The sequence below is a fragment of the Coregonus clupeaformis genome, chromosome 1 (genome assembly GCF_020615455.1).
Source record: "Coregonus clupeaformis isolate EN_2021a chromosome 1, ASM2061545v1, whole genome shotgun sequence".
Classification (NCBI taxonomy): domain Eukaryota; kingdom Metazoa; phylum Chordata; class Actinopteri; order Salmoniformes; family Salmonidae; genus Coregonus; species Coregonus clupeaformis.
In genome coordinates this window covers 56,187,200-56,259,288 of record NC_059192.1, presented here as the reverse complement: position 1 = coordinate 56,259,288, position 72,089 = coordinate 56,187,200, and the positions used below count along the sequence as shown (strand labels likewise).

The 72,089-nt window shown below is 42.2% G+C and overlaps 1 protein-coding gene across 4 annotated transcripts; it reads right to left on the bottom strand.

Annotated features, from left to right (window-relative positions):
* Positions 1–38,996: 38,996 nt before the first annotated feature.
* Positions 38,997–69,919, bottom strand: LOC121570941 (phosphatidylinositol 3,4,5-trisphosphate 3-phosphatase and dual-specificity protein phosphatase PTEN-like). Of its 4 annotated transcripts, none has more exons than XM_041882217.2 (10): positions 69,129–69,919; positions 48,784–48,868; positions 48,508–48,552; positions 48,366–48,409; positions 48,006–48,244; positions 47,622–47,763; positions 45,431–45,499; positions 44,754–44,920; positions 39,322–39,612; positions 38,997–39,184 (listed from the first exon to the last, which is right to left on the bottom strand). In XM_041882217.2, the coding sequence occupies exons 1-10, from the start codon at positions 69,205–69,207 to the stop codon at positions 38,999–39,001; spliced, it is 1,347 nt and encodes a 448-aa protein (XP_041738151.2). In that variant the 5' UTR covers positions 69,208–69,919; the 3' UTR covers positions 38,997–38,998. The 4 variants fall into 4 exon arrangements, with proteins under 4 accessions (XP_041738151.2, XP_045077884.1, XP_041738152.2 ...); XM_045221949.1 differs by lacking the exon at positions 69,129–69,919 and adding an exon at positions 55,120–55,455; XM_041882218.2 differs by lacking the exon at positions 45,431–45,499.
* Positions 69,920–72,089: the final 2,170 nt, after the last annotated feature.

Genomic DNA, 72,089 nt, shown 5'->3' with positions numbered 1-72,089 from the left:
CAGCTTACTGTAAAGGGTTTCTCCTGCAGTGTGACCCCCACCTTGCCAGTCATGCCGGGATGGCCTACGAGAGGGACAAGGTGTCCTTGGTGATCTCGGTGCTGACAGGCCGGGCTCTGGAGTGGGCACACGCCATCTGGGAGAGGGACGGTCCAGAAGTGCAGTCCTATGAGCGCTTCACACAACTTCCATGCCATCTTTGACCACCCAACAGAGGGCCGAGAGGGAGGTGAGCGTCTCCTCCGTCTACGCCAGGGGTTCAGGACAGCGTCGGAATACGCTCTGGATTTCCGGACGGTGGCTACGTCCACTGGCTGGAACGACCAGGCCCTGTTGACGGTTTTCCGCAGCGGGCTACAGGCGGACGTCCAGACCGAGATGGCCTGTCGCGACAAGGACCTCACACTAGACCAGCTCATCGCCATGGCCAACCGCCTGGATAATCTACTGCGTGCCTGTCGTCCCTCATCCCAGGGGTTCGGGTCTCTCCCAGGAACCTCCAGAGAGACTGAGCCCATGGAGGTGAGCACAACGCACCTTCTCCCTGCGGAAACTCAACGCCGCCGTCTACTGCAGGAAGTCGGACCACCCCTGGAACACCTGTCCCAGAAGGAGAACCAGGCAAGGAAGCGACAGGCCGAGGAGCGCTCTTGCACCTTCCCAGGTAAGCGTGGACATGCCTTACTCATTTCTGTCCAACCAGCCCACCCTCCTCCCTGTCACCTTCCCTGACTACCCTGGTCCCCCACTGAGTCATGCCCTAGTGGACTCAGGTGAAAGTAACACCCATTATTCCCCTGTCCCACATTGAGCCCTCATCTGCCCACTGTCCTGAGGGACGTATCTACGTGCCCTCTGATGAGCAGGACCTTCTCCTCGCCTGGGCACACACAGCACCTGTCTCGGGGCACCTGGGTATAGCCTGTACTATTGACTGTCTCTCCACCGAGTACTGGTGGCCCACCTTGGCCCAGGACATCCGGGTTTACGTTTCTACCTGCGCACAGAGCAAGACACCTAGACACCTCCCCTATGGCAAACTCCACCCGCTGCCGATTCCATAACGACCCTGGTCTCCGTGGACTTTTTCACAGACCCTCCCCCCTCGGAGGGGCACACCACCATCCTGGTCGTTGTGGACCGGTTTTCCAAAGCCTGTCATTTGATTCCTCTGCCTTGTCGCCCTGCAGACCACGGAGGCTCTCTTCTCTCACGTCTTCCGGCACTACGGGATACCGGAGGACATCGTGTCTGACCGTGGTCCTCAGTTCACCTCCCGTGTCTGGAAGGCCTTCATGGAACGACTGGGGGTCACGGTCAGCCTCACCTCCGGATACTGTCCCAATCTAATGGGCAGGTGGAAAGGGTAAATCAGGAACTGGGTAGGTACCTTCATTGTTGCTGTCAGAACCGGTCGGGGGAGTGGGCTGCATTTCTGCCTTGGGCAGAATATGCACAAAACTCCCTCCGTCACTCCTCCACAAACCTCACACCCTTTCAGTGTGTTCTAGGCTATCAGCTGGCCCTGGCACCAGAGTGAGATTGAGGCTCCTGTGGTGGACGATTGGTTCCGGCGCGCCGAAAAGGTATGGAACACAGCGCACACCCGTCTCCAGCGCATCTTCCTCCGGGCAGAAGGTGCAGGCCGATCATTACCGCAGTGTGGCCCGGTCTTTCACCCCAGTGACAGGGTCTGGCTTTCTACAAAGGACCTGCCCCTCCGCCTGCCCTGCCGGAAGCTGAGCCCGCAGTTTGTGGGGCCGTTCAAGGTCCTGAGGAGAGTCAATGAGGTGACGTACAGATTACAGCTCCCCGTCAATTACCGTAGCTCACCCTCATTTCATGTATCTCTCCTCAGGCCGGTGGCAGCTAGTCCCTTGGCTAGTGCTGGACCCCACGACACACCTCCCCCTCCCTTGGACATCACGGCGTCATAACTTTTAAGAAGGAACACCTGTTAATTGAAATGCATTCTAGGTGACTACCTCATGAAGCTGGTTGAGAGAATGCCAAGAGTGTGCAAAGCTGTCATCAAGGCAAAGGGTGGCTATTTGAAGAATCTCAAATATAAAATATATTTTGATTTGTATAACACTTTTTTGGTGACTACATTATTCTACAATATAATGAAAAACCCTTGTATGAGTAGGTGTCCAAACTTTTGACTGGTACCGTATATTGAGCACAACAGCGTTTGTGTTTTGTCCCGCTTTGATCTATAGTGCTTAAATAAATTCAGTAGTTCTAAACCTGCGACTGCCTCCTGCCTACTCCTCTCTATACCTTTGACAGATGCTGTCTGAACCAAAAGAGTATAACATATTGCCACTGTAGCGTTTGATTGAAACGCTTGGTGGCAAAAACATTTTTTTAAATAATAATACACTGCTCAAAAAAAATAAAGGGAACACTTAAACAACACAATGTAACTCCAAGTCAATCACACTTCTGTGAAATCAAACTGTCCAATTAGGAAGCAACACTGATTGACATTTTTCACATGCTGTTGTGCAAATGGAATAGACAACAGGTGGAAATTATAGGCAATTAGCAAGACACCCCCAATAAAGGACTGGTTTTGCAGCTGGTGACCACAGACCACTTCTCAGTTCCTATGCTTCCTGGCTGATGTTTTGGTCACTTTTGAATGCTGGTGGTGCTTTCACTCTAGTGGTAGCATGAGACGGAGTCTACAACCCACACAAGTGGCTCAGGTAGTGCAGCACATCCAGGATGGCACATCAATGCGAGCTGTGGCAAGAAGGATTGCTGTGTCTGTCAGCATAGTGTCCAGAGCATGGCGGCGCTACCAGGAGACGGGCCAGTACATCCGGAGACGTGGAGGAGGCCGTAGGAGGGCAACAACCCAGCAGCAGGACTGCTACCTCCGCCTTTGTGCAAGGAGGAGCAGGAGGAGCACTGCCAGAGCCCTGCAAAATGACCTCCAGCAGGCCACAAATGTGTCTGCTCAAACGGTCAGAAACAGACTCCATGAGGGTGGTATGAGGGCCCGACGTCCACAGGTGGGGGTTGTGCTTACAGCCCAACACCGTGCAGGACGTTTGGCATTTGCCAGAGAACACCAAGATTGGCAAATTCGCCACTGGCGCCCTTTGCTCTTCACAGATGAAAGCAGGTTCACACTGAGCACGTGACAGACGTGACAGAGTCTGGAGACGCCGTGGAGAACGTTCTGCTGCCTGCAACATCCTCCAGCATGACCGGTTTGGCGGTGGGTCAGTCATGGTGTGGGGTGGCATTTCTTTGGGGGGCCGCACAGCCCTCCATGTGCTCGCCAGAGGTAGCCTGAGTGCCATTAGGTACCGAGATGAGATCCTCAGACCCCTTGTGAGACCATATGCTGGTGCGGTTGGCCCTGGGTTCCTCCTAATGCAAGACCATGCTAGACCTCATGTGGCTGGAGTTTGTCAGCAGTTCCTGCAAGAGGAAGGCATTGATGCTATGGACTGGCCTGCCCGTTCCCCAGACCTGAATCCAATTGAGCACATCTGGGACATCATGTCTCGTTCCATCCACCAACGCCACGCTGCACCACAGACTGTCCAGGAGTTGGCGGATGCTTTAGTCCAGGTCTGGGAGGAGATCCCTCAGGAGACCATCCGCCACCTCATCAGGAGCATGCCCAGGCGTTGTAGGGAGGTCATACAGGCACGTGGAGGCCACACACACTACTGAGCCTCATTTTGACTTGTTTTAAGGACATTACATCAAAGTTGGATCAGCCTGTAGTGTGGTTTTCCACTTTAATTTTGAGGGGGACTCCAAATCCAGACCACCATGGGTTGATACATTTGATTTCCATTGATAATTTTTGTGTGATTTTGTTGTCAGCACATTCAACTATGTAAAGAAAAAAGTATTTAATAATATTATTTCATTCATTCAGATCTAGGATGTGTTATTTGAGTGTTCCCTCTATTTTTTTGAGCAGTGTGTGTATATATATATATATATATTACACACAGTGAGGGGGAAAAAGGTATTTGATCCCCTGCTAATTTTGTACGTTTGCCCACTGACAAAGAAATGATCAGTCTATAATTTTAATGGTAGGTTTATTTGAACAGTGAGAGACAGAATAAAAAAACAAAAATCCAGAAAAACGCATTTAAAAAATGTTATAAATTGATTTGCATTTTAATGTGGGAAATAAGTATTTGACCCCTCTGCAAAACATGACTTAGTACTTGGTGGCAAAACCCTTGTTGGCAATCACAGAGGTCAGACGTTTCTTGTAGTTGGCCACCAGGTTTGCAAACTTCTCAGGAGGGATTTTGTCCCACTCCTCTTTGCAAATCTTCTCCAAGTCATTAAGGTTACGAGGCTGACGTTTGGCAACTCGAACCTTCAGCTCCCTCCACAGATTTTCTATGGGATTAAGGTCTGGAGACTGGCTAGGCCACTCCAGGACCTTAATGTGCTTCTTCTTGAGCCACTCCTTTGTTGCCTTGGCCGTGTGTTTTGGGTCATTGTCATGCTGGAATACCCATCCACGACCCATTTTTAATGCCCTGGCTGAGGGAAGGAGGTTCTCACCCAAGATTTGATGGTACTTGGCCCCGTCCATCGTTCCTTTGATGCGGTGAAGTTGTCCTGTCCCCTTAGCAGAAAAACACCCCCAAAGCATAATGTTTCCACCTCCATGTTTGACGGTGGGGATGGTGTTCTTGGGGTCATAGGCAGCAATTCCTCCTCCTCCAAACACAGCGAGTTGAGTTGATGCTAAAGAGCTCGATTTTGGTCTCATCTGACCACAACACTTTCACCCAGTTCTCCTCTGAATCATTCAGATGTTCAATTTTTCAATTTTATTTTATATAGCCCTTCTTACATCAGCTAATATCTCGAAGTGCTGTACAGAAACCCAGCCTAAAACCCCAAACAGCTAGTAATGCAGGTGTAGAAGCACGGTGGCTAGGAAAAACTCCCTAGAAAGGCGAAAACCTAGGAAGAAACCTAGAGAGGAACCAGGCTATGAGGGGTGGCCAGTCCTCTTCTGGCTGTGCCGGGTGAAGATTATAACAGAACCATGCCAAGATGTTCAAAAATGTTCATAAGTGACAAGCATGGTCAAATAATAATCAGGAATAAATCTCAGTTGGCTTTTCATAGCCGATCATTAAGAGTTGAAAACAGCAGGTCTGGGACAGGTAGGGGTTCCATAACCGCAGGCAGAACAGTTGAAACTGGAATAGCAGCAAGGCCAGGCGGACTGGGGACAGCAAGGAGTCACCACGGCCGGTAGTCCCGACGTATGGTCCTAGGGCTCAGGTCTCTCAGTTGGCTTTTCATAGCCGATCATTAAGAGTTGAAAACAGCAGGTCTGGGACAGGTAGGGGTTTCGTAACCGCAGGCAGAACAGTTGAAACTGGAATAGCAGCAAGGCCAGGCGGACTGGGGACAGCAAGGTGTCATCATGCCCGGTAGTCCTGACGTATGGTCCTAGGGCTCAGGTTCTCAGAGAGAAAGAGAGAACGAGAGAATTAGAGAGAGCATACTTAAATTCACACAGGACACTGGATAAGACAGGAGAAGTACTCCAGGTATAACCAACTAACCCCAGCCCCCCCGACACATAAACTACTGCAGCATAAATACTGGAGGCTGAGACAGGAGCGGTCCGGAGACACTGTGGCCCCATCCGAAGAAACCCCCGGACAGGGCCAAACAGGAAGGATATAACCCCACCCACTCTGCCAAAGCACAGCCCCCGCACCACTAGAGGGATATCCTCAACCACCAACTTACAATCCTGAGACAAGGCCGAGTATAGCCCACAGAGGTCTCCACCACAGCACAAACCAAGGGGGGCGCCAACCCAGACAGGAAGATCACGTCAGTAACTCAACCCACTCAAGTGACGCACCCCCTCCCAGGGACGGCATGAAAGAGCACCAGCAAGCCAGTGACTCAGCCCCTGCAACAGGGGTTAGAGGCAGAGAACCCCAGTGGAGAGGGGAACCGGCCCGGCAGAGACAGCAAGGGCTGTTCGTTGCTCCAGAGCCTTTCCGTTCACCTTCACACTCCTGGGCCAGACTACACTCAATCATATGACCTACTGAAGAGATAAGTCTTCAGTAAAGACTTAAAGGTTGAGACCGAGTCTGCGTCTCTCACATGGGTAGGCAGACTGTTCCATAAAAATGGAGATCTATAGGAGAAAGCCCTGCCTCCCGCTGTTTGCTTAGAAATTCTAGGGACAATTAGGAGGCCTCGTCTTGTGACCGTAGCGTACGTATTGGTATGTACGGCAGGACCAACTCGGAAAGATAGGTAGGAGCAAGCCCATGTAACGCTTTATAGGTTAACAGTAAAACCTTGAAATCAGCCCTTGCCTTAACAGGAAGCCAGTGTAGGGAAGCTAGCACTGGAGTAATATGATCAAATTTCTTGGTTCTAGTCAGGATTCTAGCAGCCGTATTTAGCACTAACTGAAGTTTATTTAGTGCTTTATCCGGGTAGCCGGAAAATAGAGCATTGCAGTAGTCTAACCTAGAAGTAACAAATGCATGGATTAATTTTTCTGCATCATTTTTGGACAGAACATTTCTGATTTTTGCAATGTTACGTAGATGGAAAAAAGCTGTCCTTGAAACAGTCTTGATATGTTCGTCAAAAGAGAGATCAGGGTCAAGAGTAACACCGAGGTCCTTCACAGTTTTATTTGAGACGACTTTACAACCATCAAGATGAATTGTCAGATTTAACAGAAGATCTCTTTGTTTCTTGGGACCTAGAACAAGCATCTCTGTTTTGTCCGAGTTTAAAAAGTAAAAAGTTTTCAGCCATCCACTTCCTTATGTCTGAAACACAGGCTTCTAGCGAGGGCAATTTTGGGGCTTCACCATGTTTCATTGAAATGTACAGCTGTGTGTCATCCGCATAGCAGTGAAAGTTAACATTATGTTTTCGAATAACATCCCCAAGAGGTAAAATATATAGTGAAAACAATAGTGGTCCTAAAACGGAACCTTGAGGAACACCGAAATGTACAGTTGATTTGTCGGAGGACAGATCATTCACAGAGACAAACTGATATCTTTCCGACAGGTAAGATCTAAACCAGGCCAGAACTTGTCCGTGTAGACCAATTTGGGTTTCCAGTCTCTCCAAAAGAATGTGGTGATCGATGGTGTCAAAGGCAGCACTAAGGTCTAGTAGCACGAGGACAGATGCAGAGCCTCGGTCTGACGCCATTAAAAGGTCATTTACCACCTTCACAAGTGCAGTCTCAGTGCTATGATGGGGTCTAAAACCAGACTGAAGCATTTCGTACACATTGTTTGTCTTCAGAAAGGCAGTGAGTTGCTGCGCAACAGCTTTTTCTAAAATTTTTGAGAGGAATGGAAGATTCGATATAGGCCGATAGTTTTTATATTTTCCGGGTCAAGGTTTGGCTTTTTCAAGAGAGGCTTTATCACTGCCACTTTTAGTGAGTTTGGTACACATCCGGTGGATAGAGAGCTGTTTATTATGTTCAACATAGGAGGGCCAAGCACAGGAAGCAGCTCCTTCAGCAGTTTAGTAGGAATAGGATCCAGTATGCAGCTTGAAGGTTTAGAGGCCATGATTATTTTCATCATTGTGTCAAGAGATATAGTACTAAAACACTTAAGTGTCTCTCCCGATCCCAGGCCCTCGCAGAGTCTGTGCAGATCCAGGACAGCTAAGCCCTGGAGGAATACGCAGATTCAAAGAGGAGTCCGTAATTTGCTTTCTAATGGTCATGATCTTTTCCTCAAAGAAGTTCATGAATTTATTACTGCTGAAGTGAAAGCCATCCTCTCTTGGGGAATGCTGCTTTTTAGTTAGCTTTGCAACAGTATCAAAAAGAAATTTTGGATTATTCTTATTTTCCTCGATTAAGTTGGAAAAGTAGGATGATCGAGCAGCAGTGAGGGCTCTTCGGTACTGCACGGTACTGTCTTTCCAAGCTAGTCGGAAGACTTCCAGTTTGGTGTGGCGCCATTTCCGTTCCAATTTCCTGGAAGCTTGCTTCAAAGCTCGGGTATTTTCTGTATACCAGGGAGCTAGTTTCTTATGACAAATGTTTTTCGTTTTTAGGGGTGCAACTGCATCTAGGGTATTGCGCAAGGTTAAATTGAGTTCCTCAGTTAAGTGGTTAACTGATTTTTGTCCTCTGACGTCCTTGGGTAGGCAGAAGGAGTCTGGAAGGGCATCAAGGAATTTTTGTGTTGTCTGAGAATTTATAGCACGACTTTTGATGCTCCTTGGTTGGGGTCTGAGCAGATTATTTGTTGCGATTGCAAACGTAATAAAATGGTGGTCCGATAGTCCAGGATTTTGTGGAAAAACATTAAGATCTACAACATTTATTCCATGGGACAAAACTAGGTCCAGAGTATGACTGTGGCAGTGAGTAGGTCCAGAGACATGTTGGACAAAACCCACTGAGTCGATGATGGCTCCGAAAGACTTTTGGAGTGGGTCTGTGGACTTCTCCATGTGAATATTAAAATCACAAAAAATTTGAATATGATCTGCTATGACTACAAGGTCTGATAGGAATTCAGGAAACTCAGAGAGGAACGCTGTATATGGCCCAGGAGGCCTGTAAACAGTAGCTATAAAAAGTGATTGAGTAGGCTGCATAGATTTCATGACTAGAAGCTCAAAAGATGAAAACGCCATTTTTTTTTGTAAATTGAAATTTGCTATCGTAAATGTTAGCAACACCTCCGCCTTTGCGGGATGCACGGGGAATATGGTCACTAGTGTAACCAGGAGGTGAGGCCTCATTTAACACAGCAAATTCATCAGGCTTAAGCCATGTTTCAGTCAGGCCAATCACATCAAGATTATGATCAGTGATTAGTTCATTGACTATGACTGCCTTTGAAGTGAGGGATCTAACATTAAGTAACCCTATTTTGAGATGTGAGGTATCACGATCTCTTTCAATAATGGCAGGAATGGAGGAGGTCTTTATCCTAATAAGATTGCTAGGGTGAACACCGCCATGTTTAGTTTTGCCCAACCTAGGTCGAGGCACAGACACAGTCTCAATGGGTATGGCTGAGCTGACTACACTGACTGTGCTATTGGCAGACTCCACTAAGCTGGCAGGTTGGCTAACAGCCTGCTGCCTGGCCTGCACCCTATTTCACTGTGGGGCTAGAGGAGTTAGAGCCCTATCTATGTTGGTAGATAAGAGGAGAGCACCCCTCCAGCTAGGATGGAGTCCGTCACTCCTCAGCAGGTCAGGCTTGGTCCTGTTTGTGGGTGAGTCCCAGAAAGAGGGCCAATTATCCACAAATGTTATCTTTTGGGAGGGGCAGAAAACAGTTTTCAACCAGCGATTGAGTGCTGAGACTCTGCTGTAGAGCTCGTCACTTCCCCTAACTGGGAGGGGGCCAGAGACAATTACTCGATGCCGACACATCTTTCTAGCTGATTTACAAGCTGAAGCTATGTTGCACTTGGTGACCTCTGACTGTTTCATCCTAACATCGTTGGTGCCGACGTGGATAACAATATCTCTATACTCTCTACACTCGCCAGTTTTAGCTTTAGCCAGCACCATCTTTAGATTAGCCTTAACGTCGGTAGCCCTGCCCCCCTGGTAAACAGTGTATGATCGCTGGGTGATTCGTTTTAAGTCTAATACTGCGGGTAATGGAGTCGCCAATGACTAGGGTTTTCAATTTGTCAGAGCTAATGGTGGGAGCCTTCGGCGTCTCAGACCCCGTAACGGGAGGAGTAGAGACAAGAGAAGACTCAGACTCAGACTCCGACTCGCTACATAATGGGAAAAACCGGTTGAAGGTTTCTGTCGGCTGAATGAGCGACACCGGTTGAGCATTCCAACAGTATTTCCCCTCCAGAAGCCATGAGAAAGTTGTCCGGCTGCGGGGACTGTGCGGGGGGATTTATACTAACGTTACTGTCTGTACTTACTGGTGGCACAGACGCTGTTTCTTCCTTTCCTACACTGAAATTACCCTTGCCTAACGAATGCGTCTGAAGCTGGGCTTGTAGCACAGCTATTCTCGCCGTAAGGCGATCGTTCTCCTGTATATTATGAGTACAGCGACTGCAATTAGAAGACATCATGTTAATGTTACTACTTAGCTTCGGCTGTTGAAGATGTTGACGAACCATGTCCAGATAAAGCGTCCGGAGTGAAAAAGTTGAATAAGGGAAAAAAGTTGCGATGGAAAAAAGGAAAATAAAGTAAAATTGGCAGCTAAAACGCACAGGAAAATGACTCTTCTGTCTCGGGATAAAACGTCCGGGGTGAAAAAGTTTAACGAAAAAGGATGAGTGAGGAAAAACTAAAAAAGTTGGTAAATTTGTTGAACACAGAGATTGATTAAACGTTTATTAAAAGTAAAACGTGAATAGTTTGGCAGGTAGCCAAGTAGCAACAAACAGCACAGCAGCACGGAGACAATGTTCATTGGCAAACTTCAGACGGGCATGTATATGTGCTTTCTTGAGCAGGGGGTTTCAGTCCTTCACGGCGTAGTGTGTTACCAATTGTTTTCTTTGTGACTATGGTCCCAGCTGCCTTGAGATCATTGACAAGATCCTCCTGTGTAGTTCTGGGCTGATTCCTCACCGTTCTCATGATCATTGCAACTCCACGAGGTGAGATCTTGCATGGAGCCCCAGGCCGAGGGAGATTGACAGTTCTTTTGTGTTTCTTCCATTTGCGAATAATCGCACCAACTGTTGTCACCTTCTCACCAAGCTGCTTGGCGATGGTCTTGTAGCCCATTCCAGCCTTGTGTAGGTCTACAATCTTCTCCCTGACATCCTTGGAGAGCTCTTTGGTCTTGGCCATGGTGGAGAGTTTGGAATCTCATTGATTGATTGCTTCTGTGGACAGGTGTCTTTTATACAGGTAACAAGCTGAGATTAGGAGCACTCCCTTTAAGAGTGTGCTCCTAATCTCAGTTCGTTACCTGTATAAAAGACACCTGGGAGCCAGAAATCTTTCTGATTGAGAGGGGGTCATACTTATTTCCCTCATTAAAATGCAAATCAATTTATAAAAAATTTTTACATGTGTTTTTCTGGATTTTTGTTTTGTTATTCTGTCTCTCACTGTTCAAATAAACCTACCATTAAAATTATAGACTGATCATTTCTTTGTCAGTGGGCAAACGTACAAAATCAGCAGGGGATCAAATACTTTTTTCCCTCACTGTGTGTATGTGTATATATACAGTGGGGAGATTCAGGTTTTCCTACTTACAAAGCATGTAGAGGTCTGTAACTTGTATCATAGGTACACTTCAACTGTGAGAGACGGAATCTAAAACAAAAATCCAGAAAATCACATTGTATGATTTTTAAGTAATTAATTGCATTTTATTGCATGACATAAGTATTTGATCACCTACCAACCAGTAAGAATTCCGGCTCTCACAGACCTGTTCGTTTTTCTTTAAGAAGTTCTCCACTAATTAATTACCTGTATTAACTGCACCTGTTTGAACTCGTTACCTGTATAAAAGACACCTGTCCACACACTCAATCAAACAGACTCCAACCTCTCCACAATGGCCAAGACCAGAGAGCTGTGTAAGGACATCAGGGATAACATTGTAGACCTGCACAAGGCTGGGATGGGCTACAGTACAATAGGCAAGCAGCTTGGTGAGAAGGCAACAACTGTTGGCGCAATTAATAGAAAATGGAAGAAGTTCAAGATGACGGTCAATCACCCTCGGTCTGGGGCTCCATGCAAGATCTCACCTCATGGGGCATCAATGATCATGAGGAAGGTGAGGGATCAGCCCAGAACTACACGGCAGGACCTGGTCAATGACCTGAAGAGAGCTGGGACCACAGTCTCAAAGAAAACCATTAGTAACACACTACGCCGTCATGGTTTAAAATCCTACAGCACACGCAAGGTCCCCCTGCTCAAGCCAGCGCATGTCCAGGCCCGTCTGAAGTTTGCCAATGACCATCTGGATGATCCAGAGGAGGAATGGGAGAAGGTCATGTGGTCTGATGAGACAAAAATAGAGCTTTTTGGTCTAAACTCCACTCGCCGTGTTTGGAGGAAGAAGAAGGATGAGTACAACCCCAAGAACACCATCCCGACCGTGAAGCATGGAGGTGGAAACATCATTCTTTGGGGATGCTTTTCTGCAAACGGCAGAATGACTGCACCGTATTGAGGGGAGGATGGATGGGGCCATGTATCGCGAGATCTTGGCCAACAACCTCCTTCCCTCAGTAAGAGCATTGAAGATGGGTCGTGGCTGGGTCTTCCAGCATGACAACGACCCAAAACACACAGCCAGGGCAAAGAAGGAGTGGTTCCGTAAGAAGCATCTCAAGGTCCTGGAGTGGCCTAGCCAGTCTCCAGACCTGAACCCAATAGAAAATCTTTGGAGGGAGCTGAAAGTCCGTATTGCCCAGCGACAGCCCTGAAACCTGAAGGATCTGGAGAAGGTCTGTATGGAGGAGTGGGCCAAAATCCCTGCTGCAGTGTGTGCAAACCTGGTCAAGACCTACAGGAAACGTATGATCTCTGTAATTGCAAACAGGTTTCTGTACCAAATATTAAGTTCTGCTTTTCTGATGTATCAAATACTTATGTCATGCAATGAAATGCAAATTAATTACTTAAAAATCATACAATGTGATTTTCTGGATTTTTGTTTTAGATTCCGTCTCGCACAGTTGAAGTGTACCTATGATAAAAATTACAGACCTCTACATGCTTTGTAAGTAGGAAAACCTGCAAAATCGGCAGTGTATCAAATACTTGTTCTCCCCACTGTTTGTGTGTGTGTGTGTGTATGTATGTATGTGTGTATATGTATATATATATATATATATATATATATATATATATATATATATATATATATATAATTAGCCAATCAGCTTTGAGCTGAGCTCAACTATGGGTCGTACTAGTGCAGCAAAACGCCCTCCAAGGGAGGCCATTTGGATTTGACTTCACACCAATCAAATCACTTCCTAAGAAAAATGTCATGTTCAGAAAAACTTGTCTGCTTGTGTTGATGTGCTGCAGTAGCTAGCTTGCTAAATCTGCCCTTTTCTAAGCCATGGATGGAGATGTGGATTTGGACTTGTGGTTTTAAGTTAATTGTCTGTACAGGCAAATTATTATGATGGAGATTCTGATCTAATCATAAATGAATATGTTGTGCCACTAGCCTGAGATGATTGAAGTTCAGTATGTAGCCTAGTAGGCTCACGTTAACTAGCTAGCTAGCTAACTTAGCTGGTTCATTGTTGCCCATGCGAGGAAGTTAGGCTAGCAAGTATTTTAGCTAGGTAGCGTAGCCTATTACGACAAAAACTAAAAGTGTAGTGTATGACAGAGCCATACACCGTTTTGCCAAGATGAGAGAGGAGGATGGCATTGGTGTTCAACTAGTCTACAAGTAGGGTGAGTCAACATGTTTTTGTTTTACTTGCACACACACACACACACACACACACACACACACACACACACACACACACAGAGAAATCAGTACCATGGACAGCTACATGATATTTAGCAACATTGATTGGACTAAATTGTTTTTGGTATCTTTAAGTTTGTTTTCAGTTCATTAAACTAAGCATACTGTATATAGTCATGTTGATTTTATTATGTTTAAATGCTTAAGTTGAAATGGTGCTGGAATAGTGGAGGCAGTTCTCCTGTTGTCTTTGTGCTGATTTATGGTAACTCCATGGTTCTAAATCAGTAGTTGTTTTGTAAACTGTAGAAAACATGAACTTGCTTGTCCATGCTGCACGTGATATAACCATTTGTTACATGCAATATTTGCTTTGTGGACTTCACCGGACAGATGTTGCTCTCCGGTTTTGTGATGAAACAAACGTATGTGTAGTTGAATTTATTCCGCCACTGTGTGGCTGTTGTCTTCTTGTTGTCACAGCCTTATTGTATATCATGGTGGCGTATGAACAAATGGGTTATAGAGCACACAATGCAGTTATTACAACAGGTTGTAATATGGCTTTTTTACTGGTTTGGCTTGGCTTCCCCACACACTTCTACTGTTCAGGAGTAAACATGTGCTTAACATGTTACATAAACTCACTCTGTGTTCAATAATAGTGTTTAACATGATTTTTGAATCACTACCTCCAGTTCTGTACCCAACACATACAATTATCTGTAAGCGCCCTCAGTCGAGCAGTGAATTTCAAACACCGAGTCAATCACGAAGACCAGGGAGGTTTACCAAGAAGGGCACCTATTGGTATATAAAAAAAGCAGACATTGAATATCCCTTTGAGCATGGTGAAGTTATTAATTACACTGGATGGTGTATCAATACACCCAGTCACTACAAAGATGCAGGCGTCCTTCATAACTCAGTTGCCCGAGAGGAAGGAACCCACTCAGGGATTTCATCATGAGGCCAATGGTGACTTTAAAACAGTTAGAGTTTAATGGCTGTGATATGAGAACTGAGGATGGATCAACAACATTGTAGTTACTCCACAATACTAACCTAATTGACAGAGTGAAAAGAAGGAAGCCTGTACAGAATACAAATATTTCAAAACATGCATCCTGTTCGCAAACAAGGCACTAAAGTAATACTGCAAAAAATGTTTTTCAGGATAAGAAATAAACAAAATGAAGCTAAGCACAGGCAAATCCTAGAGGAAAACCTGGTTCAGTCTGCTTTCCACCAGACACTGGGAGATGAATTCTGTCACACCCTGATCTGTTTCCCCTGTCTTTGTGATTGTCTCCACCCCCCTCCAGGTGTCGCCCAATTTCCCCATTATCTCTGTTTGTCTGTTGCAGTTCATTTTGTTTCGTCAAGCCTACCAGCATTTTCCCCCTTGCTCCTGTCTTTCTCAAGTTCCTGTTTTCTAGTTTTCCCGGTTTTGACCATTCTGCCTGCCCTGAGCCTGCCTGCCGTTCTGTACCTTTTGGACTCTGATCTGGATTACTGACCTCTGCCTGCCCTTGACCTGTCGTTTGCCTGCCCCCTGTTTTTGAAATAAACGTTTGTTACTTCGACACTGTCTGCATCTGGGTCTTCTCCTGAAACGTGATAGAATTCACCTTTCAGCAGGACAATAACCTAAAACACAAGGCCAAATCTACACTGGTGTTGCTTACCAAGAAGGCAGTGAATGTTCCTAAGTGGCCGGGTTACAGTTTTGACTTAAATCTGCTTGAAAATCTATGGCAAGAATTGAAAATTATTATCTAGCAATGATCAACAACCAATTTGACAGATATTGAAGAGAATAATGGACAAATATTGTACAACCCATGTATGCAAAGCTCTTGGTGACTTACAGCTGAGAAAGACTCACAGCTATAATGGCTGCCAAAGGTGATTCTAACATGTATTGACTCAGTGGTATGAATACTTATGTAAATGAGATATTTGAGTATTTAATTTCCAATAAATTAGCAAACATTTCTAAAAACATGTTATCACTTAGGGTATTGTGTGTACATTGGTGAGAAAAAATATAAATTTAATCAATTTTGAATTCAGGCTGTAACACAACATAATGTGGAATAAGTCAAGGGGTATTTGGTTGGGAATCATTGATGGACAGCAATATTCAAACATTGTCTCCCTGCCGGTGACAAGCATATCCATGACCCTGAAGAAGGCACAGTGATGCCAAAACGTTGGTGTTTTTTTACCCAATCAATTACTGGGAGTTTATACAGAGTGTGTGACTCTTTATTTGTTTTTATAGACAAGCATATCCATAGCTGCCACCACATTCCTTGACAATACAGACTCACTCTGTGATGTTGTATTGTATTTGACTCAAACCATTTTAAGCCAAAAAGTTAATTTCTTTGCCATGTTGTCTTGTAGTATTAAGGGCCTAGTTGCAAACATCTCCTGCCGACCATAGGCTTCCTTCTTTTCACTTTGTCATACAGTACAGTAATGTGGAGTGAATACATTGTTGTGAAACCCTCTGTATTTTCAAGTATTGTGGTGGCAGCATCATGTTATGTATGCTTGTCACCAGCAGGGACTGGAGTGTTGTCAGAATCTAAAGAAATATGAAAGGAGCAAAGCCTTGTTAAAAGAAGAAAACCTGCCTCAGTCTTTTGAATACCTAACTCTGGGATACACTTAGAAAAAAAGGTGCTATCTAGAACCTAAAATAGTTATTTGGCTGTCCCCATAGGAGAACCCTTTGAAGAACCATTTATGGTTCCAGGCAGAACCCTTTTGGAATCCTTTTTTCTACGAGTAGTCTACGTGTAGTTATATTTTTCAGCGGGACAAATACCCAAATTGTAATGCCAATGACACGCCAGAATATGGCTTTCCAAGAGGTGTTCAGTGTTCCCGAGGGGTCCAGTCTCAGTCCTGACTATAAATCGGCTTTAAAATCAGAAACACGGTTTGAATATTTACTGAGCTTGAGCAATTTTGACAAAAACAATCTATGTATTTTGCCCTAAGAGTTGCTCAGAGTTGGTAAAATCTTATTCAAAATGATTTACAGCTGCAATGGCTGCCAATGGTGCTTCCACCAAGTATTATCTCTGGGGTGTGAAGACATACGCAATCAAGACATCTTCGTTATTTTTGTTTTTATTAATTAAAAATATGTTCTATCCTTTTTCTTTGACTTTGAAAATTACCAGGTCGCGTACTCAGAGCATGCGCTAGCCAACCTCTCCCTGACCCAGTCTGTAATACCTACATGTTTCAAGCAGACCACCATAGCCCCTGTGCCCAAGAATGCCAAGGTAACCTGTCTAAATGACTATCCCCTCGTAGCACTCACATCTGTAGCCTTGAAATTCTTTGAAAGGCTGGTCATGGCTCACATCAACACCATCATCGCAGAAACACTGGACTGACTCCAATTCGTATAACGCCCCAACAGATCCACATATGACGCAATATCTATTGCACTCCACACTGCCCTTTCCCACCTGGACAAAAGGAACACCTATGTGAGAATGCTGTTCATTGACTACAGCTCAGCATTCAACACCATAGTGCCCTCCGAGCTCATCACTAAGCTAAGGACCCTGGGACTTAACACCTCCCTCTGCAACTGGATCCTGGACTACCCGACGGGCCGCCCCCAGGTGGTGAGGGTAGGCAAAAACGCATCCGCCACACTGACCCTCAACACTGGCTGGCTACAAATGAGAGGACACATGCACACTGTCGCGTGAGTGTCATGCATAGTACAGTATAGCCTATGCACACATGTACCACCTTGAAGTTGTGGTATTTAGGTAATACAGCCACTCACATGCACAGACCCATGGTACTTCTCTTTTCAAATAAACACTTTTCAAAGAAACATAAGTAAGCACTAACACGTTCACAAACATACCACCACACGCATAAAGTCACACGCACAATATCCTACCCTAAACTTATTGATGTACACCCACTAACATGCTCAGATGCTTGGTACAGTATCTTATTTAGCAGTGGCGGGAAAAAGTACTAAATTGTCATACTTGAGTAAAAGTAAAGATACCTTAATAGACAATGTGAAGACAAAAGTGAAAGTCACCCAGTAAAATATTACTAGAGTAAAAGTCTTAAAGTATTTTGTTTTAAATATATTTAAGTATCAAAAGTCAATGGAATTCCTAAAATGTACTTAAGTATCAAACATTTCAAATTCCTTATATTAAGCAAACCAGATGAAAATGAAATGATCAAACCAGATGGCACAATTTTATATTTTTATTTTTATTGACGGATAGCCAGGGGCACAATCCAATACTCAGACATAATTTACAAACTAAGTATTTGTGTTTAGTGAGTCTGCCAGATCAGAGGCAGTAGGGATGACCAGGGATGTTCTCTTGATAAGTGTGTGAATTGGACCATTTTCCTGTGAAAATGTAATAAACACTTTTGGGTGTCAGGGAAAATGTATGGAGTAAAAAGTACATTCTATTCTTTAGGAATGTAGTAAAGTAAAAGTTGGCAAAAATATAAATGGTAAAGTAAAGTACAGTCCCCTGTAGCTCAGTTGGTAGAGCATGGCGCTTGCAACGCCAGGGTTGTGGGTTCGTTTCCCACGGGGGGCAAGTATGAAAACATTTATGCACTCACTAACTGTAAGTCGCTCTGGATAAGTGCGTCTGCTAAATGACTAAAATGTAAATACCCCAAAAAACGACTTGAGTAAAAATACTTTAAAGTACTTTACACCACTGTTATTTTGAGGCCTCATGCTATTACCCATTCCCACACACATAACCCACTTCACTTCCCCGTATACATGTCCATGATTTAAATATCTAACAAACATATATATTTTTCATATAACTCTCTGAATATCAATCATGTCAGATAGCGACACTCAGATGTGGTCATGGAAAGAGATCAGGACACCTTTATAGTGTGAGGGGAAGGATTTACTGTAGCTATCGTATGAGCACACATACACACGAGTGTACGTACACACGCACACACTGCCGCTCTCCTCTCCGTATGGGGATGAGACTACAGCGGGTGGGTAACTATCAGTTATCAGTGTGAGGATTAGGGGCTGTCATCAGCAGCCATATGCCTCATATTACCTTCTGATGACACTTGATAAAGAGGGGGAGGAGAGAGGGAAGATTACGCCGGCTCAGAGTAAAAGTCAGGTAGAGAGGGACATGTCACAGTAAAGGCTGATAAATGTGGTCTTTATTCCCCTAGAGGGTGCAGGCCAACACAATTTAGCAGAGAGACGCTTTACCACCACACCCCTGAGCAAAGTCAAATGCAAGTTCCTGTGTGTGTGGAGACTATTTTTGTGTGAATAATTTATACTGTAATTGTACACTGTTTATAGACATGTATGTACAGTACAGTATGTGCTGGTGACTATGCATGTCTTTCATTATGCAATGGGCACTGGACTGGACAGTCAACTCTACTTATAACACATTTTGGGGAATGGATGGGTACGCGCTAGTGTGTGGTGTGTGTTGGGTAGGCAGTGTTTCCCAACCCTGGTCCTCCCAACAGTACACATTTTCATTGTAGCCCTGGAAAAACACACCTCATTCAACTCATTGAGGGCTTGATGATTAGTTGACAAGTTGAATCAGGTGTGCTTGTCCAGGGTTACAGTAAAAATGTGTACTGTTGGGGGTACTTGAGGACCAGGGTTGGGAAACACTGCGGTAGGGGGTTAGTGGTGATGACAGCAGCAACTGTTTCCATATGCTTCTCATATGCATAGGCCTACATTGAAACGCACACGCACACACACACACACACACGGTTTATACAATAGATGCACTTATGGTTTATGCCACATGTCAAAGTCATTCCACGGAGGGTCGAGTGTCTGCGGGTTTTCGCTCCTCCCTTGTCCTTGATTGATTAATTGAGGTCACTAATTAGTAAAGAATGCCCATCACCTGGTTGTCTAGGTTTTAATTGAAAGGGAAAACCAAAACCCCGCAGACACTAGGCCCTCCATGGAATGAGTTTGACACCCCTGGTTTATATAATAGATTAACACCCTAAAATGTTGTCAGACCTTCCTTGGGGTTGTAAGGGAGGGTGGAGAACAGGATACATCACTACATATTTCTAGGGAAAGCAATACATTTTAGGGTCAGTTTTTTGTTTAAATATATATTTTTTGTATTTGTATGTTTATTGAATAGAGATGAAAGGAAGGACAGGGTGCTGAAAGAGCAGTGGGGCGGATTTAAACCCATGCTGTCAGTGGTACATCGTAAATGCACTCCAGAGGCAGCGGCTTAGACCGCTAGACCACCACAGGCCACTTAGGGTAAGTTCTAATGTTATTTTAACCTTTGTGACCTTTTATTAAACCCATGGCCTGCCTTTCCTAATACGGTATATCACAGGAGGCTGCTGAGGGGAGGACGGCTCATAATAATGGCTGGTACGGAGTAAATGGAAACCATATGTTTGATTTATTTGATACCATTCCACTAATTCCGCTCCAGCCATTACCACGAGCCCGTCCTCCCCAATTGAGGTGCCACCAACCTCCTGTGCGGTATATTGTGTATAAGCCTAATACGTGCTCACGTATCTCCGACTTGTCACCTACCAAATGTCAATTCTAAAGCTCCCATTCTCCATGTTCTTCTCTATTCTACTTCTTTCTCTATAGTTCCTCTTTGATATCTGGAAGTCAGGCCTATTTCATATAAGCTCAATATACAATATATTATTTATCTCTCACGTCCTGTTGTGATTCATTCATTGTATGACAACTCAGTGAAGTAGCTAAATGGCAAATTGTGTATAAAAAAAAAGAAAAACAAATCTGTTATTTGAAGCTCTGAGCCTCTCTGTAGGAAGAACACTCAAGGAGAGGAGAGTGATATTCCACGATGTTTCTACCATTTATTATTTTGAGGCTCTTTTCAGCTGCAATAACCCTCATCAGCTACTACAGTAAACTACCAAAGGGGGAAAAAAACTGTGAGGCACTTTGCATGTGTGTATGGACCATACTGTATGGGTGGATGTGAGCAAAAGGCAATATGCTTGTGTGTCTGTGTGCATATAGGGGTGTGAAATGTGTCAGACTAAATGTATGTGTGAATTACTGTGTTCACAGAATGACAGCATGTATGTGTTTTCAATATGATACTGTAAATGTGTGTAGGTGTAGTGTGTTTTATGTCTGTGCTCTTTTTCCACAGGCTATCAGTCGTGCCGCTGAGGCTTTGGTAACTTTACAGCGCCTGTGTTTTTTAAAGCTTTTGTTTAATTTCGACTTCCTGTTTTATTATTGGCCTAATCCAAACGCAACACAGCTGTGCAGCTAGGAAGAGAGGGGTGGGGGGAGGGTTGCCAGGTCCTGCTGTGCTGAGCCATACTTTGAAACTGCCCTATTTAATCATAAGTGTTTGAATCTATATATTTGGTGTAAGCTCTACCCCTCATATTCTTAGAGATACAGTGCTGTGAATGTATATAAGATGGTGAAGCCAGAGAGATACAAGGAAAACCATGAGAAACCCAGTATATTAGAAGAGCTATTTGCTATACCAACATCATGCTGCGTATTTATTTAATTTATCTATATATCACTGCAATGAAGGCCTAATTATAAACAACATGTGGATTGCCAGCTTGAGCTAGAATCTTCCAGAGGCCAGTGTATTACGCTTCAGTCTTTATTTGCCCATAGAGGGCTGAGGCATCTCTCCCAACCTAACCCAGCACATTCATTATGCATCTAACATACCAGGGACTCTCTCTCTCCATTGCTCTAGCCAATTACAGTAAGGCCCCAGCGACTCCTGCCAGTCTCATTCACTGGCGAGCTGCGTGTCTTTAACGAGGACAGGGAGAGCAACTCTAAATAGAGTGGCCTTGCTTTAGCCAGGGTCCTGCCTCTCTGTGGTTCCTATCAGTGACATGGTACTTAATCCTGTTACTCTTTCATATGGGAAGCCACAGAAGTTGGGGAGCGGAGTAAGCTGCTTTACCCAGGCACAGGCAGCTCTCTCTCTCCAGGGCTGCGTCTCAATTATCAGGAAGTAATGTGGAGTTTGCTATCCTTCAGCTGCTGGGATGGAGAAAAACTGGAAAAGCAGACACAGGCACCTGAAACCCTACCTCTTCAAAGAGTCTCTTAAATAATGGCCCTCCTCACCTCGACCCCTCCCCCTCCATACGAAGCATGATGTTGGTATAGCGCGATGTTGGCATGATATTGGTATATACTGTTTTTCTCATGGTATTTCCTTGTATCTCTCTGGCTTCACCATCTTATACTGAACAAAAAATAACTCAACATACAACAATTTCAAATATTTTACAGAGTTACAGTTCATAGAAGGAGATCAGTCAATTGAAATAAATTCATTAGGCCCTAATCTATGAATTTCACATGACTGGGCAGGGGCGCAGCCATGGGTGGGCCTGGGACAGCATTGGCCCTCCCACCCACTTGGGAGCCAGGCCCAGCCATAAAATGACTTTTTACAGACAGAAATACTCCTCAGCACCCCCCTCAGACGATCCCGCAGGTGAAGAAGCCGAATGTGGAGGTCCTGGGCTGGTGGTCTGCGGTTGTGAGGCCGGTTGGACGTACTGCCAAATTCTCTAAAATGATGTTGGTAGAGAAATGAACATTACATTCTCTGGCAACAGCTCTGGTGGACATTCCTGCAGTCAGCATGCCAATTGCATGCTCCCTCAAAACTTGAGACATCTGTGGCATTGTGTTGTGTGACAAAACTGCACATTTTAGAGTGGCCTTTTATTGTCCCCTGCACCTGTGTAATGATCACACTGTTTAATCAGCTTCTTGATATGCCACACCTGTCAGGTGGATGGATTATCTTGGCAAAGGAAAAATGCTCACGAACAGGGATGTTAACACATTTGAGAGAAATAAGCTTTTTGTGCATATTGAACATTTCTGGGATATTTTATTTAGCTCATGAAACAACACTTTACATGTTGCGTTTATATTTTTCATCAGTGTAGTTGCCTGTGAGTTAGACCTCTATAATGGTAGCCCAGTGTGGGAAAAAGGACCCAAGAGCTCATGTCTGACCTACATCAGTGGTGGTCCATAATGGGCTACCATTATAGGGGCACAGAGGAGCCTCTTAAAGAAGAAGTTACAGGCCTGTGAGAGCCAGAAATCTTGCTTGTTTGTTGGTGACCAAATACTTATTTTCCACCATAATTTGCAAATAAATTCATTAAAAATCCTACAATGTGATTTTCTGGATTTTTTTCCCTCATTTTGTCTGTCATAGTTGACGTGTACCTATGATGAAAATTACAGGCCTCTCTCATCTTTTTAAGTGGGAGAACTTGCACAATTGGTGGCTGACTAAATACTTTTTCCCCCCACTGATAGATAGATAGATAGATAGATACACACATATATATATATATATACACACATATATATACACACACATATATATATATATATATATGTGTGTGTGTATATATATGTGTGTGTATATATTATTATTATTATTATATATATATATATATATATATATATATATATTATATATATATACACACACACATATATATATATACACACACATATATATATATATATACAGACACACATATACATATATATATACACACACACACACACACACACACATATATATATATACACATATATACACACACACATATATATATATACACATATATACACACACATATATATATATATACACATATATACATACATATATATACACACATATATATATATATATATACACACACATATATACATATATATATACATATATATATATACACATACATATATATATATATACATATATACATATATATACACATATATACATATATACACATATATATACATATATACATACATATATATATATATACATATATACATATATACATATATATACACATATATATACATATATATATACATATATATATACACACATACATATATATATACACACATACATATACATATATACACATACATATACATATATATACATATATATATATATACATATATATATATACATATATATATATACACACATACATATACATATATATACATATATACATACATATACATATATATACATATACATATATATACATATACATATACATATATATACATATATACACACACAACCGTTCAAAAGTTTGGGGTCACTTAGAAATTTCTGTTTTCGATAGAAAAGCAAATTTTCTTGTCCATTTAAAATAACATCAAATTGATCAGAAATACAGTGTAGACATTGTTAATGTTGTAAATGGCTATTGTAGCTGGAAACGGCTGATTTTTAATGGAATATCTACATAGGTGTACAGAGGCCCATTATCAGCAACCATCAGTCCTGTGTCCCAATGGCACGTTGTGTTTGCTAATCCAAGTTTATCATTTTAAAAGGCTAATTGATCATTAGAAAACCCTTTTGCAATTATGTTAGCGCAGCTTAAAACTGTTGTGCTAATTAAAGAAGCAATACAACTGGCCTTATTGAGACTAGTTGAGTATCTGGAGCATCAGCAATTGTGTGTTCGATTACAGGCTAAAAATGGCCAGAAACAAATAACTTTCTTCTGAAACTCATCAGTCTATTCTTGTTCTGAGAAATGAAGGCTATTCCATGCGAGAAATTGCCAAGAAACTGAAGATCTCGTACAACGCTGTGTACTACTCCCTTCATAGAACAGCGCAAACTGGCTCTAACCAGAATAGAAAGAGGAGTGGGAGGCCCCGGTGCACAACTGAGCAAGAGGACAAATACAGTACCTTGCAAAATTATTCATCCCCCTTGGCGTTTTTCCTATTTTGTTGCATTACAACCTGTACTTTAAATTGATTTTTATTTGGATTTCATGTAATGGACATACACAAAATAGTCCAAATTGGTGAAGTGAAATGAAATATATAAATTGTTTCAAAAAATTCAAAACAATAAATAATGGAAAAGTGGTGCGTGCATATGTATTCACCCCCTTTGCTATGAAGCCCCTGAATAAGATCTGGTGCAACCAATTACCTTCAGAAGTCACATAATTAGTTAGATTGCACACAGGTGGACTTTATTTAAGTGTCACATGATCTCAGTATATATACACCTGTTCTGAAAGGCCCAAGAGTCTGCAACACCACTAAGCAAGGGCACAAGCAAGCGGCACCATGAAGACCAAGGAGCTCTCCAAACAGGTCAGGGACAAAGTTGTGGAGAAGTACAGATCAGGGTTGGGTTATAAAAAAAAATATCCTAAACTTTGAACATCCCACGGAGCACCATTAAATCCATTATTAAAAAATTGAAAGAATGGCACCACAAAAAACCTGTCAAGAGAGGGCTGCAGCACCAAAACTCACGGACCAGGCAAGGAGGGCATTAACCAGAGAGGCAACAAAGAGACCAAAGATAACCCTGAAGGAGCTGCAAAGATCCACAGCGGAGATTGGAGTATCTGTCCATAAGACCACTTTAAGCCGTATACTCCACAGAGCTGGGCTTTACGGAAGAGTGGCCAGAAGAAAGCCATTATTTAAAGAAAAAAATAAGCAAACAGGTTTAGTGTTCACCAAAAGGCATGTAGGAGACTCCCCAAACATATGGAAGAAGGTACTCTGGTCAGATGAAACTAAAATTGAGCATTTTGGCCATCAAGGAAAACGCTATGTCTGGCGCAAACCCAAACACATCTCATCACCAAGGTGAATAGTTATGCACGCTCAAGTTTTCTGTTTTTGTCTTATTTCTTGTTTGTTTCACCCCAAATTTTTTTTGCAACTTTAAATGATACAAACCCCCCAAAAATCCATTTTAATTCCAGGTTGTAAGGCAACAAAATAGTAAAAATGCCAAGGGGGGTGAATACTTTTGCAAGCCACTGTAAATTAGTGTGTGTAGTTTGAGGAACAGACGCCTCACAGGTCCTCAACTGGCAGCTTCATTAAATAGTACCCGCAAAATAGCAGTCTCAACGTCAACAGTGAAGAGGCGACTCCGGGATGCTGACCTTCTAGGCAGAGTTTCAAAGAAAAAGCCATATCTCAGACTGGCCAATAAAAAGAAAAGATTAAGATGGGCAAAAGAACACAGACACTGGACATAGGAAGATTGGAAAAAAGTGTTATGGACAGACAAATCGAAGTTTGAGGCGACGCAGACCAAATGAAAAGATGCTGGAGGAGTGCTTGATGCCATCTGTCAAGCATGGTGGAGGCAATGTGACGGTCTGGGGATGCTTTGGTGGTGGTAAAGTGGGAGATTTGTACAGCGTACAAGGGATCTTGAAGAAGGAAGGCTATCACTCTATTTTGCAACGCCATGCCATACCCTGTGGACGGTGCTTGATTGGAGCTAATTTCCTCCTACAACAGGACAATGACCCAAAGCACAGCTCCAAACTATGCAATAACTATTTAGGGAAGAAGCAGTCAGCTGGTTTCTGTCTATAATGGAGTGGCCTGCACAGTCATCGGATCTCAACCCTATTGAGCTGTTGTGGGAGCAGCTTGACCGTATGATACGTAAGAAGTGCCATCAAGCCAATCCAACTTGTGGGAGGTGCTTCAGGAAGCATGGGGTGAAATCTCTTCAGATTACCTCAACAAATTCACAACTAGAATGCCAAAGGTCTGCAGGGCTGTAATTGCTGCAAATTGAGGATTCTATGATAAAAGCAAAGTTTGAAGGACACAAATAATATTTCTATTAAAAATCATTAGTTCTAACCTAACCTTTGCATTTTGCTATATTTCCTATTCAAACTCATTCCATGTATGTTTTCATGGAAAACAAAGAAATGTCTAAGTGACCCCAAACTTTTGAACGGTAGTGTGTATATATATACGTATACATACATACACACGTATATATGTATACAGTGAGGGAAATAAGTATTTGATCCCCTGCTGATTTTGTACATTTGCCCACTGACAAAGACATGATCAGTCTATAATTTTAATGGTAGGTTTATTTGAACAGTGAGAGACAGAATAACAACAACAAAATCCAGAAAAACGCATGTCAAAAATGTTATAAATTGATTTGCATTTTAATGAGGGAAATAAGTATTTGACCCCTCTGCAAAACATGACTTAGTACTTGGTGGCAAAACCCTTGTTGGCAATCACAGAGGTCAGACGTTTCTTGTAGTTGGCCACCAGGTTTGCACACATCTCAGGAGGGATTTTGTCCCACTCCTCTTTGCAGATCTTCTCCAAGTCATTAAGGTTTTGAGGCTGACGTTTGGCAACTCGAACCTTCAGCTCCCTCCACAGATTTTCTATGGGATTAAGGTCTGGAGACTGGCTAGGCCACTCCAGGACCTTAATGTGCTTCTTCTTGAGCCACTCCTTTGTTGCCTTGGCTGTGTGTTTTGGGTCATTGTCATGCTGGAATACCCATCCATGACCCATTTTCAATGCCCTGGCTGAGGGAAGGAGGTTCTCACCCAAGATTTGACGGTACATGGCCCCGTCCATCGTCCCTTTGGTGCGGTGAAGTTGTCCTGTCCCCTTAGCAGAAAAACACCCCCAAAGCATAATGTTTCCACCTCCATGTTTGACGGTGGGGATGGTGTTCTTGGGGTCATAGGCAGCATTCCTCCTCCTCCAAACACAGCAAGTTGAGTTGATGCCAAAGAGCTCAATTTTGGTCCAAAACACACGGCCAAGGCAACAAAGGAGTGGCTCAAGAAGAAGCACATTAAGGTCCTGGAGTGGCCTAGCCAGTCTCCAGACCTTAATCCCATAGAAAATCTGTGGAGGGAGTTGAAGGTTCGAGTTGCCAAACGTCAGCCTCGAAACCTTAATGACTTGGAGAAGATCTGCAAAGAGGAGTGGGACAAAATCCCTCCTGAGATGTGTGCAAACCTGGTGCAAGTACAAGAAACGTCTGACCTCTGTGATTGCCAACAAGGGTTTTGCCACCAAGTACTAAGTAATGTTTTGCAGAGGGGTCAAATACTTATTTCCCATTAAAACGCAAATCAATTTATAACATTTTTGACATGCGTTTTTCTGGATTTTTTTGTTGTTATTCTGTCTCTCACTGTTCAAATAAACCTACCATTAAAATGATAGACTGATCATGTCTTTGTCAGTGGGCAAACGTACAAAATCAGCAGGGGATCAAATACTTTTTTCCCCTCACTGTATATATATATATATATATATATATATATATATATATATATATACACACACACACACACACATTTACATACACACACATATATACACACTGCTCAAAACACACACACACACACACACACACACATATATATACACTGCTCAAAAAAATTAAGGGAACACTAAAATAACACATCCTAGATCTGAATGAATGAAATAATCTTATTAAATACTTTTTTCTTTACATAGTTGAATGTGCTGACAAAAAAATCACACAAAAATTATCAATGGAAATCTAATTTATCAACCTATGGAGGTCTGGATTTGGAGTCCCCCTCAAAATTAAAGTGGAAAACCACACTACAGGCTGATCCAACTTTGATGTAATGTCCTTAAAACAAGTCAAAATGAGGCTCAGTAGTGTGTGTGGCCTCCACGTGCCTGTATGACCTCCCTACAACGCCTGGGCATGCTCCTGATGAGGTGGCGGATGGTCTCCTGAGGGATCTCCTCCCAGACCTGGACTAAAGCATCCGCCAACTCCTGGACAGTCTGTGGTGCAGCGTGGCGTTGGTGGATGGAGCGAGACATGATGTCCCAGATGTGCTCAATTGGATTCAGGTCTGGGGAACGGGCGGAGCCAGTCCATAGCATCAATGCCTTCCTCTTGCAGGAACTGCTGACACACTCCAGCCACACGAGGTCTAGCATTGTCTTGCATTAGGAGGAACCCAGGGCCAACCGCACCAGCATATGGTCTCACAAGGGGTCTGAGGATCTCATCTCGGTACCTAATGGCAGTCAGGCTACCTCTGGCGAGCACATGGAGGGCTGTGCGGCCCCCCAAAGAAATGCCACCCCCACACCATGACTGACCCACCGCCAAACCAGTCATGCTGGAGGATGTTGCAGGCAGCAGAACGTTCTCCACGGCGTCTCCAGACTCTGTCACGTCTGTCACGTGCTCAGTGTGAACCTGCTTTCATCTGTGAAGAGCACAGGGCGCCAGTGGCGAATTTGCCAATCTTGGTGTTCTCTGGCAAATGCCAACGTCCTGCACGGTGTTGGGCTGTAAGCACAACCCCCACCTGTGGACGTCGGGCCCTCATACCACCCTCATGGAGTCTGTTTCTGACCGTTTGAGCAGACACATGCACATTTGTGGCCTGCTGGAGGTCATTTTGCAGGGCTCTGGCAGTGCTCCTCCTGCTCCTCCTTGCACAAAGGCGGAGGTAGCAGTCCTGCTGCTGGGTTGTTGCCCTCCTACTGCCTCCTCCACGTCTCCTGATGTACTGGCCTGTCTCCTGGTAGTGCCTCCATGCTCTGGACACTACATTTACATTTACATTTTAGTCATTTAGCAGACGCTCTTATCCAGAGCGACTTACAGTTAGTGAATACATATTTTTTTATATATATATACTGGCCCCCCGTGGGAATCGAACCCACAACCCTGGCGTTGCAAACGCCATGCTCTATCAACTGAGCTACATCCCTGCCGGCCATTCGCTCCCCTACCCTGGACGACACTGGGCCAATTGTGCGCCGCCCATGAGTGTCCCGGTCGCGGCCGGCTGCGACAGAGCCTGGATTCGAACCAGGATCTCTAGTGGCACAGTTAGCACTGCGCTGCAGTGCCTTAGACCACTGCGCAGACACAGCAAACCTTCTTGCCACAGCTCGCATTGATGTGCCATCCTGGATGAGCTTCACTACCTGAGCCACTTGTGTGGGTTGTAGACTCCATCTCATGCTACCACTAGAGTGAAAGAACCGCCAGCATTCAAAATTGACCAAAACATCAGCCAGGAAGCATAGGAACTGAGAAGTGGTCTGTGGTCACCACCTGCAAAACCAGTCCTTTATTGGGGGTGTCTTGCTAATTGCATATAATTTCCACCTGTTGTCTATTCCATTTGCACAACAGCATGTGACATTTATTGTCAATCAGTGTTGCTTCCTAAGTGGACAGTTTGATTTCACAGAAGTGTGATTGACTTGGAGTTACATTGTGTTGTTTAAGTGTTCCCTTTATTTTTTTGAGCAGTATATATATATATATATATATATATATATATATAGACACACACACAGTATCTCACAAAAGTGAGTACACCCCTCACATTTCTGTAAATATTTGAGTATATCTTTTCATGTGACAACACTGAAGAAATGACACTTTGCTACAATGTAAAGTAGTGAGTGTACAGCTTGTATAACAGTGTAAATTTGCTGTCCCCTCAAAATAACTCAACACACAGCCATTAATGTCTAAACCGCTGGCAACAAAAGTGAGTACACCCCTAAGTGAAAATGTCCAAATTGGGCCCAAAGTGTCAATATTTTGTGTGGCCACCATCATTTTCCAGCACTGCCTTAACCCTCTTGGGCATGGAGTTCACCAGAGCTTCACAGGTTACCACTGGAGTCCTCTTTCATGACGACATCACGGAGCTGGTGGATGTTAGAGACCTTGCACTCCTCCACCTTCCGTTTGAGGATGCCCCACAGATGCTCAATAGGGTTTAGGTCAGGAGACATGCTTGGCCAGTCCATCACCTTTACCCTCAGCTTCTTTAGCAAGGCAGTGGTCGTCTTGGAGGTGTGTTTGGGGTCGTTATCATGTTGGAAGGGAGGGGATCATGCTCTACTTCAGTATGTCACAGTACATGTTGGCATTCATGGTTCCCTCAATGAACTGTAGCTCCCCAGTGCCGGCAGCACTCATGCAGCCCCAGACCATGACACTCCCACCACCATGCTTGACTGTAGGCAAGACACACTTGTCTTTGTACTCCTCACCTGGTTGCCGCCACACACGCTTGACACCATCTGAACCAAATAAGTTTATCTTGGTCTCATCAGACCACAGGACATGGTTCCAGTAATCAATGTCCTTAGTCTGCTTGTCTTCAGCAAACTGTTTGCGGGCTTTCTTGTGCATCATCTTTAGAAGAGGCTTCCTTCTGGGACGACAGCCATGCAGACCAATTTGATGCAGTGTGCGGCGTATGGTCTGAGCACTGACAGGCTGACCCCCCACCCCTTCAACCTCTGCAGCAATGCTGGCAGCATTCATACGTCTATTTCCCAAAGACAACCTCTGGATATGACGCTGAGCACGTGCACTCAACTTCTTTGGTCGACCAGGGCGAGGCCTGTTCTGAGTGGAACCTGTCCTGTTAAACCGCTGTATGGTCTTGGCCACCGTGCTGCAGCTCAGTTTCAGGGTCTTGGCAATCTTCTTATAGCCCAGGCCATCTTTATGTAGAGCAACAATTCTTTTTTTCAGATCCTCAGAGAGTTCTTTGCCATGAGGTGCCATGTTGAACTTCCAGTAACCAGTATGAGGGAGTGTGAGAGCGATGACACCAAATTTAACACACCTGCTCCCCATTCACACCTGAGGCCTTGTAACACTAACGAGTCACATGACACCGGGGAGGGAAAATGGCTAATTGGGCCCAATTTGGACATTTTCACTTAGGGGTGTACTCACTTTTGTTGCCAGCGGTTTAGACATTAATGGCTGTGTGTTGTAATATTTTGAGGGGACAGCAAATGTACACTGTTATACAAGCTGTACACTCACTACTTTACATTGTAGCAAAGTGTCATTTCTTCAGTGTTGCCACATGAAAAGATATACTCAAATATTTACAAAAATGTGAAGGGTGTACTCACTTTTGTGAGATACTGTATAATACATGTGTATATATATATATATATATATATATATATATATATATATATATATATATATATATATATATACATATATATATATATATATATATATATATATATATATATATATACACACACACACACACACACACACACACACATACATACGTATATGTATATGTACAGTGAGCACCATAATTCATTGGACAGTGACAATTATTTTGTTATTTTGGTTCTGTACTCTAGCACTGACTTTGAAAGGATACAATGACAATGAGGGTGAAGTGCAGACTGTCAGCTTTAATTTGAGGGTATTTTCATACATATCGGATGAACCGTTTAGAAATGACACCACCTTTTGTACATGGTCCCCCCATTTTAAGGTACTACAAGTATTTGTTAAATTGGCTTCACAGATGTGTGTCGTTAGGCAGGTGTATTCATTTGTGTTAGTGAATGCATGAGAGCTGTTGATGAATAGTATTGATTCTAGACTTTGCTATTGCCTTTGGAGGTTGATGTTGGGGTTTGACAACATGAGGAAGACAGCAGTGTCGATGCAAATGAAGCTGGCTGTCATAAGGCTCAGAAATGAAAATCAATCAATCAGGAACATTGCAAAAACCCTGGCCATGCCCAACTCAACAGTTTGGTTCATCATTAACAAGAAGAAAAAAAAACTGGTGAACTCAATTATGTCAAAAGACCCGGTAGACAGAGGAAGACCACTGTAGTTGATGACCGGAGAATACTCTCTATGGTGAAGAAAACCCCCTGACAACAGCCCAACAGATAAAAAACTCTCTCCTGGATGCATGTGTCAAAGTCTACCATTCATAGAAGACTACACCAGCAGGACTACAAAGGGTACACTACAAGATGCAAACCACTGATAAGCCTGAAGAACAGAAAGGCGAGATTACAGTTTGCTAAAAAGCACCTAAAAGAGCCCCAAGAGTTCTGTAAAAAGTATTGTGGACAGATGAGACAAAGATTAACATGTACCAGAGTGATGGAAAGAGGAAAGTGTGGAGAAAAAAAAGAAATGCCCATGATCCAAAGCATACCACCTCATCCGTGAAACATAGTGGAGGGGGTGTTATGGCTTGGGCCTGTACGGCTGCCAGTGGAACAGGCTCACTTGTCTTCATCGATGATGTGACTGCAGACAGAAGTAGAACAATGAATTGTGAAGTCTACAGAAATATTTTATCTGTTCAGATAAAACCAAATGCCTCCAAACTCATTGGACGGCACTTCATCATGCAACAAGACAATGACCCTAAACATACTGCTAGAGCAACGAAGGGGTTTTTGATGGCCAAAAAGTGGAAAATCCTTGACTGGCCGAGTCAATCACCGGATCTGAATCCAATTGAACATGCATTTTACATGCTGAAAAGGAGACTGAAGGCAATAAGTCCCCGAAACAAGCAGGAACTGAAGATGGCTGCAGTACAGGCCTGGCAGAGCATCACCAGGGAAGATACCCAGCGTCTGGTGATGTCAATGCATCGCAGACTTCAAGCAGTCATTGCATGCAAAGGATATGCAACCAAATATTAACAATGATTACTTTATTCTACATTATGTTAAACTGTCCAATGTTTTTTGATGCTGAAAATGGGGGGGACCATGTACAAAAGCTTCTACAATTTCTAAACGGTTAATCCGATATGTATGAAAATACCCTCAAATTAAAGCTGACAGTCTGCACTTCACCCTCATTGTCATTGTATCCTTTCAAACTCAAAGTGCTAGAGTACAGAACCAAAATAACAAATAAATTGTCACTGTCCAATGAATTATGGTGCTCACTGTATATATGTATATATATATATATATATATATATATATATATATATATATATATATATATATACATACATACATACATACATACATACATACATACATACATACATACATACACACACACACACACACACACACACACACACACTCAGCAAAAAAAGAAACATCCCTTTTTCAGGACCCTGTCTTTCAAAGATTATTCGTAGAAATCCAAATAACTTCACAGATCTTCATTGTAAAGGGTTTAAACACTGTTTCCCATGCTTGTTCAATGAACCATAAACAATTAATGAACATGCACCTGTGGAATGGTCGTTAAGACGCTTACAGACGGTAGGCAATTAAGGTCACAGTTATGAAGTTAGGACACTGACTCTGAAAAACACCAAAAGAAAGATGCCCAGGGTCCCTGCTCATCTGTGTGAACGTGCCTTAGGCATGCTGCAAGGAGACATGAGGACTGCAGATGTGGCCAAGCAATAAATTGCAATGTCCGTACTGTGAGATGCCTAAGACAGTGCAACAGGGAGACAGGACGAACAGCTGATCGTCCTCGCAGTGGCAGACCACGCGTAACAACACCTGCACAGGATCGGTACATCCGAACATCACACCTGCGGGACAGGTACAGGATGGCAACAACAACTGCCAAGTTACACCAGGAACGCACAATCCCTCCATCAGTGCTCAGACTGTCCACAATAGGCTGGGCTTGTAGGCCTGTTGTAAGGCATGTCCTCACCAGACATCACCGACAACAACGTCGCCTATGGGCACAAACCCACCGTCGCTGGACCAGACAGGACTGGAAGAAAGTGCTCTTCACTGACGAGTCGCGGTTTTGTCTCACCAGGAGTGATGGTCGGATTCGCGTTTATCGTCGAAGGAATGAGCGTTACACCGAGGCCTGTACTCTGGAGCAGAATCGATTTGGAGGTGGAGGGTCCGTCATGGTCTGGGGCAGTGTGTCACAGCATCATCGGACTGAGCTTGTTGTCATTGCAGGCTTACAGGGAAGACATCCTCCTCCCTCATGTGGTACCCTTCCTGCAGGCTCATCCTGACATGACCCTACAGCATGACAATGCCACCAGCCATACTGCTCATTCTGTGCGTGATTTCCTGCATTTTCCCCCACATTATTCCATTTCTGTTAGTCACATGTCTGTGGAACTTGTTCAGTTTATGTCTCAGTTCTTTAATCTTGTTATGTTCATACAAATATTTACACACGTTAAGTTTGCTGAAAATAAACCCAGTTGACAGTGAGAGGACGTTTCTTTTTTTGCTGAGTATATATATATATATATATATAAACACACACACACACATACATACACAGTGCTTAACATGTAAATCGGGAGATGCCGGAACAAAAAGTGAGCGCAAGAGGGGGGTGACCTGGGGAGTTATGAGGTTCTGGAACACATGAGAAAAAAGTGCCATAGAGCAGTAGAGTAGAGGCACTTACAGAAGTTGCACACATGGGGAACATTTATAGTAGCCTTGGGTCTGGGAAAGATTTGGCCTTTTATAAACGCATTTCATGCAATTATACATCATTTTACATGACTGGAGACTTTGGCATAATCGTTTTTAATACCACACACATGATAAAAATGGCTGGCTACTTTGACACTGAGAATCTGAGATCAATAAAAACGACCTTGTCTTGAATCCATCAATAACCTAGGCCTAGGTGTGTGGAGAGACATATTGTAGGCTACAAGATTATTATAGTCCTAAAAATGCTTTCCAGTTTCACTGACCCACCCAATGATGCTCAGCTCACTCACTGGTGATGGCCGATGGGCTCGTGCCAAAAGCCTATCTCTCGTTTTAATTTGTAAAACAATATTTGGAAGTTGATCAAATATTTTGGTAGCCTACAGCATAGTCTTCTCTTTTCAGCAGGAGCCATTTTCTTTCCAACCTGTGTTTTCCCTCGATGGTATTTGAATTATTGCGAAAGGCCTCTTTTGTCTGCATGCTGGTTTTTCACTGACAGATTTGCCGCCGCGTTCCCGACTTTAGGCTATTCCTTGTTATTGGGCTACAATCCACAGCAAGGTAATTTTTTTAAAGAAGCCATTGACCCTCTGTAGCTAAATTATAGGCCTTCTTGTGATGTAGTAGGCTATTCTGAATTATTTCATTTATTTCTAAACAGACAGTAGTAATTATATAACTTTGGCAAATGTATTTCAATTGATCAGAGGTGCTGCAGTTGCTTCAGAACCCTTCGCCCGATTCTATAAGGAAATAAATGATGAAGTGCAACACTGGAGAGATGAGAGTTGCAGGCTCATATATATCAGAGCAGAGAGGGAGAGACATCATATATAAAGTGAATCTCATTGTAGTTATGTGAGAGATACTGGTGCGCTTCTCACAAAGCCACGCATTGGTCTCAATCATAGGTTACAATGTTGCGCAAACCATAAACCCAGGCCGGCCCAAACCGAATCAACTCTTAGAATATTAGACCGTGGCTGAAAATTTACTTTTTCACATTACGTTTTTTGTGGGGACATGATAATTAACGAATTGACAACTCGAATGAACTTTGATCACTTTTGCTAGAACTTCTACATTGAAAAAAGTGACAATTATTTTTCATGCAATGTTAGTTACCGGATCCGGCCAAATAGGTTACGGAATAAAACAGTCCAAAACGGAGAGGTGCCGGATCCTGTTCCGGCAGGATCCGGCTCAAATTAAGCACTACACACACACACACACACACACACACACACACACACACACATATACAAAAAAGTATGTGGACACACTTTCAAATTAGTGGATTCGGCTATTTCAGCAACACCCGTTGCTGACAGGTGTATCAAATCAAGCACACAGCCATGCAATCTCCATAGACAAACATTGGCAGTAGAATGGCCTTACTGAAAAGCTTTCAACATGGCACCGTCATAGGATGCCACCTTTCCAACAAGTAATTTCGTCAAATGTCTGCCCTACTTGAGCTGCTCCGGTCAACTGTAAGTGCTGTTATTGTGAAGTGGAAACGTATAGGAGCAACAATGGCTCAGCCGCGAAGTGGTAGGCCACACAAGCTCACAGAACGGGACCGCCGAGTGTTGAAGCGCGTAAAAATCGTCTGTCCTGGGTTGCAACACTCACTACCGAGTTCCAAACTGCCTCTGGAAGCAACGTCAGCACAATAACTGTTCGTCGGGAGATTCATGAAATGGGTTTCCATAAATAATAATAATATGCCATTTAGCAGACGCTTTTATCCAAAGCGACTTACAGTCATGTGCGCATACATTGTTACGTATGGGTGGTCCCGGGGATCGAACCCACTACTCTGGCGTTACAAGCGCCATGCTCTACCAATTGAGCTACAGAGGACCACATTGAGCTACAGAGTTTCCATGGCCGAGCAGCCGCACACAAGCCTAAGAACATCATGCGCAATGCCAAGCGTCGGCTGGAGTGGGGTAAAGCTTGCCACCATTGGACTCTGGAGCAGTGGAAACGCGTTCATCTGGCAGTCCGATGGACGAATCTGGGTTTGGAGAATGCCAGGAGAACAGTAGCTGCCCCAATGCATAGTGCTAACTGTAAAGTTCTGTGGAGGAGAAATAATGGTCTGGGGCTGTTTTTCCATGGTTCAGGCTAGGCCCCTTAGTTCCAGTGAAGGGAAATATTAATGCTACAGCATACAATGATATTCTAGACGATGCTGTGCTTCCAACCCCATCGAACACCTTTGGGATGAATTGGAATGCCGACTGCGAGCCAAGCCTAATCGCCCAACATCAGAGCCTGACGTCACTAATGCTCTTGTGGCTGAATGGAAGCAAGTCCCCACAGCAATGTTCCAATATCTAGTGGAAAGCCTTCCCAGAAGAGTGGAGGCTGTTATAGCAGCAAAGGGGGGACCAACTCCATATTAATGCCCATGATTTTGGAATGTCCACATACTTTTGGTCATGTAGTGAGATATATATATATATATATACACACATATATAAAACACAGTACCAGTAAAAAGTTTGGAAACACCTACTAATTCAAGGGTTTTTCTTAATTATTTATATTTTCTACATTGTAGAATAATAGTGAAGACATCAAAACTATGACGGAACACATAAGGAGTCATGTAGTAACCAAAAAAGTGTTAAAATATTTTAGATACCTCAAAGTAGCCACCCTTTTCCTTGATGACAGCTTTGCACACTCTCTGCATTCTCTCAACCAGCTTCATGAGGAATGCTTTTCCAACTGTCTTGAAGGAGTTCCTACATAAGCTGAGCACTTGTTGGCTGCTTTTCCTTCACTCTGCGGTCCAACTCATCCCAAAGCATCTCAATTGGGTTGAGGTCGGGTGATTGTGGCGGCCAGGTCATCTGATACAGCACTCCATCACTCTCCTTCTTGGTCAAATAGCCCTTACACAGCCTGGAGGTGTGTTGGGTCATTGTCCTGTTTAAAAACAAATGATAGTCCCATTAAGCCCAAACCAGATGGGATGGCGTATCGCTGTAGAATGCTGTGGTAGCCATGCTGGTTAAGTGTGCCTTGAATTCTAAATAAATCACAGACAGCGTCACCAACAAAGCACCCCCACACCATAACACCTCCTCCTCCATGCTTTATGGTGGGAAACACACATGCGGAGATCATCCTTTCACCCACACAGCGTCTCACAAAGACACGGCGGTTAGAACCCAAACCAAATTTCAAATTTCCACCGGTCTAATGTCCATTGCTCGTGTTTCTTGGCCAAAGCAAGTCTCTTCTTCTTATTGGTGTCCTTTAGTAGTGGTTTCTTTGCAGCAATTCGACCATGAAGGCCTGATTCACACAGTCCCCTCTGAACAGTTGATGTTGAGATGTGTCTGTTACTTGAACTCTGTGAAGCATTTATTTGGGCTGCAATTTCTGAGGCTGGTAACTCTAATGAACTTATCCTCCGCAGCAGAGGTAACTCTCTGTCTTCCATTCCTGTCGCGGTCCTCATGAGAGCCAGTTCGTCATAGCGCGTTTTTTGCGACTGCACAAATGTTCCGTATTGACTGACCTTCATGTCTTAAAGTAATAATGGACAGTCGTTTCTATTTGCTTATTTGAGCTGTTCTTGCCATAATATGGACTTGGTCTTTTACCAAATAGGGCTATCTTCTGTATACCCCCCTACCTAGTCACAACACAACTGATTGGCTCAAATGCATTAAGAAGGAAAGAAATTCCACAAATTAACTTTTAAGGAGGCACACCTGTTAATTTTGACTACCTCATGAAGCTGGTTGAGAGAATATCAAGAGTGTTCAAAGCTGTCATCAAGGCAAAGTGTGGCTATTTGAAGAATCTGAAATATAAAATATATTTTGATTTGTTTAACACTTCTTTGTTTACTACATGATTCCATATGTGTTATTTCATAGTTTTGATGTCTTTACTATTATTCTATAATGTAGGAAATAGTACAAATAAAGAAAAACCCTGGAATGAGTAGGTGTCCAAAATGTTGACTGGTACTGTGTGTGTGTGTGTGTGTATATATATATATATATATTTATACATACATACATACATACATACATACATACATACATACATACATACATACATACATACATACATACATACATACATACATACACACACACACACACACACACACACACACACACAACAGCACCATTCCCCACGGGGCAACAGTGTCAATACTTCGCGAATGGTACAAATAATAAAAACTATATATTGGTCAGGATATTCATTTTTTTTAACCTAAAATTGGCATTTGACATGATGATGCTCTATTGCCGTTTTGTGGAGGGAGGGGACAAAGGTTCTTTTTTTTTAGTTCATATTCAAGTTCTCTCCTTTTTTTGCTGTTAAAAAAAGTTCACACTTTCGTGATCTGCGTGTGCTGCTCCTCGTCAAAAGGTTCGTTTTCCGGATCAGAGTCAGTGGTGTCGGAATATCGATAATGGTCAGGCTCATTGTCGCTAACGTCCGGCGTGATGGATGTCGAAGTGCTCGCCTCGGAATTCGAAGAATCTTCCACGGTTTTTGTGAAATACAACTTCACCTAAAGCAGCGAGAGAGAAAGGGAAAGCCATAATATCAGAAAAGGGAACCTTGTGAAAGATTTACCAAGAATTGTAGTACCTTCCTCATTAATTTAACCACAATAATCCATTACAACCATTAGTTTAAATGGCTCACCTTGAAATTAGGTGAGAAGTAGCGGTTAGCTTTGTCTTTGTTGGCCTTGTCCAGGTCATTCTTGGTGAGCGCAAGGATGAGGTAGTCCCCGTGACTGTCCTTGCCGCTGTCCCTGCACTCGGCGCTCTGGGGGGGCTGGGCCTGGGGAGGGGGGCCGCCCGGAGGCTGGTACTGGACCCCTTCCATGTCGTTCACCACCACCACCACCGACCCGTTCTCCACCTTCTCCATGCTCTCCTCCGATGGCCCGGGGATGAAGAAGGTGTTAACCCAGAAGTGGAACATCTTATCCTGAATAGTGGAGGGAGAGGGTGAGGTATGACTAACTGTACTGGAGTCTGCCTGAAGATCATTGTGGTTATAATCACCACACTAATGCCGGGCTTAGAAAAACTAAACAATTACAGTACATACAGTGAGGGAAAAAACTATTTGATCCCCTGCTGATTTTGTACGTTTGCCCACTGACAAATAAATTATTAGTCTATAATTTTAATGGTAGGTTTATTTGAACAGTGAGAGACAGAATAACAACAAAAAAATCCAGAAAAACACATGTCAAATATGTTATAAATTGATTTGCATTTTAATGAGGGAAATAAGTATTTGACCCCTCTGCAAAACATGACTTAGTACTTGGTGGCAAAACCCTTGTTGGCAATCACAGAGGTCAGACGTTACTTGTACTTGGCCACCAGGTCCTCTGTAGCTCAGCTGGTAGAGCACGGCGCTTGTAACGCTAAGGTAGTGGGTTCGATCCCCGGGACCACCCATACACAAAAATCAATCTTGTCCCTGACATTCTTGGAGAGCTCTTTGGTCTTGGCCATGGTGGAGAGTTTGGAATCTGATTGATTGATTGCTTCTGTGGACAGGTGTCTTTTATACAGGTAACAAGCTGAGATTAGGAGCACTCCCTTTAAGAGTGTGCTCCTAATCTCAGCTCGTTACCTGTATAAAAGACACCTGGGAGCCAGAAATCTTTCTGATTGAGAGGGGGTCAAATACTTATTTCCCTCATTGAAATGCAAATAAACTTATAACATTTTTGACATGCGTTTTTCTGCATTTTTTTGTTGTTATTCTGTCTCTCAATGTTCAAATAAACCTACCATTAAAATTATAGACTGATCATTTCTTTGTCAGTGGGCAAATGTACAAAATCAGCAGGGGATCAAATACCTTTTTCCCTCACTGTAGGTGTGAAAATCCTCAGTTATTCATAGTAAGATGATTCAACACATTTCCAGGTAAGCTAGCCAATTAAAACTTCAGAGTGCTGTTTATAACTTTGGTTCATTACAAAAAATTGAAGATATATATAGGCCTATTTTAACAAGGAAAAGGCTTAGTAAAAAAAAAATATATATATATATATATATATATACACAGTGGGGGAAAAAAGTATTTAGTCAGCCACCAATTGTGCAAGTTCTCCCACTTAAAAAGATAAGAGAGGCCTGTAATTGTCATCATAGGTACACAGTCAACTATGACAGACAAAATTAGGAAAAAAAATCCAGAAAATCACATTGTAGGATTTTTTATGAATTTATTTGCAAATTATGGTGGAAAATAAGTATATGGTCAACAACAAAAGTTTCTCAATACTTTGTTATATACCCTTTGTTGGCAATGACACAGGTCAAACGTTTTCTGTAAGTCTTCACAAGGTTTTCACACACTGTTGCTGGTATTTTGGCCCATTCCTCCATGCAGATCTCCTCTAGAGCAGTGATGTTTTGGGGCTGTCGCTGGGCAACACGGACTTTCAACTCCCTCCAAAGATTTTCTATGGGGTTGAGATCTGGAGACTGGCTAGGCCACTCCAGGACCTTGAAATGCTTCTTACGAAGCCACTCCTTCGTTGCCCGGGCGGTGTGTTTGGGATCATTGTCATGCTGAAAGACCCAGCCACGTTTCATCTTCAATGCCCTTGCTGATGGAAGGAGGTTTTCACTCAAAATCTCACGATACATGGCCCCATTCATTCTTTCCTTTACACGGATCAGTCGTCCTGGTCCCTTTGCAGAAAAACAGCCCCAAAGCATGATGTTTCCACCCCCATGCTTCACAGTAGGTATGGTGTTCTTTGGATGCAACTCAGCATTCTTTGTCCTCCAAACACGACGAGTTGAGTTTTTACCAAAAAGTTATATTTTGGTTTCATCTGACCATATGACATTCTCCCAATCATCTTCTGGATCATCCAAATGCACTCTAGCAAACTTCAGACGGGCCTGGACATGTACTGGCTTAAGCAGGGGGACACGTCTGGCACTGCAGGATTTGAGTCCCTGGCGGCGTAGTGTGTTACTGATGGTAGACTTTGTTACTTTGGTCCCAGCTCTCTGCAGGTCATTCACTAGGTCCCCCCGTGTGGTTCTGGGATTTTGCTCACCGTTCTTGTGATCATTTTGACCCCACGGGGTGAGATCTTGCGTGGAGCCCCAGATCGAGGGAGATTATCAGTGGTCTTGTATGTCTTCCATTTCCTAATAATTGCTCCCACAGTTGATTTCTTCAAACCAAGCTGCTTACCTATTGCAGATTCAGTCTTCCCAGCCTGGTGCAGGTCTACAATTTTGTTTCTGGTGTCCTTTGACAGCTCTTTGGTCTTGGCCATAGTGGAGTTTGGAGTGTGACTGTTTGAGGTTGTGGACAGGTGTCTTTTATACTGATAACAAGTTCAAACAGGTGCCATTAATACAGTTACCGAGTGGAGGACTCTTAAAGAAGAAGTTACAGGTCTGTGAGAGCCAGAAATCTTGCTTGTTTGTAGGTGACCAAATACTTATTTTCCACCATAATTTGCAAATAAATTCATAAAAAATCCTACAAATGTGATTTTCTGGAGAAAAAAAATCTCAATTTGTCTGTCATAGTTGACGTGTACCTATGATGAAAATTACAGGACTCTCATCTTTTTAAGTGGGAGAACTTGCACAATTGGTGGCTGACTAAATACTTTTTCCCCCCACTGTATATATATATGTGACATTGCTACATAGCCTACAAGGATAGACGTTTACATTAAACATTTACATTAAACATTGCGCACCATTAAAAAAATAACGCATCGGTAGCCTTCACACGTGTAGCTTGTTGTTATTGTCAGTCAATCAAAGCGGCACTACAGTCAGAGGCTCCATGCATAGCAAGTGAAGTGGGAGATTTCGAAACGGAATTAAAACTGGATAAATCAGATGAAGTAGGCTACAATGATCAACAAACAGGTAGGCTCAGGGGTTAAAGCAACAACAAAAAATCCCATGACCAAAACTTAAGTCTATCTCAGATCGATTGTCTGTGTCCAAGTTAACCTCCCGTTTCATGTAAGAAAGTCATGATCATCATGCTTTTAAAGAAAGAGGATAATTGTGTACATTTATTTATTAAACTGCGAGTTTGACAAATTCCAGTCCCCTTGCTTAGGAGGTCTGGGGCCCCAGGAAAATGTTTATGAAGAAGGGCTGAGAAGCTCAGTTCTGGTGACTTAAAAAAAAGTATACTCCCAGAATTTATGAAAATAAAATGCTGACACACTCTAAAATACAATTTCCACCTCCAGAAATGGGCCCAATAACTTATTGGTAAAAATGTTAAATTATTTTAACATACTGGACCATGCATATAGCCTATGCATGGTCTATATTATCAGATGTGCTATTAGCGATAAGCATCAACACCTGTAGCCCAACTGATGCAGCATAGTGGCTATAAACAAATAGGCTGTATTTACCCCATTGAACACAACATCAGGATTGTTGTAGTTGTTATTATAAATTATTATTATTAACTCAAAACATTCCCTCCTGACTAACTTCAATGCGCTTAGAGGAATATTTATCTTATTATTGTCTGATTTTGTTTTAATAACATTACATGGCAAAAATCAGTGGTGAAAAGTACTTAAGTAAAAACACTTGAAAGTACTACTTAAGTATTTTTTGTTGGGTATCTGTACTTTACTATTTATATTTTTGATGACATTTACTTCACTACATTCCTAAAGAAAATTATGTACATACATTTTCCCTGACACCCAAAAGTACTCATTACATTTTGAATGCTTAGGACAGGAAAATGGTCTAATTCACACATTTATCAAGAGAACACCCCTGGTCATCCCTACTGCCTCTGATCTGGCGGACTCACTAAACACATGCTTCGTTTGTAAATGATATCTGAGTGTTGGAGCGTGCCCCTGGCTATTTGTAAATTTAAAAAACAAGAAAATGGTCTGGTTTGCTTAATATAAGGAATTTGAAATGATTTACACTGTTACTTTTGATACTTATGTATATTTTTGCAATTACATTTACTTTTGATACTTAAGTATATTTAAAACCAAATACTTTAGACTTTCACTCAAGTAGGATTTTACTGGGTGACTTTCACTTTTACTTGAGTCATTTTCTAGTAAGGACTCTTTACTTTTACTCAAGTATGACAATTGGGTACTTTTTCCACCACTGGCAAAAATAGCAGCACTGGAAAGTTACATCCTGAGTGATAAAGTAAAGGCTTTGAATTACTTTGCCAGCAGCTGCAGTAGGCTGCACACCGCTGTCGGAATTGAGTGCTGCTGTGGTGCGCATTATAGAGCATTTAATTCCCTTCATCTGAATGTCGGAGTGTCATCAACAATCATTCATGACAGTCCAGGGCACACAGCATAAGAGAAAATAAGATATTTGAGAATACATACATTTGGGAACAGACATGCTTCTGTCTGTATTAGGCTATGTCATCTCCAAACCAGAGCCCCACCCCCCACCCCAAGATTTTTATTGCGACTGTACACTGATATCAAAAGCGACCTCTCCAGAATCCATATGACCGAAATCTGTCACAGTTATGGATAACTTTTACCCCTTGGTAGGCTGTTGTTTCATTTGAATGGAGTTGTTGTAGACAAGTACGGTGAGCACAGCGAAATTGCCTCAATTAGCCTTGCTACTTTAGCTAGCTAGCCAGCTAACTTAGCTGGCTACTGTAACTAGCTAGCTTCAAGACAGGCCCTACCAGATGGTATGATAGATAAACTATGGCAGCAACAAGTTTGTCTAACTAGCGCGAGTCGGTTTGGCTACTTTATTTCTCACTCGCTCTCCCTCCGTGCCACACACACCAACCCCTGCTCCTCTCTCACCCCTCCCCCACCCTTCTGCTGACACCGGCTCTCTCGAGTCGCGCGATTACGTCTCCATTAAAGTAAGAAATATGTTTAATTTCTTTAAAACATGTATATCCGGATATCCATACAAATATTATGATATATTATTTGAATAGTGAAATCATTTAAAATGCTCATCCCTATTAACCACAATTAATTGAAAAACCAGCAATTGAAAACCCCATAACAGCTGAAGCCAAGGAAATCCAGGTGGAAACTAGGGACACTCATGTGATGGGTGGAACAAACCAACCTTCTTCATCATTTTGTTTTGCTTGTGAAAGAACTCCACTTTGATGTCTCCACACACGGGCAGCGGTTGGGGAAACTCAAATAGCATGTGCTTTTCTTCCCTCCGCGTGTGAGCCGGGTTGGACGTGTGGATCTTGACTTTAAGTTGATACACCACAAACTGAGGATCTAGAGAGGGGTGAGTGTTTCAGAGACAGGGGGCAGAGATCGGGGGAGAGAGGTGGCAACGAAGGGTAACAGAGGTAGAGAAAGAACAAGACAGGATACAAATGTTAGTTTCTTGCAGTTGCTGCCATGTCCACATTGAAGGACAGTTGGACAGTTACTAAAGAAAACCCTAGTTGTGAGTTCTTGAAAACAGTGTTATCCAATGAAGAAGGAGCGAGGGAAAAAAACAGACCACAAATAACACCCAAAATGAACCAAAACCAAAGCCATCCGAACCTATTCTGATGACTGTTGCACTTCCGTCAATAACAAACGGAATGCATTACATTTGTGAGAGTCTGAAACTTCTCATAAGGGGAGTAGGGTGGTTTCCTCCACACTGCAATGTCTTAACACTACACCTTCTTTTAGCCTTCACTAGAATAAAATATACCTAGTTCTTGTTGGGACTGGGGCCAAATGAACAGTATATGAGGGAAGTACATCAAAATGGATGAAAGGCTCATTTACCCCAATGCCAATTCCCTTTCTTGAAGCCCTGAGGGATCGGCTCGCTCCTGTTTTTAAAGGTACTGTCCCCTTATAGAGAGAGAGAAGGAGATTAACACACAGCCTGGCTGGGCTGGCACTGGCAGGCAGGGCCTTCAGAACACAGCAGAAACACTTCTATCAGTAAATATATAGGCAACTGCCAAAATAATGGTAACACTTGAGTAAATGAGGGATACAAAGTATATTGAAAGCAGGTGCTTCCACACAGGTGTGGTTCCTGGGTCATGTATAAAAATGCTGGGCAGGCCATTATTTTGGCTACCATGGCTATGCCCCCATAGAATGACAATTCCACCATCCACAGGGCACGAGTGGTCACTGAATGGTTTGATGAGCATGAAAACTATGTAAACCATGTCATGGCCGTCTCAGTCAACAGATGTCAACCCAATTGAACACTTATGGGAGATTCTGTAGCCGCAACTGAGACAGAGTTTTCCACCACCATCAACAAAACACCAAATTATGGAATTTCTCATGGAAGAAAGGTGTCGCATTACTTCAATAGAGTTCCAGACACTTGTAGAATCTATGCCAAGATGTATTGAAGCTGTTCTGGCTCGTGGTGGCCCAACACCCTATTAAGACACTTTATGTTGGAGTTTCCTTTATTTTGGCAGTTACCTGTATATGCTAGATTATCAACTATGTACATACGCAGCCACACATCTAGAAACAACATACTTATAGAGACATACCCCAAGAGACTTTCAGCTGTAATTGCTGCAAAAGGTGGCTAAACAAAGTATTGACTTTGGGGGGGGGTGAATAGTTATGCACGCTCAAGTTCTATTTTTTTTGTCTTATTTCTTGTTTGTTTCACAATTTTTTTTATTTTGCATCTTCAAAGTGGTAGGCATGTTGTGTAAATCAAATGATACAAACCCCCCAAAAATCAATTTTAATTCCAGGTTGTAAGGCAACAAAATAGGAAAAATGCCAAGGGGGGTGAATACTGTGGTCCTCTGTAGCTCAGCTGGTAGAGCACGGCGCTTGTAACGCCAAGGTAGTGGGTTCGATCCCCGGGACCACCCATACACAAAAAAAATAAAATATGTATGCACGCATGACTGTAAGTCGCTTTGGATAAAAGCGTCTGCTAAATGGCATATTTATTATTTTTATTTATTAATACTTTCGCAAGCCACTGTATATGTTAGAATTATATGCTAGTCCATTGAAAAAGTATAGTTTTCTCCAAATTAGCTTCTCACCCAATACACCTCAGCATTTAGCTGACACTTTAGATTGAGTGCTAACAAGTACCATGATATCTAGGTCTACGTAAAAACGAAACGTCAAACTCAGAATAGGGCCCTCTTTAGAGTGTGTTAGAGGGAAAGAGATCGGTGAGCGCAGAGCAGTTGAGCACATTCAGGTGTTAGGTGAGAGCATCACAGAGAATTCAAGGAGGAAAAAAAGTGACGTATCGATAAACACCAAGAGGAAAGATGATCTGTGACACATTATTGCTTGGTTTTCATAGAAGGACCAAAATGGAACAATATTCAAATCATTGTTTCACAGAAAAGTTTAGCCAAGCAAATTACAAACAGTAGATGTACATGCATAGGAATGCATATATTCCATTAGATGAAAGACATAGGATAGATCATTGGAGTTAACTGATTACAGATTGGTGGTGAAAATCTGTCTACTCGAGCTAGGAGTTGTGGGAACCAATTTGTGCAGACTCACTTTTTTTTGCCTTTCTGAAAATCCCCTAACAACAATAATAAATGCAGTTCTTTTTCAAGAAGAGCAAGCATTGAGAAGAAAAAAAACGATCAAATATAATCTCTGTGAGAGGTCCTTGGTGACTTGTTATTTTGAAACAAATTGAGACATACTGCATTCATCTTCTGAACTGCAGAACAGAACATACAATTCACAATTTGGATAAGCAGGTAAAAACCCAGCCTTGATGAGAATAGAGATTGTCATCTATTTTCTCTCTCATCAATAACTAGCCATCTTTCTTAAAGAGTACAAGCAACTGATCAAGAGCTTGGCTTCAATGTAAAGTATATAATGACTCTCTACTAACGTGGGTGACCGTATGCACACTCAGAGCCTGCCAACCCGTTTAAAGAGTTACATGCCTACGCCCTGGGTCAGAGGTCAAGTTAAACATGAAAGAGTGACTCACTGCAGGTGCCTCCGCTGAACATTGGTAGCGTCTCAAACACCATTTTGTGGAAGAGCAGAGCCACTGGCTTGTAGTCCAGCTTGTTCTTCAGCAGGTGGCTGTAGTAGTACACATAGCGCCGTTGGCTCGGGATTGTCACTCCCTGAAAAGGAAAAACAAAGAACAGTCAATGCTAGGGAATTAACTCATAACTGAATAATTACCACAAACAGTAGAATATACAGATTGTAAAACAAATGAAAAAATATTTATTGGAAATTCAGTATTGAGCTCAAGGCAGGTCTATGACAAAACAAAGAAGATCTAGGCCTATTCTGCTTTATTGAGACTTCCCGCACTGAGTACTAGCATAGTCTCCAACCATGGCAAGTCACGGTCACTGACCTTCTTGTCCCTTGTCCGCACTTCCCCGTAGAAGTCGAGGGCCTCCTGGGCCTCTTGGAACTTGCTGCGGTGCAGGAGGTAGGCGCAGATCATCACCCCGGTGCGGCCCTTCCCTGCCTTGCAGTGGATGGCCGCCACATGATTGTCATCCTCGCTCAGCCACTGGTCCAGGTCTTCACAGAACGGCTTGATGAGCTCTAGCTGAGGCGGATTGTGGTCTTCAAAGGGGTACTGTGCAACTGGAGGGTGGAGAGAGAGAAATATAAAGACACTAAGTTTCCTTTCAGCCACCTGGCTCTAAAAACTAAAATGTAAGACAGGTGACAGTGAATTGTCTCAGAGATATTTGTGATGGCGTACCTCTGCAGTTAAATTTGGCAGCATCGTAGTGTCGTTCTGCACAACTGAAATGGGAAGGATATCAGTCAGTGGTCATGAAGAAGCAATTAATTTGTAAACAAAACATTCATATTAGCGTGTAAGCGTTTTGTGGTATACTTACAGATTGTAAATCTTATAATGGCTTTTATGTTTCGAATCAAGAAACCTGTTGAGGTAAAGGTAGAGTTACATTCAGAACATTCCACAACTACAGAAATTGACAACGTAATGTATTTAATGACACGCTACAAAATAGACAACGGTGCAAAAATATTTGACACTACTCAGGATACTTTATCAACTTGGATTGTTTGTCTAATGTTGGTTACAAAACACATCCTACACGCATTGATTACCGAGTCCTCACTAGGCGAGGTCATGAGTGGCCGTTACTCACCGTACAACGTCGTCTATATTGTTCCTGTACACTCCTTCGAGTCGCTCTGCAGGAAAGCCCATAGCAATGATGTTTGGATAGATATCTGTGGTCACCAGAGGGTCAAGGATACAGAAAGCACACACAGAACAAAAATATAAAAATTAACATGCAACAATTTCAACAATTTTACCAAATTAAACTTCATAGAAGGAAATCAGTCAATTAAAATAAATAAATGAGGCCCTAATATATGGATTTCAAATGACTGGGCAGGGGCGCAGCCATGAGTGGGCATAGGCCCACCCACTTGAGAGCCATGCCCACCCACTGGGGAGCCAGGCCCAGCCAATAAGAATGAGTTTTTCCCACAAAAGGGCTTTATAACAGACAGAATTCTATAAAACAACGTTGTCGGCTTATGGTAGAGAAATGAACATTAAATTATCTGGCAACAGCTCTGGTGGACATCCCTGCAGTCAGCATTCCAATTGCATGATCCTTCAAAACTTGAGACATCTTTGGCATTGTGTTGGTGTGACAAAACTGCACATTTTAGAGTGGCCTTTTATTGTCCCCAACACAAGGTGCACCTGTGTAAGGATCATGCTGTTTAATCCGCTTCTTGATATGCCACACCTGTCAGTTTGATGGATTATCTTGGCAAAGGAGAAATGCTCCCTAACAGGGATGTAAACACATTTGTGCACAAAATTTGAGATAAATAAGCTTTTTGTGCGTATGGAACATTTCTGGGATCTTTTATTTCAGCTCAGTCAACATGGGACCAACACAAAAGTTTGGACACACTTACTCATTCCAGGGTTTTTCTTTATTTTTACTATTTTCTACATTGTAGAATAATAGTGAAGATATCAAAACTATGAAATAACAGATATAGAATCATGTAGTAACCAAACAAAAGTGTTAAATCAAAATACATTTTATTTTTGAGATTCTTCAAATAGCCACCCTTTGCCTGATGAAAGCTTTGCACACTCTTGGCATTCTCTCAACCAGCTTCACCTGGAATGCTTTTCCAACAGTCTTGAAGGAGTTCCTACATATGCTGAGCACTTGTTGGCTGCTTTTCCTTCACTCTGCGGTCCGACTCATCCCAAAACATCTCAACTGGGTAGAGGTCGGTGGATTCTGGAGACCAGGTCATCTGATGCAGCACTCCATCACTCTCCTTCTTGGTCAAATAGACCTTACACAGCCTGGAGGTGTGTTGGGTCATTGTCCTGTTGAAAAACAAATGATAGTCCCACTAAGCCCAAACCAGATGGGATGGCGTATTGCTGCAGAATGCTGTGGTAGCCATGCTGGTTAAGTGTGCCTTGAATTCTAAATAAATCACAGACAGTGTCACCAGCAAAGCACCCCCACAGCATAACAACTCCTCCATGCTTCACGGTGGGAAATACACATGCAGAGATCATCCGTTCACCCACACCGCATCTCACAAAGACAAAGTGGTTGGAATGAAAAATCTCCAATTTGGACTCCAGACCAAAGGACAAATTTCCACCGGTCTAATGTCCATTGCTCGTGTTTCTTGGTCCAAGCAAGTCTCTTCTTCTTATTGGTGTCCTTTAGTAGTGTTTTTTTTTGTTGCAACAATTCGACCATGAAGGCCTGATTCACACAGTCCCCTCTGAACAGTTGATGTTGAGATGTGTCTGTTACTTGAACTCTGTGGAGCATTTATTTGGGCTGCAATTTCTGAGGCTGGTAACTCTAATGAAGTTATCCTCTGCAGCAGAGGTAACTCTGGGTCTTCCATTCCTGTGGCGGTCCTCATGAGAGCCAGTTTCATCATAGTGCTTGATGGTTTTTGCAACTGCACTTAAAGAAACTTTGTTCTGTATTGACTGACCTTCATGTCTTAAAGTAATGATGGACTGTTGTTTCTCTTTGCTTATTAGAGCTGTTCTTGCCATAATATGGACTTGGTATTTTACCAAATAGGGCTATCTTCTGTATACACCCCCTACCTTCTCACAACACAACTGATTGGCTCAAACGCATTAAGAAGGAAATACATTCCACAAATTAACTTTTAAGGCGGCACACCTGTTAATTGAAATGCATTCCAGGTGACTACCTCATGAAGCTGGTTGAGAGAATGCCAAGAGTGAGCAAAGATGACATCAAGGCAAAGGGTGGCTATTTGAAGAATCTCAAATATAAAATATATTTTGATTTGTTTAACACTTGTTTACTACATGATTCCATATGTGTTATTTCATAGTTTTGACATCTTCACTATTATTCTATAATGTAAAAAATAGTAAAAATAAAGAAAAGGCCTTGAATGAGTAGGTGTGTCCAAACTTTTCACTGGTAGTGTATGTATGTACAGTATATACAGTTGAAGTCAGAAGTTTACATACACCTTAGCCAAATACATTTAAACTCAGTTTTTCACAATTCCTGACATTTAATCGTAGTAAAGATTCTCTGTCTTAGGTTAGTTAGGATCACCACTTTATTTTAAGAATGTGAAATGTCAGAATAATAGTAGAGAGAATGATTTATTTAAGCTTTTATTTCTTTCATCACATTCCCAGTGGGTCAGAAGTTTACATGCACTCAATTAGTATTTGTTAGCATTGCCTTTAAATTGTTTAACTTGGGTCAAACGTTTCGGGTAGCCTTCCACAAGCTTCCCACAATAAGTTGGGTGAATTCTGGCCCATTCCTCCTGACAGACCTGGTGTAACTGAGTCAGGTTTGTAGGCCTCCTTGCTCGCACACGCTTTTTCAGTTCTGCCCACAAATCTTCTATAGGATTGAGGTCAGGGCTTTGTGATGGCCACTGCAAGCTTCCCCCTTTCTCCTCCAAACATAACGATGGTCATTATGGCCGAACAGTTCTATTTTTGCTTCATCAGACTTGAGGCCATTTCTCCATAAAGTAAGATCTTTGTCCCCATGTGCAGTTGCAAACCTTAGTCTGGCTTTTTTATAGTGCTTTTGGAGCAGTGGCTTCTTTCTGGCTGAGCGGCCTTTCAGGTTATGTCGATATAAGACTCGTTTTACTGTGGATATAGATACTTTTGTACCTGTTTCCTCCAGCATCTTCACAAGGTCCTTTGATTGATTTGCACTTTTCGCACCAAAGTACTTTCATCTCTAGGAGACAGAACACGTCTCCTTCCTGAGCGGTATGACGGCTGCATGGTCCCATGGTGTTTATACTTGCGTACTATAGATGAACATGGTACCTTCAGGCGTTTGGAAATTGCTCCAAAGGATGAACCAGACTTGTGGAGGTCTACAATTTTTTTTCTGAGGTCTTGGTAGTTTGAAGGTAGGCCTTGAAATACATCCACAGGTACACCTCCAATTGACTCAAATTATTTCAATTAGCCTATCAGAAGCTTCTAAAGCCACAACATAATTTTCTGGAATTTTCCAAGCTGTTTAAAAGGCACAGTCAAAACTATAGTTTGTTAACAAGAAATTTGTGGAGTGGTTGAAAAACGAGTTTTAATGACTCCAACCTAAGCGTATTTAAACTTCCGACTTCAACTGTATATACACTACAGTTCAAAAGTTTGGGGTCACTTAGAAATGTCCTTGTTTTCCATGAAAACATACATGAAAATAGTTTCAATAGGAAATATAGCAAAATGAATAGGAAATGTAGTCATTGACAACGTTAGAAATAATGATTTTTAATTGAAATAATAATTGTGTCCTTCAAACTTTGCTTTCGTCAAATAATCATCCATTTGCAGCAATTACAGATTTGCAGACCTTTGGCATTATAGTTGTCAATTTGTTGAGGTAATCTGAAGAGATTTCACCCCATGCTTCCTGAAACACCTCCCACAAGTTGGATTGGCTTGATGGGCACTTCTTACGTACCATATGGTCAAGCTGCTCCCACAACAGCTCAATAGGGTTGAGATCCGGTGACTGCTGGCCATTCCATTAGACAGAATACCAGCTGCTTCTTCCCTAAATAGTTATTGCATAGTTTGGAGCTGTGCATTGGTCATTGTCTTGTTGTAGGAGGAAATTGGCTCCAATCAAGCGCCATCCACAGGGTTTGGCATGGCGTTGCAAAATGGAGTGATAGCCTTCCGTATTCAAGATCCCTTTTACCCTATACAAATCTCCCACTTTACCACCACCAAAGAACCCCCAGACCATCACATTGCCTCCACCATGCTTGACAGATGGCATCAAGCACTCCTCCAGCATCGTTTCATTTGGTCTGCACAGTTTAGACTGTGCCTTTTTTTTGGTCTTGTGATCCAAACACCTCAAACTTCGATTCATCTGTCCATAATACTTTTTTCCAATCTTCCTCTGTCCAGTGTCTGTGTTCTTTTGCCCATCTTAATCTTTTATTTTTATTGGCAAGTCTGAGATATGGCTTTTTCTTTTTAACTCTGCCTAGAAGGTCAGCATCCTGGAGTCGCCTCTTCAGTGTTGACATTGAGACTGGTGTTTTGCGGGTACTATTTAATGAAGCTGCCAGTTGAGGACCTGTGAGGCGTCTGTTTCTCAAACTACCCACTCTAATGTATTTGTCCTCTTGCTCAGTTGTGCACCGGGGCCTCCCACTCCTCTTTCTATTCTGGTTATAGCCAGTTTGCGCTGTTCTGTGAAGGGAGTTGTACACAGCATGTACGAGATCTTCAGTTTGTTGGCAATTTCTCGCATGGAATAGCCTTCATTTCTCAGAACAAGAATAGACTGACGAGTTTCAGAAGAAATGTATTTGTTTCTGGCCATTTTGAGCCTGTAATCGAACCCACAATTGCTGATGCTGAAGATACTCAACTAGTCTCAAGAAGGCCAGTTTTATTGCTTCTTTAAATCAGCACAACAGTTTTCAGCTGTGCTATCATAATTGCAAAAAGTTTTCTAATGATCAATTAGCCTTTTAAAATGATAAAACTTGGATTAGCAAACACAACGTGCCATTGTGATGCTGATAATGGGCCTCTGTACGCCTATGTCGATATTCCATTAAGAAATCAGCCGTTTCCAGCTACAATAGCCATTTACAACATTAACAATGTCTACACTGTATTTCTGATGAATTTGATGTCATTTTAATGGACGAAAAAATTGCTTTTCTTTCGAAAACAAGGACATTTCTAAGTGACCCTAAACTTTTGAACGGTAGTGTGTGTATATATATATATATATATATATATATATATATATATATATTTTTTATAACTCATACTATTCTAAAACCTCAAGTTTACAAGGCAATCATATCACAATAATATATATATATATTTCTGAGCAAATATCATAATGATCATTCAGACAGGAAAATAGACATTTCTATAACTATGTGGGTGTCATTGTGCAGCAATGTACAGTAATGGGTAAGTAGAGTGCAGGGCAGAAGGGTTGTGATCACTAGTGTAACAGACGGCGTTTGCTGTGTGAGGGCGAGGCAGGCCGAAAGGACCGGACAACTCCTATCAAGCAGGGCTCACATGTGGGTGCACTAGGAGAATCTCCATAGCCTGCATGTATTTATAGAGGCCAAGTTATATTGAGATCATTGCAAATGTTGGGCTTAACTCTCCTGCAGCCGCAGCTGAATCACATGGAATATTCAACATATCAAACGTAAGGGTAAAGAGGACACAGCCTCGACAGACAAGTAAAGCCCTGTTGGGATAAATGACAATTGGTTACAGGGTTCAGTGTACTGTAGAGGATGTGGGGAAGAACAGTGGAACAGTGACACCCACTGATGGAGGTGACTCCAGTGTGTCCGTTTTGTCCCTTTGCAACCCTGTGCGAGTTCAATTCTTAAATTGGTTGCATTGGTGCGAGCTGCAAATTCTAGCTTGTTACTTCACTAAAAATTTTGGGGCGGCTAAAAAACATTATTTGGTCAAACAGTAGCCTAAAGTGCATTATTTTTCTTATCCCTGCATGAAAGTGTCTGCCCTGCCCCTGTGCCCTTTCTCCCTTTGTGCTCGGAGTAGGCTTGTGGAAGACCAGATGGAAAGAAATGCGTTCTGATCAGGGCTGTGGTGGTCATGACATTGTCAGCCGGTTATTGTCATTCAAATAACTACCGGTCCTACGGTAATTGACCATTAATTAACATAAACACATTTAACATCTCTGGCTTCCACGCATAACCTACAAGTCACTGATGCGGACCTTTGGAACATCTACATAAAAAAAAAAAAAAAGTATAATAAATCAATTTAATATAGCTTACACCATTACAATAAATCATTTATTTTAAGCAGGTCTAAAGAAACATAATATGAAAATGTTGCCAATTTCAGAAGAACAGAATAACATATTCTGAGTACTACTTAGTGTATTATTTAGTATATGTAAAAACCAGTGCTTAACTTGTAAATCGGGAGTTGCCGGAACAAAGTGAGCTCGAGAAGGGGGTGACCTGGGGAGCTCGAGAGAGAAAAAATAAAACACCTTTTATAATAAAGCATTGCATGCATATCATCGCATTAGCGTAGTGGCATTGAGCAGTAGAGTTGAGGCACTTACAGAAGTTGCACACATGGGAAATATTTTAGTAGCCTAGGATCCCGGAAGAATTTGTCCTTTTTATAAACGCATTTCATGCAATTCTAAGTCATTTTACATGACTGGAGACTGGCAGAATTGTTTTTTATACCGCACAAATTATTGAAATGACAGGCTACTTTTGACACTGAAACTGTGAATATGAGATCAATAAAAACGACCTTGTCTTGAATCCATCAATAGCCTAGGCCTAGGTGTGTGGAGAGACATATTGTAGACTACAATATATTTTTTTATTTTATTTTCTATTTTTTTATTTTTTCACCTTTATTTAACCAGGTAAGCCAGTTGAGAACAAGTTCTCATTTACAACTGCGACCTGGCAAAGATAAAGCAAAGCAGTTGCTTTAATATGAGGAGAAAATGATAGCCCTAAAAATGCTTCCAGTTTCACTGACTCACCCAATGATGCACAGCTCACTCGCCGGTGATGGCCGATGCGTTTGTGCCAAAAGCCTATTTCACTCGTTTTAATTTGTAAAACAATATTTGGAAGTTGCTAAAATATTTTGGTATCCTACAGCATATGGATTAGTCTTCTCTTTTCAGCCGGATTAATTTGCTTTCCAACCTGTGTTTTCCCGCGATTGTATTTGAAATATTGCGAAAGGCCTCTTTTGTCTGCATGCTGTTCACTGACAGATTTCCTGTGCGTTTCCGACTGTAGGCTATGCCTTATTGGGCTACACACAATCCACAGCTAGGCTATTATTTTACAGAAGCTATTGATCCTCTGCGGCAAAATTATAGGCCTTCTCATGGTGTAGTAGGCTATTCTGAATTATTTCATTTCTTATGAACAGAAAGCAGTAATACTATAATTTTGGCAAATTTATTTCCATTTATAAGCCCAGTCATTGCGCAATCGTGTGCGAAAACAGTTTTGACTGACTACTATATAATAAAAGCGGATTCCAGCTTTCTCGTCCTGCTATATTTATTGCTCAATTCTTAAAAATTAAGCATATTAATCCGCTTTACAAACAGTGTAGCCTACCTGGCATATTAAAAAAGTAACTGCACGTAACCTCCATTCGCAATTCAAGTGCAGGGTATGGATGACTTTTTTGTGGGCCATTTGCTAATCAAAAATAATTCCACACATTCAGTATATTAGTAAACCATATGTAAAGACCAGATTAAATACAGAATACTGCATCATCATATATGGTCACTCTGTAGGAAACCAGGCACCGCCCATCACCTGGCCAATACCATCCTTACGGTGAAGCATGTTGGTGGCAGCATCATGCTGTGGGCATGTTTTTCAGCGGCAGGGACTGGGAGACTAGTCAGGATCAAGTGAAAGATGAACGGAACAAAGTACAGAGAGATCCTTGATTGAAACCTGCTTCAGAGCGCTCAGGACCTCGGACTGGGGCAAAGCTTCACCTTCCACAGCACAACGACCCTAAGCACACAGCCAAGACAACGCAGGAGTGGCTTCGGGACAAGTCTCTGAATGTCCTTGATTGTCCCAGCCAGAGCCCGGACTTGAACCTGATCGAACATCTCTGGAGAGACCTGAAAATAGCTGTGCAGTGACGCTCCCCATCCAACCTGACAGAGCTTGAGAGAATCTGCAGAGAATGGGAGAAACTCCCCAAATACAGTGTGCCAAGCTTGTATCGTCAAACCCAATAAGACTCAAGGCTGTAATCGCTGCCAAAGGTGCTTCAACAAAGTACTGAGTAAAGGGTCTGGATATTTATGAAATTTCATATTTCTGTTTTCTATAAACCTGTTTTTGCTTTGACCTTATAGGGTATTGTGTATAGATTGATGAAATAAATATAGAGAGCCAATAGAAAGCTGATGGGATCTTTTTAATAGAGGTCATCAAAACTATTTTCTCATGCAATTGCATTGCCTATAGAAATGTTGCGCAATAGGAACACATTTTATTTAATGCATCAATCAGCTATGAGGAGCTGGCTCTTGCTGTGCAACAGGTGATCCTATTCCGCTCAAAATCTGAAAGCCAGGGCTCTCATGAAGCGTTTGATTTGATTGCATTTGCACTGATGTCAGAGTGATTAGAGGGACAATAGAGTACCAAGTACCGGCCATTAGCAAGTTTGGTAGGCTACTAATGACCATCAGAGGCATCAGAGCGCAGTTTTGGAGAAGCCTAGTTACCATTACTCAACGGTCGCATGGAATTTGACTGCGGTCATTACTCCTGACTGCCGGTGTGGCGGTAATACAGTCACCGTAACAGCCCTAGTTCTGACTGCAACCCAAAATGAAATCGTAGGGGAAAACTTTTTTCAAAGCAACAACTGTTGTGACTGTTGGAGAGAGAAAATTCAAAGCTTTCTGTAGGAATTTAATGTATTTCTCAACTCTCATTATTGACTGTTTGAGCACCGTTTTTAACCGAAGTATCTGGTAGCCTTTACAGAGCGGAGCGCAGGAAGCGCTAGGGCAGGGCGATATGGCCAAACTATCATATCACGGTATTTCATGTTTTTAAATAATACAAATTCTAAATGTCCTTTATGAGTACAGCGTGACCCTTGGGGTCTTTCTCCATTCTGATTGTTTTAAACTAATTTGAGATCATTTCCACACTGCCACGTAGGGCTGCACAATACTGGCAATAAATGTAGGCCATATTTTTAACCAAATGTTGCAATTGCGATTTGACTTGCGATTTAGATCAAAACACTTGGGTGAAATGTTGGAATCATGGAAATAGATGGATTATTATAATTCTATAGTTTGAATATAATAGTGGGCACTTTGAATACAGTGTTGTTTGACATGACAATTAATTAAACCAAAGTGTTGGTCAGTGTTTCCTAGTGGACCCTATAATCTTTGGCTACATTACATTTCAATTTTTCAATTTTAGTCATTTAGCAGACGCTCTTATCCAGAGCGACTTACAGGAGCAATTAGGGTTAAGTGCCTTGCTCAAGGGCACAGACAGATTTTTCACCTAGTCGGCTCGGGGATTAGAACCAGCGACCTTTCGGTTACTGGCACTACGCTCTTAACCACTAAGCTACCTGCCGCCCAATTCTGGAGCCCTATTTTGAGAGTGAAATATAGCAAAAATATGGCAATTGTAACCCCAAAATTCTTGACAATCACTGGTTTAGATTAAACAAAAAATGTTTTATCATACCATCTCAGTAGCACTGTGAATGACTTTATAAGATGATTGCTAAATGTTCTCTTAGCTACTTCATGTAGGTAACATTCATGCTTTGCCTAATCCTCTTTGGTTTAGAAGATACTGTTGCACAAACAACATGCTGATTTAGGCTTACACCATCACTGGTATCAGGCTCTATAGCTAGCTACGTTTGCTCTGACAGTACTTTTATTAGCTAGCTAGCCAGCTAACTAGGAATTAGCATTAGCGGCTAACACGAGTTAGACAACTTGCTAAGAAAATAAACTAGCTGTTTGCAGATGTAAGAAACACAAACTAAGTGTAATTAGATAACACTTGTGGATTTATATTGAGACGCAAAGTGGAAACAGCATCGTTGTCGTCAACATTGTTGCATACGCTGCATTGACCATGCAGACTGAAAGCAAGTGTCTCGTGGTCAAGCAACAACAAATGCGCTCCTTGAGTGACATGGGGCGGGGTTAGGTCTGTTTGGAAAGCAGCATGGAGAGAGAGAGCAGAGAGATGACTCAAGTAGCAGAGTAAATTATAAAAATGGATGTTAAATACCGTTATAGAAGGTCAAGTAAACCAGTCTGTGCATCAATACCGGTATATCGTAAAATAGAGTATACCACCCAGCCCTAGGAAGCGCGCATCTGCCATTTGCGGTGAATGCATAGCCCTATACAGACATTATTGGGCATGCTGCAAGGTTTAGGACATGACATTTACTATTAGCATAACCAATTACATGGCTAACTAGCAACAATCTAGCTAATGCATTTTGAGTTTCCACTTCCTCAGATGGTGAATTGGTCACAAATGAATTAGCCTATGTGATAGCCTATTTGTAGCTTACACACAAAATATATAAGCAAATCAATCTCTATTGAATAAAAGACATCCGCAATTCTGGAGCCCTATTTTGAGGGTAAAATATAGCAAAAATATGGCAATTGTAACTCCAAAATTATTGACAATCACTGGTTTAGATTAAACAACATTTCTTGAATCATACCATCTCAGTAGCACTGTGAATTACTTTATAAGATGCTTGCTCATTGTTTTCTATTTTGTGACGCCGCAAACAATTTTGGTGCGACCAAATCAACAGAAAATGTGAGTGGCTACAGTGCCACCAGGGGGAAAAGTTTGTCTGGAGCCCTGCTTAACCCATACACTCGTGTGCAAATTAAAGATTGTTAAAGCTCAAATCCGTATTTAGGGAAACAGTGCCATTTTTGTTTTGTTGATGAAACAGAGCAGAGGAACGTCAGGCAGAGTGGTTGCAGTACATATTCTGCTGTTCTATTGCGCGTGCAAGGTTTATAAAAAAAATAAAAAATGGTGTTTGGTGTTTGCAGTAACCTCTGTTGTAATATCCCAAACGGACGTGGCAGTTTCACCTAATAAGGATTTTAGTTTTTAAACTACTGAAAAATATGTCTCTGGATTAAAAATGTCATAAGCATGTACAGTGTGGAAAAAAAGTATTTAGTCAGCCACCAATTGTGCAAGTTCTCCCACTTAAAAAGATGAGGCCTGTAATTTTCATCATATGTACACGTCAACTATGATAGACAAAATGAGAAAGAAAAACCCAGAAAATCACATTGTAGGATTTTTTATGAATTTATTTGCAAATTATGGTGGAAAATAAGTATTTGGTCAATAACAAAAGTTTCTCAATACTTTGTTATATACCCTTTGTTGGCAATGACACAGGTCAAACGTTTTCTGTAAGTCTTCACAAGGTTTTCACATACTGTTGCTGGTATTTTGGCCCATTCCTCCATGCAGATCTCCTCTAGAGCAGTGATGTTTTGGGGCTGTCGCTGGGCAACACAGACTTTCAACTCCCTCCAAAGATTTTCTATGGGGTTGAGATCTGGAGACTGGCTAGGCCACTCCAGGACCTTGAAATGCTTCTTACGAAGCCACTCCTTCGTTGCCCGGGCAGTGTGTTTGGGATCATTGTCATGCTGAAAGACCCAGCCACGTTTCATCTTCAATGCCCTTGCTGATGGAAGGAGGTTTTCACTCAAAATCTCACGATACATGGCCCCATTCATTCTTTCCTTTACACGGATCAGTCGTCCTGGTCCCTTTGCAGAAAAACAGCCCCAAAGCATGATGTTTCCACCCCCATGCTTCACAGTGGGTATGGTGTTCTTTGGATGCAACTCAGCATTCTTTGTCCTCCAAACACGACGAGTTGAGTTTTTATCAAAAAATTCTATTTTGGTTTCATCTGACCATATGACATTCTCCCAATCCTCTTCTGGATCATCCAAATGCACTCTAGCAAAATTCAGACGTGCCTGGACATGTACTGGCTTAAGCAGGGGGACACGTCTGGATTTGAGTCCCTGGCGGCGTAGTGTGTTACTGATGGTAGGCTTTGTTACTTTGGTCCCAGCTCTCTGCAGGTCATTCACTAGGTCCCCCCGTGTGGTTCTGGGATTTTTGCTCACCGTTCTTGTGATAATTTTGACCCCACGGGGTGAGATCTTGCGTGGAGCCCCAGATCGAAGGAGATTATCAGTGGTCTTGTATGTCTTCCATTTCCTAATAATTGCTCCCACAGTTGATTTCTTCAAACCAAGCTGCTTACCTATTGCAGATTCAGTCTTCCCAGCCTGGTGCAGGTCTACAATTTTGTTTCTGGTGTCCTTTGACAGCTCTTTGGTCTTGGCCATAGTGGAGTTTGGAGTGTGACTGTTTGAGGTTGTGGACAGGTGTTTTTTATACTGATAACAACTTCAAACAGGTGCCATTAATACAGGTAACAAGTGGAGGACAGAGTAGCCTCTTAAAGAAGAAGTTACAGGTCTGTGAGAGCCAGAAATCTTGCTTGTTTGTAAGTGACCAAATACTTATTTTCCACCATAATTTGCAAAAAAATTTATAAAAAATCCTACAATGTGAATTTCTGGCATTTTTTCTCTCAATTTGTCTGGCATAGTTGACGTGTACCTATGATGAAAATTACAGGCCTCTCATCTTTTTAAGTGGGAGAACTTGCACAATTGGTGGCTGACTAAATACTTTTTTCCCCCCACTGTATATGTCTATCAACTTCAACGTCATATCTCAACAAAAAAATTGTTCATTGCACATCTTAACTCCTACCTGTGACTGACATTCTAAAGCCTGCATGCAACATAAGCCGTGGGATTTTTCACTTTAACCACTGGCAAAAGAGAACACCCTTTTTGTACATTTCATGTGTCACGGTGTCAGAAATAGAAAGCTGAACAGTTCTAATTGGATACCCTGTCTCCTTCGTTTCTAGCAGAACTTATTTGAGCGCAAATCATTTTAAAACTGGTCTTAAAGATTTGACACACACCACTGACGGCTCTGGTGAGAAAGGTGACGATTTGACTCACTTAAACTGTATCTCATTTCTGCATAGTGCAGGCACACAAACACAATACTATGGCAATATCTGTAAATGCGATTAACACATTTGCCAAGATCAAATGTAACTGGGCCAAAATTATAATGTAACTAGCAAGAACATGATAACCATTACAAAAATAAAGTATCTATGTAAGATAGGCGCAATATCAACCAAATTCCAGCTACGGCCATAAAATTCAAGGTCTAGGTTTTAGGAACACAATACATTGCATTAATTCATCAAACCCAGCAGCGATTTTATGTATTTGCATAATGCCAATCTACTTCCCTGTGGCCTTCAGCATATGAGCCCGTCTATACGTACAGGAACATAATAATTTCCATGAATGCCTCAACCTCATTAGGAAACAAATGCAGGCCATTCTATACCACAAAGTTTCAAGTTTTAATGTCACGTGCACAAGCAGTGAAATGCCTTTCTTGCAAGGGCCAAACCCAACAATTCAGTAATCAATATAGCACTAAAAATAACAGAAGGTAGAACAAACACACAACAAATTAAAATGAGAACATGAGAAAGTAAGACGATATATACAGGGTCTGTTCCAATACCATATTTACAATGTGCAGGGATACTGGAGTAATAAGAGGTAGATATGTATAGCGGTAAGGTGACTAGGCATCAGGATATATAATAAACAGAGTAGCAGCAGCGTAAATGATGATTGAATGAGTGTGCGCGCGCGTGTAGCGTCAGTATAAATGTATGTGTGTTGGAGTGTCAGTGTGCGTGAGTATGTAGAGTCCTGTGAGTGTGGATAGAGACCAAAAATGTAAATAACATACAAGGATAAACTCAGTCCGTGTAGCCATTCTGTTAGGCTTGTGTGGCTGGAGTCTAACGATTTTTCGGGCCTTCCTTTCATGCTGCATGATATAATGTCCTGGATGGCAGGGAGCTACAACCTGGGTTACAACCTCCGCCTCTGGTCCTACTGGCAAAATCATTGCACTCTGACTAAGTGTTTAAAAAGCTCCCGGGGTAGTTACAGCAAGCTACTCTAAAAACCGGGCATTTCAGGCATGCCTTTTCGCTCTGCCGTTTTCAGCGGTCCTGCCTTTAGTAAGGCCCTATAAAATCTGTTTTAATTCATGCCTGATTACGTTTAGTTTTTCCCCAAAATTCCATTTTTTCAGTTTTCCGTTTTTCCAGTAAATTAAAGTAAATTGGATGTTTTAAGTCCACAACAACGCTTAAACCACACCAAGAGACCACTTTTGAGGTCTGGGAAAAAAAAGCTAAACTATTTTGATTTTGGGGTGCAGTTATCCTTTATTTCAAGTGCGCACCAGCAAGAGACTTGTTTGGTTAGCGATGTTTCGGTAGTGCTCATGTGATTGCAGAGTTTGCAAAACAAATGGCCACTGGACTGATGCAAATAATCACGATATCATTCTGGCAGGTAGGCATAGGCTACTTTGTAGTTAACATTTAATTGAGAAGGTTTTTGGGAAAGCCTTTCCATCGCTACCAGAAGACATATGCATCATCGCTAACGGCTACACAAAGTGTAGACATGCGCACACACGACAGGGGCATTCCTGTGCAGTTTCAGAACGTTGCAGGAAAATACCCTTCACTGTTGCATTTTGTTAATGTCTTCTGATTAACTTGGGCAAATTAATGCAATTTCTAATAAGTGCAATACATTTACTTGATTACCTACAATACATTTTGAATATTGTTGAACTCTGTTTTAATGTCTGGATTCCATCCTCAACGCAGATTTTTTCTAGGGCCCTACTCTAGCCAACTCCACGGCTGGGAGCACCAGAAAAAGAGTGAGAGTAGATGCGGAGAGACTGGAAAAGAGAAAAAGAGAGGAGCGGGAAAGAGAGAGCGAATGATATGGGAAGTGTTAGGGTGGGTAAGAGCAGAGAAGAAAGTGCAAGAAAGAAAGGGTGCTATTGAAAGGCGGTGGGTTAGAGAGGAGTACTCGCAGGCAGCATTGCTGATTCAAGATCACTGGTGCTTTAAGGATTGTTCCCAGAACTCTTATCCTGCATTACATAACTGCAAAAAGCCCATATTGCTTTAAGACACCATGCCAAAACCGATAAAACGTTACAGCAATATGGTTTCTCTACATTTTAATACTATATAGCCTACCACAACACAGACTATGGGAAAATGTGCTCAGTCACACAAGTAGGCTAACTGAACAAATTCCTCAGTAAACCGTCACAGGTATCGCCAGTTCATTAGGGTAAACACCTACCACACCATAGATTTACATTTACATTTACATTTTAGTAATTTAGCAGACGCTCTTATCCAGAGCGACTTACAGGAGCAATTAGGGTTAAGTGCCTTGCTTAAGGGCACATCGACAGATTTTTCACCTAGTCGGCTCGGGGATTAGAACCAGCGACCTTTCGGTTACTGGCACAACGCTCTTACCCACTAAGCTACCTGCCGCCCCAAATAAAAAAGGAGTGTACAGGCCATTACAGTCCCACGATTGTTGATTAAAAAAATAATAATAATACAAACTCATGTATATTTATGACTGCTAGAAATTTTAACAATCACCGCACAATTACCGCATACAAAAGTAATCACTGCAATATTAACGCATAAAACTGTCAGGTCGTAGCATTACAAAAAGAGAGCATTTAACCAATTAACTTTTACTGCATCAAATGTATGGTTCAGTCAAGCCAAACTTTCCCCCCCGTCAGCGCATGTGACAAAATGGACACAATCATCCCAAATTGCCATTCAAAATGTCTGAATTAATGCAGCAATAGAGCACTTTTGGCCGCAAATATCACAAGACACTGAAATACTGGACTGCCATTAGCCTCTGAACTATACTGAACAAAAATATAAACGCAACATGCAACAATCTCAAAGATTTTACTGAGTTACAGTTCATATAAGGAAATCAGTCAATTTAAATATTTTCATTAGGCCCTAATCCATGGATTTCACGTGACTAGGAATACGGGCTGTATCACCGCCTGGTACGGCAACTGCACCGCCCGCAACCGCAAGGCTCTCTAGAGGGTGGTGCGGTCTGCACAATGCATTACCGGGGGCAAACTACCCACCCTCCAGGACACCTACAGCACCCGATGTCACAGGAAGGCCAAAAAGATAATCAAGGACATCAACCACCCGAGCCACTGCCTGTTCACCCTGCTATCATCGAGAAGGCGAGGTGAGTACAGGTGCATCAAAGCTGGGACCGAGACTGAAAAACAGCTTCTATCTCAAGGCCATCAGACTGTTAAACAGCCATCACTAGCACATTAGAGGCTGCTGCCTATAGACATAGACTATAAATCACTAGCCACTTTAATAATGTTTACATATCTTGCATTACTCATCTCATATGTATATACTGTATTCTATACTATTCTACTGTATCTTAGTCCATGCCGCTCTAACGTCGCTCGTCCACATATGTATATACTCTTAATTCCTTACTTAGATTTCTGTGTATTGGGTATATGTTGTGAAATTGTTAGATATTACTTGTTAGATATTCCTGCACTGTCAGAGCTAGAAGCACAAGCATTTCGCTACACCCGCAATAACATCTGCTAAACACGTGTATGTGACCAATAAAATTTGATTTGAGATATGCATCGGCTGGTCACAGTTACCCTTAAAAAGAAAAGTAGGGGCGTGGATAAAAAAAAGTCAGTATCTGATGTGACCACCATTTGCCTCATGCAGCACAACACATCTCCTTTGCATAGAGTGGATCATGCTGTTGATTGTGGCCTGTGGAATGTTGTCCCACTCCTCTTCAATGACTGTGCGAAGTTGCTGGATATTGGCGGGAACTGGAACAAGCGGTTGTACACGTTGATCCAGAGCATCCCAAACATGCTCAATGGGTGATGTCTGGTGAATATGCAGGCCATGGAAGAACTGGGACATTTTCAGCTTCCTGGAATTGTGTACAGATCCTTGCAACATAAAGCTGTGCAGTATCATGCTGAAACATGAGGTGATGGCAGCGGATGAATGGCATGGTAATGGGCCTCAGGATCTCGTCACGGTATCGCTGTGCATTCAAATTGCCATCGATAAAATGCAATTGTGTTCGTTGTCCGTAGCTTATGCCTGCCCATACCATAACCCTACTGCCACCATGGGGCACTCTGTTCACAATGATGACATCAGCAAATACACGCCATACACGTGGTCTGTGGTTGTGAGACTGGTTGGACATACTGCCAAATTATCTAAAAAGATGTTGGAGGTGGCTTACGGTAGTGAAATGAACATTAGATTATCTGGCAACAGCTCTGGTGGACATTCCTGCAGTCAGCATGCCAATTGCACGCTCCCTCAAAACTTGAGACATCTGTGGCATTGTGTTGTGACAAAACTGCTCATTTTAGAGTGGCATTTTATTGTCCCCAGGACAAGGCGCACCTGTATAATGATCATGCTGTTTAATCAGCTTCTTGATATGCCACACCTGTCAGGTGGATGGATTATCTTGGCAAAGGAGAAATGCTCACTAAAACAGATGTAAACAAATTTGTGCACAAAATTTGAGATAAATAAGCCTTGTGCATATGGAACATTTCTGGGATCTTTTATTTCAGCTCATGAAACATGGGACCAACACTTTACATGTTGCATTTTTGTTCAGCATAAGTTGTTCTGAATCAACATGTCCAATGCAAATATTAAATTGCACAAAAATCTTCTCCAAATAAATATTGTGCACGTTATCCATATCAACATAGAAAACTATGAAATGAATGCAATACTTCAGTCATTTGACCAGGGTTCAATCCCCGTGTCCACCCTTCCGACAGTCTCTCCCCCATTTGCCTATCTCCCCTTCTGATTTCCAACCTGAACTCAAGTGTCAAAACACATTAAAAAAACAACCAGGTAGAAGATGTCACAACTTGACCTTTGCTGTCAGCTTGTAAGACAGGCTTCAGTCATTGCTCCGGCATTTTCCTCCGCAAAGGTATTTTACCATACCGAGCAGATTCTAAGCACACACCCGTGCAGTGCACTCCCTTGAACTAGTCTTCAATATCAGGGCCAGGTTTGAGATGTGCTGCAAGGGACTACCAACCTCACCACCGCAATACTATGGGTTAACGAAATGGATATAGGCCTAGATCACAAACATCACATGACAGAATATATGTGCATGTTCTGAAGTTAACATCTAGAAATTATTAGTGTGAATGTGGGGCGCCAGGTAGCCTAGCAGTTAGAGGTGAGCCAGCAACCGGAGTGTTTCCAATTTGGATTCCGGGGCCGACTGGAAAAATATTTTGTGAAGTGAGCTGGCAACTGGAGGTTTGCTGGTATCAAATCCTATATGCCATTGCCTACCGTTGTGCCCTTGAGCATGGCACTTAACCCCCCACAACAGCCCCCCGCACCGCTCCAAAACCTGTATATGTAGGTGTGTATTTCGGAGGGGGTTGGGTTAATTGCCTAAGATCTTCTCAATTAAAATAATGTCAGGCAGTGCTGTATCAGTGTGAATGTGATATTTGCAAGCAAAAATGCCTGATTTTGCTACAGCAATTGGGTTAAAAGCAGAAGTCAAATTTCAGTTGAACCTTGTGTGCAACTGACCAATAAAGTGAAATCTTATCTTATATATTTGGACAAAGTTAATTGTTATTTATTGGAAAAATAGATATAAAAAATGTGGCATAATGAATGAATAATTTGCATAAAGATAACGTCAAACGCATTGAGGCTCTTTTGGAATTAGCTAGTGTTTTTCAAATATTTTTTTACCAAGGTTGTCAGATAAATTACCTTTACCCTAATTTAGATCACATTTGACAACTAGCTAGCAGCACAAGCTGCATGATTGACCAATTCATGAGACCATATTTTGTTTCTTTCAATCTGGATAGCAGGACATTTGAACAGTGCATTGCACGGTCTTAAACAATCAATTGATTGCTTCCCAACATGTCCAATAATTAAATCCATGATCAAATTGGCCTCTGGGCCAAAGGGCCAGAACTGTCAGGCTGCGTTTACACAAGTAGCCAAAATCTGATCTATTGCCCATAATTGGGCAAAATATCAAAATTGGGCTGCCTGTGTAAATGCAGCTTCGACACGTTGGCAAACCAAGTATGCAATTGATTAGCTGGCCAATAGCTAGGTTAGCTATTTAGTTGGATGCCTCATAGCTAGATAAGAAAACATTGATAACGCAGCCAACCAGCTTCCCTGCACGGTCAAATAAGAAGCCACGTTTTACTGTAGCAAGCTACAGTAGCTACCTAATGGCAAAGTAGTCATCTCTAGAGATGGACAATTTGCAGCCAATTAAATTGTGTAATATTGACTGGCTGCTAATCTGAACCTAGCTCTTGAAAACCCTTCTCCATATGTAGGGTTTTCAGGGGTTGCATTCGGCCACGGTTGGCTCCATGTGAACTACAATTCCGACAGTTTTAACGTTTAGAAACATCAATAATCACTTTCTAAACAGTTTTCGAAATATGCTGATATGCCCCTTAGCTTTCATGTGAGCGAAAAAATATACACTTACTGTAGCAGTTTTGCACAGATCCATACACTACCTGTGCCTCCAGTTAAGCTTGCACACTAGACAGCTAATTCGAACAGGTGGCCGCCTATGTCTTCCATCTGTCTAATGTAAATAAGTGCTGTTACATGGAGATATGGTTGTGTGGTAACACTACCCTTATAAAGTTGTGTAGTAATTTAACCTTTTGTTTTTTGGAAATTATTTATCGCAGATATGAAAGATACGTTCCTTATCATTCCAAAAACGGTACCGAAAGCGATAGATGTTAACTTTCAGACCGAGCGTCGAGGCTCTTAACAAAACTCACCCGGTAAAGAAGCTCCTGAATAGGCGCTAAGTAGTTCGCTTCTATGAATGGGGTAACCTGAACCTAGTTAGCTAACTAGCTAGCTAAATTGGTCAAATAATGTGTTGGCTAATGGCTACTCGTTACACAACTTAGCTAGCTAACGTTAACTGATAATGACAACTAACTGCTAACTAACTAGTTGGTAGGACTAGCTAGCTAACCAGTTTGGGTAACTACCTACTGGATGTCATACTTGCTGCTGACATTTCTGCGTGCTCATTTGACAGATCCACACCACCTTTCAAACATGCTTTCTATTCTGTTTTATAAATAAGCTAGCAAACATTAGCCAGCTAGCTACCTTAACGTTAGTTAGCAATCATCGACTTTCAATTGACAACAGTAACGTTATGTATACTGTATGATAAACTAACGTTAACGTTAGTTAAGAAAAGGATACAAGTTAAGTCCAAGTCGAACCCATCCTCCTGGTATCTCCTTTTGTTCCGGCTGACCATTTCTTTTATTATCGCAGCCATTGTAGCTAACTAGCAAGTGACAGGAGTCTCTGTGGGTTTCAAATTATGAAAAGTTAGCTAGTTATCGTTGCTTTTGCTTCGGCTTGCAATGGCTTTGCCTCTCGATCGCCCTTTGCCCTTTTGATTTTGCAGCTCCTTCCTCGCAGTGAGACAGGCTTCAAAGCTAGCAGTGCTCGTTGTCGTGAGTAGGATTAACGCGTTAGCTAGCTAGAATGGCTTCTTCTCTGGATCATAGAGACTGGCCTTGTTCTGCTCCTCCGCACAGGCCCAACTTTCCCAATCCTGGAATTTGTCTTGCAACTCCCCCCTGAAAAATACATACAATTCTCCTCCCGCCTAACCATAAGGTATAAGAGACGGTCCGAACCTCTTGATCTACCGAAGCCGCAGTGAGAGAACTCTCCGGCGCTCGCTCGAATTTGAAGACCAGCCCTCGGAAAGCCCAGCAGTAGCTAGCTACCATATCCACTCAGACTTAGCTAGCCATCTAGTTAGCAGCAATAGCTACCCACTTAAAAAAAAAAAAAAACTCCTAGCGAATCAACATCTTCGTCGATTAATTGCCAAAATACACGCGAAAAAGTGACAGGCTCCACCGTGCATTTATATTGGCTATACAAAGACCAAATATCTGCACAGATTCGTTTGACAGATACGTCCAGGTAATCATCTTCTTTTCGTGTTTCTCTTAAGCTTCCATCATGGCTTCCAACGGAGGGGGGGAAACAATTATGTAGAGGAGGATAGGTTTAAAATATATATCCTACCGCCGCACATATATAGTTCTAGAAATAATGAAAAAAACTGTTTATTTCAATTAAATAAATATATTTTGAATTCTCAGAATAGCTATTTCATTGCATAAGATTTACGGTGTACGTTTTTCTGATTTACGTTTTTTGTAGTCGGCTAGCTAGTTATTTTGTTGGCAGCGGAAGGACACAATCAGAGCACACGCAAGTCTCTCCTCTGTCAAAGTGATCACGTGTTTTTGTAATTAGGGAAGTTTCCAACGTCATTTTTTCGCTTCTAGTTTACCTTATAGAATTTATCCATGGGGCCAATTGAGTCCTTGCATTGACTGGGGGGAGTCTGTGTGTGTGTGACTAGAGTGGGGTGTGGACGTGGGGGTGTCTGTCAGTTGTATTCCTCAGACACAGAAAACAGGAAAAACATATTATCTGCAAAACTCATAGGCGTAGACCAACTCTCCCTACCTGAAGTTTAGAATGAAAGGCCAATAGATAGGTAGAAAAACTGTTCTGGCGTCCTATGCTTCCAATCAGTGGCTCAGTCTCATGGGAGTGTCATGACAAGACCGGTAGGCCTACAGTGTCATTTATTTATTTTTTCAAGACAACATATTGTCCCTCACCAGAGTGTCTCGATTTGCCTGGATCAAATGGAACAGACTGTTGGTCTGATGTTTACAATGGGGATGATGATGACTTACACAACAGGTCAAAAGTTTTAGAACACCTACTCATTCAAAGTTTTTTCTTTATTTTTACTATTTTCTACATTGTAGAATAATAGTGAAGACATCAAAACTATGGAATAACACATATGGAATCATGTAGTAAACAAAAGTGTTAAACAAATCAAAATATATTTTATATTTAAAATTCTTCAAATAGCCACCCTTTGCCTTGATGACAGCTTTGCACACTCTTGACATTCTCTCAACCAGCTTCACCTGGAATGCTTTTCCAACAGTCTTGAAGGAGTTCCCACATATGCTGAGCACTTGTTGGCTGCTTTTCCTTCACTCTGCGGTGTGACTCATCCCAAACCATCTCAATTTAGTTGAGGTCGGGGGATTGTGCAGCACTTCATCGCTCTCCTTCTTGGTAAAATAGCCCTTACACAGCCTGGAGGTGTGTTGGGTCATTGTCCTGTTGAAAAACAAATGATAGTCCCACTAAGCTCAAACCAGATGGGATGGCGTATCGCTGCAGAATGCTGTGGTAGCCATGCTGGTTAAGTGTGCCTTGAATTCTAAATAAATCACAGACAGCGTCACCAGTAAAGCTCCCCGACGCCATAACACCTCCTCCATGGTTTAAGGTGGGAAATACACATGCGGAGATCATCCGTTCACACACACTGCGTCTCACAAATACATGGCGGTTGGAACCAAAAGTCTCCAATTTGGACTCCAGACCAAAGGACACATTTCGGTCTAATGTCCATTGCTCGTGTTTCTTGGCCCAAGCAAGTCTCTTCTTCTTATTGGTGTCCTATAGTAGTGTTTTCATTGCAGCATTTCGAGAAGGCCTGATTCACACAGTGACCTCTGAACAGTTGATGTTGAGATGTGTCTGTTACTTGAACTCTGTGAAGCATTTATTTGGGCTGCAATTTCTGAGGCTGGTAACTCTAATGAAGTTATCCTCTGCAGCAGAGGTAACTCTGGGTCTTCCATTCCTGTGGCGGTCCTCATGAGGGCCAGTTTCATCATAGCGCTTGATGTTTTTTGCAACTGCACTTGAAGAAACTTTCAAAGGTCTTGAAATGTTCCATATTGACTAACCTTCATGTCTTAAAGTAATGATGGACTGTCGTTTCTCTTTGCTTATTTGAGCTGTTCTTGCCATAATATGGACTTGGTCTTTTACCAAATAGGGCTATCTTCTGTATACCCCCCTACCTTGTCACAACACAACTGATTGGCTCAAACGCATTAAAAAGGAAATACATTCCACAAATTAACTTTTAAGAAGGCACACCTATTCATTGAAAGGCATTCCAAGTGACTACCTCATGAAGCTGGTTGAGAGAATGCCAAGAGTGTGCAAAGTTGTCATCAAAGCAAAGGGTAGCTTTTTGAAGAATCTCAAATATAACATATATTATGATTTGTTTATCACTTTTTTGGTTAC

What these genes read in the sequence shown, in the direction of transcription:
- LOC121570941 (XM_045221949.1), bottom strand. Translation starts at nt 55,231, where the DNA reads ATGATATGCATGCAATGCTTTATTATAAAAGGTGTTTTATTTTTTCTC. An exon ending in AATATAGACGACGTTGTACG is followed by an intron (nt 48,553 to 48,783) that starts GTGAGTAACGGC and finishes TTACCTCAACAG; the next exon opens with GTTTCTTGATTCGAAACATA. An exon ending in AAAACAAAATGATGAAGAAG is followed by an intron (nt 39,613 to 44,753) that starts GTTGGTTTGTTC and finishes TCCACTATTCAG; the next exon opens with GATAAGATGTTCCACTTCTG.